General features: G+C 40.8%; 1 protein-coding gene across 1 annotated transcript; it reads left to right on the forward strand.

Annotated features, from left to right (window-relative positions):
• Positions 1-7,906: 7,906 nt before the first annotated feature.
• On the forward strand, positions 7,907-58,752 carry STON2 (stonin 2). Its single transcript, XM_054400079.1, has 6 exons — positions 7,907-7,994; positions 8,406-8,660; positions 11,866-12,063; positions 49,110-50,945; positions 57,383-57,585; positions 58,675-58,752. Exons 1-6 carry the CDS (start codon positions 7,907-7,909, stop codon positions 58,750-58,752), a joined length of 2,658 nt encoding a protein of 885 aa, XP_054256054.1.
• Positions 58,753-72,089: the final 13,337 nt, after the last annotated feature.

The following is a 72,089-nucleotide window of genomic DNA, read 5'->3' on the forward strand; positions in this document are numbered from 1 at the left end:
GTGTCTTTTGGAGCATTTGGTAACTTGAATACATCTGTCTAACTTGTCTGTACTTGTAGACAAGAACGTATAAAAGCATTAATATCAGATGTGCAAAGCAGGGTGCTCAGAAGGGTTCATTCTTTCAGGTATGAAATAAAAAAAAAAAAAAATTCCCTCCTCATACTATGGTTGGGAACATAACTTACGGTAGCATTACATCATGCAATAGCTGTGACCGAAGCAGAGAAAGTCTGATGTGTGATGGTAAGATATGGAAGCCTGGGATTGGGGTGCTCCTATGGAGTTCTGCCTTGTGGAGGCCTGAGAAGCCAAGAAAGAGTTGTAAGGACTATGCACCCACTTTCTCCTAAGAGGATGCTATCAACCTCACTCCCATCGCTGCATTTCTATTTCTTGTTGCCTACTGTTATCACCCACAGAATTTCACTGAATAAAGAGAAAAACTGATCTGTAAAAGTAATTCTGAGGTAGTCTAACCCTTGGGAACTCATATGTTTACATTAGTGGCTGACATTTTTTTTCTCCTATTTGTGCAATACTGACTGGAAAAAAAAATAAATTCCAGATTTTAGAGAGGCAAATGTTCTGCTAAACAAATTGGCATATTGCCTCTTTTCTGTGAGCTTTTTCCAACCTAGTTTTAAAGCACTGTTGCTCAGCATTTGACTGATCTTTGCCTCAGATTCTAGTCTGAGTTGGAAAGGTGGCAGTTTGGGAAATTCTCTTTCAAATGTTAATGCAATTATGTGACTGGAAGCTTCAGCTACACTTTGAATGTATCAAAGTGAGGCACCACAGCAAGCTATATGTAGAGTGATGTAGATCCCTGAAATGTAGATCCTAGTGTGACTGGGGATGTGAACAATTGCTATCAAACATTTTGTCTGTCATGCTCCCTTACTTTCTGCCTGTTGTATCTTACTTCTAACTGTAAAGCAAACAAAAAATAGATTCCTGTTCTTTTTCTGTATTGCTGCTCTTCTACATTGTCTTTGTACATTTCTCAATCTCTTGGGAACATGAGGAATAGAGGAAGAGGTTGTACAACTTTCCTCCAGTATCAGGTTTTAAATCTTATTTGACTGGCTCTTGCTATGAAGCATCCAGAAGCTGTAAAGTACTTCGCAGGCACAGCCTTGGCAGAAGGCTGTATTTTGAACTGCCTAAATAACCTGCAGGAGAGCATCTTAGTTTTTTTCCTTCTCTGTCTGGAAAATAGACTTCTGCGGCAGTGAAAAATTTTTTCACTGTGAGGGTAACAGAACACTGGAACAGGCTGTGCAGGGGGGTTGTAGAGTCTCCTTCTCTGGAGATATTCAACACCTGCCTGAATGTGTTCCTGCGTGATGTACTCCAGGTGATCCTGTTCTGTCAGAGGGGTTGGACTAGGTGATCTTTCAAGGTCCCTTCCAACCCCTAACATTCTGTGATTCTGTGACTTAAAAGTGGATATGATCAGGCTTTGAGGGCAGACACTATTAAGGCTCTTGTTACCATTCACTTAGGTGTAATCCAGAGAGGTTCCAGAAGTTTCATAAGGGACATCTGTTTGATTCCCTTTGAGTCTTAGTTCTTCCTTACATATTGAGAGCTTCCATATGAGTGAGTAGTATATGCACCAGGTAGTGACTGAGCTGCTTATGCTGTGTCTGAAGTCGTGGGACTATGTAATAAGCACGTATGCATCAGAGTAGGTAGAGCTGGTATCAATTCTAAAACCTAGTGTTACCAGAAATTTTCTTGTGGCAGTTTATAACCGGGGGAAGGTGCATGCATGGAAAAAATAGGACTGCAAATACTAAGAATGCAATAATTGAATAACCAAATATGACCTTATTCCTGTCATCATTCATAAGGTAATCTTATATCAGGCATTTAGGCAGAACCTGTTGAAATGATTTTTTCAGTACTAATAATACTATCCAAATCCAGTTCCTTTATTTCATAGAACCATAGAATCACAGACTGGTTTGGATCGGGTTGGAATGACCTCCAAAGGTCATCTAGTTCAACCACCCTACAGTGAGCAGGGACAGCCTCCACTCGATCAGGTTGCTCAGAGCCTTGTTGAGCCTGACCTTGATTGCCTCCAGGGATGTGCCTTCAACTACCTCCCTGGGCAACCCATACCATATCCTCATGGTAAAGAACTTGTTGCTAATATTCAATCTAAATCTGCTCTTCTCTAATTTAAAACTGTTTTCCCTCTTTCTATCACTACAGGCCTTTGTAAACAGTCCCTCTCCAGCTTTCTTGTAGGCTCCCTTCAGAAGCCTGGAGCCTTCTCCAGACCAAACAGCCCCAGCTCCCTCAGCCTGTTCTAGGAGAGTTTTGGGTGTTTTCCTGTTGTTTGTCAGTAGGGTTTTGGTTTTTTTTTTTTTTTTTTGTTTGCTTTTGCTGTGGCACCCTGAAGTGCTTTGGACTTTCTTTGCATGCTTGAGAACAGATTTCCAATGTGGAGTTTGTTTATTATTCAGGTCATGACGTGCTCATGGCCAGTGCTTGTTACAGGCCAAGTTGAGAGGAAGAGCCATAAGCTCGCTCTCACTTGGAAATCTGCCCAAGGCAGCAATCATTCCTCAGTTCATGCTACTAGAGTTGTTTTGTCTGTGCAGGTTTGCAAACACGTGGTCAAGATAAAATTACATATTTTTCCTTGAGACTTTCCTGGTGTTAGTGAAACTTGATTGTTACAACAAAAGCCATGGTCAGAGTCTTTTGCTGTCCCTTTGGCATAGTTTCTTTCTCTGCCATGTGGAACTTAACAGCTTGTCCAGTTGTTCTCCTTTCTGTGATCTCCTACAATAACCAAATGCAAAGTACAGTAGTCAATTAATGTTTAGGTCCCTGGAATTGTAAGGGAGTGTATGAGCAAGAAAAACAGTATCACTGGGTGGATTACAGGGTTTTTTCTGTAGTGGTAAGGCAATATACTTAAAGAGTCTGTAAATTTAGCACAAACTTGCTATTGAGACTATATTTGCAAAACAAAACCTGAATTTAATCCTCTCAATTTTTATTCTATCCTGTTTTTCCATGTAGCTATAATCTAGTAACTCTAAGTAGTGGTGATAAAGCCTGCTGCAGCATCTATCTTTTGTAAGTCAAAACAATTGGAGAAGGGTCCCTTAGTGCTTGAAATGATTAATTGTGCTAAGCTGTTTCTTTAGAGCAAAGTTGAAATGTACTGAGAAAAGACATTCTACTTTGCTGTCCAAACAAATGAATAATTGAATATTTTGAATGATATGTTTACAAAACCACCATTCTATTACAAATACTTCTAAAGTGTCTCAGACTATGAACTGTTACTACTGTAGGTGTTTGTACCCAAGTAGTGTGTAAAAGTTCCACCTAAAGTTAGGGCTCGTACAGGGTGCTGGGCTTGAACCTTCTGGCACAAAGTAGTTGTGCCACTTGCTCAGATATCACAGTATCACAGTATATCAGAGGTTGGGAAGGAACTCAGGAGATCATCAGGTCCAACCCCCTGCCAAAGCAGGATCACTTAGGGTAGTCCTCCCCGGAACACATCCAGGTAGGTTTTGAAAGTCTCCAGAGAAGGAGACTCCACAACCCCCCTGGGCAGCCTGTTCCAGTGCTCTGTCACCCTCACTGTAAAGAAGTTTCTCTTCATATTGAGGTGAAATCTTCTAGTTTGAACCCATTGTTCCTTGTCTTATCACTGTGAACCACCGAAAAGAGCCTGGCCCCCTCCACTTGACACCCACCCCTCAGATATTTATATGCATTTATGAGATCCAATCTCAGTCTTCTCTTCTCCAGACTAAATAGCCCCAGGGATCTCAGTCTTTCTTCACAGGGGAGATGCTCAAGTCCCCTAATCATCCTCATGGCTCTCTGTTGGATTCTCTCCAGCAGGTCTCTGTCTCTCTTGAACTGGGGAGCACAGTATTCTAGGTGTGGTCTCACCAGGGCAGAGTAGAGAGGTAGAAGAACTTCCCTAGAGCTGCTGGACACACCTTTCTTGATGCATCCCAGGATCCCATTGGCTCTCTTGGCCTCAAGAGCACATTGTTGTTCCATGGAGAACTTGCAGTCCACCAGCACTCCAAGGTCTTTCTCTGTGGAACTGCTTTCCAGCAGGACAGCCCCTAACCTGTACTGGTGCATGTTGTTATTCCTCCCCAGATGTAGGACCCTGCACTTGTCCTTATTAAACTTTATGAGGTTTGCCTGCACCCAGCTCTCAGCCTGTCCAGGTCATGTTGGATGGCTGCACAGCCTGACAGGTGTCAGCCAACCCCCCCAGTTTTGTATCATCAGTGAACTTGCTGAGGGTCCTCTCAATCCCCTCATCCAGGTCGTTGATAAAGATAACCTTCTTGTCTTCCATGTGGTTAGAGATGACCTCCAGGATGAGCTGCTCCATCATCTTTCCAGGGATGGAGGTGAGGCTGACTGGTCTGTAGTTGTCTGGGTCCTCCTTCTTGCCTTTTTTGAAGACTGGAGTGACATTTGCTTTCTTCCAGTCATTAGGCACCTCTCCTGTTCTCCATGACTTTTCAAAGATGATGGAGAGAGATTCAGCAACAGTATCAGCCAGCTCTCTCAGCGCTTCTGGATGCATCCCATCAGGACCCATGGATTTGGCTTAGCACAATAAAAGATTCTAAGTGAGAGAGAATTTCTATTCATGAAAGCAGTGTTGTCATCTTAGAGTGAATCTTCATCAGTTTTAAAAAGAGATTATGTAATGTGGTTGGTCAAAACATTAGGAGGACTAAATAGGTAAGGAATGCGTTTTGTTCCAGCTCTGATCTCTGCCCCCTAGAGAACTGGAAATAACTGTTACTCCCTTGTCACTCAGATTTATATGTCCCACTGTGAAACTGAAATGTGAAAAAGGGACACCTGAAGCAGAAATTTCAGCTTCTTAGAATTTTATTGCCTTGTGGTCAAATCACTGCACTGGAACTGATGGCGAGGATCATCTGGGTTAGGATGCTTAACATCTGCTTTATCTTATGTTTACTGTGTAATAGTAACAAAAAAGGTTTTGATTCACAATATTTTTTGTACAAAAAATCCGATAAATGAAGTTTGTTTTGGTTTGGGTTTTTTTACCTATTCATCACCAAACGCTTAATGCACTAAATAATACAAATCCCATTCATTTAGAGAGATGTAATGCTGGTCTGGGCTAGGAATATCTTGTTCCAAGAAATGTGTTTTCATCTCTTTTTTTTTTTTTTTTTTTCCTTGGGCTGTACATCATAAAGTTTTGCTTAACCTGTAGCTTGTGGAGTATAGAGGATTCATTTTTTCCCATAGGCCTTGTATGCTCTGAAATCCATTTCTCTAGGAACAGCCAAAAAAAATTTGCTTGCAGATCTAACACTGCAGTGTTTAAATAATGGATGCTGATTGATTTGCCACAGAGAGGATTCAAGTTTATCCCCAGTATCAAATGGCTCCTCTGGAGACATGTAGCTCTGTAGTATTTCTGCAGATTGCAGCATCGTTGTGTTAACTGAATGTACAATGGCACATTGGTCTTGTGCTCAATAAGGCTTCTTGGGTCAAGTGGGGTGGCTTAGATGTTTGTGGGGGTTCTTTTCTAAGGAAGATTCCAGAAAGTGAAAAGATGTGAAAAATATTTTGGGAATGAAGTTGTGTCTTTGCCATATGGTCTGCACAGGAGTTAGTTAGCTAGTTGTGTGTGGTTGATGGTTCTTTACAAGAGTTTAGGTCAGGAGTGGAATTCTTAAAAAGGTTGTTACGGTGCAGCAAAGAGAAAATACATCCTAAAATCATGGTATAAATCTGCACAGCTGGAACAGTCCTATTTTCATACCTTCTTTCATGTTTTTTTTTCCTTTGAATTAAAAAAAAATAGCTCTACTGGAGTGTCAGTGCATTAAGGGCAAGATAAACAGTTTTATTTTTTTTCATTTCCTGCCATTTCATGCTTCTGTTAAGACTTTTCCAGGAAAAAGGAGAGGTCAGTATTCTCTTGTTTGGGAAAAGAAAACTTGGTAACAGATACTTAAACAAGCCCAAAACAAACAGCTTAATTGGTCACAGGAGGAAAGCAAGATACGAAGGTCATCCTCTCATTCCCTCATATGACATCTAAACTTCTGATTATTCTTTTTCTCTTTATCTTGCCTCTATGTTTAGCTTTGTAGTTTAACTTAATAGCTCCCAAAATGAATGCTCCATGGCAGGCAAAGGTATCTGCCCACACTGTGGGAAGGCAGATGTCCTGCTGTGCAAGTGGAGGAAAAGAGGTTAGAGCTCAAGTGCAGCTGTTTCTCCAGCATTAGGAAATGGGTTGTGGAATAAAGGAAAGATATACAGAGTGACTGGCAATGGGGTGACCACAGGCTCTGGAAATTCTATAGAGAAGGGATCAGTCTTCTGGAAAGTTGCACTTAACCATCAGAATTGTCTTCAGGACTCCTTTTTGTGTTGGTAGGAAACTATGTTTCGTGTTCAGTTTTGCTTGAAATAATTAATCTTCATGGACCCCTAAACTCTCCCTAGTGTCAGGCTAGTTTGCAACTTCCAAACTTTTGAAGTTTTCAGCTCTTCATGCATCTCTTACTTGGTGACCTGCCTTCAGCAGACTAATAACTGTGAAGAGAAGAATCATATTGGAAGCCATTTAATGATCTACTATCTGCATTTGAATATGAGATTGCTCTATGGACCTGAATATTTTTAATTCACGTTTAAGAGAAGTCTCAGTGAAATATCTGTTCTTGTATACCAACACAGAGTTTCACCCCCAAACCCAAATTAATTAGGTGGGAGAGAGCAGGGCAAGAGGTACAGCTTAAAGCTCTTTAAAGTAGCCATGTCTGTGTTTCAGCATTTTTCTAGCACTTGAATGCCACGGCAACAAGAGCTTCAATGCTTGTGATAATTGGGGGCATAATTCACACACTTCTCTAGGACGAAACAGTAGTCCTCTGAGAGTTTTGAAGTAGTCTGCAAATCTGAGGTGGTCATGGGTGCGTGTCAAAGAGAATTGCCCTCCCCTTCTCAGTTATTAGCCAACAACCAGGGCACTTTGCAGGTTCCATTCCTTTCCGTTTCTTCCACAGATATGCAGAGTACATCCAGTTGGAGTGCATCCTAATTAAAATTACTATGCCTGTGAAAACATTTGCTGAGCTATGCCAAAGTCATGCTTAACTTCAGACAAGTTCTAAGATGTTGGTTTTCAAAATTAAAATGTGCAATTCCAGTCAAGCAGCAGAGTTGAAAGTGCTAGCTGAGAGGGCACCTCTTCATACCCACAGGCATCGTGTCCTGATCCCAGAACTAGTGACGCAAATATTATTGAGAATGAGACATGCAGCTTATTTCTTGCTCTTGGGAGGGATCAGACATTTTAGGTAGCAAGCTGGTGACATCTTGGAATTGGAAATAAATTATATCATAATCAAAATTTGCTAAACTTGGGAGAATTTCCTCATCACCACCCTAGCTGGGGTTATGAGAGGCATGGCTCCCTGAGTAAGGAACAAAACATTAGTTTTGGTAATAATGTGTTTTAGCATGAGGATATTTGAAGACCTTCAGATGCTTTAATCAAGGAGCTGCTCAAGAGTGGCTAGCCCTCCTCTAGTCACGGGTGACATTCCTATCTCAAAGGTGGCAGTACTTTGACAGTACTGTGCCTGTGGTACATTTAACATTCTGTATTATCAAAGTGGTGCCACTCCTTTCTCCCATTTAATTTTCTAAGCAACCTAATTTAGGCATTTCTAAATGACATAATCCTTTCTTATCTTAACAGCCCTGGAAAAGGAAAGAAAGTACAAAGAAGGTGTTTCCCCCTACTGACTCATCTTCACCATACTGTTTCCTATTCTCCTATTCTGCTTCCTCCTCATAATCCCCAAGTGAAGATGAGTAGCCTGCTGCGAATATGACATCTCTGACTAGTGTCATTGCTTCCCACCAGTCTGAGTGGGTGTCCTTCACTGATGATCTCCTTCTCCCTGTTAACCCTCAAGGTATGCTACTTGATTTTCTTTGAACCTTGTGAGACTTTGTTTGAATTAGACCAACTTTCATATATTTAACATCGCAGAGCTTGCCTTTGCAGTGAAAGCAGTATGTGCAGAGGTTGAATTAATTCTGCTATGTAATAGGAGAATTTGGGCCAAAACTGTAAAATACTCTCCTAATGTGAGATTTCCTTAGCATAGCTCTATTATGGGGTTTGGATCTGTCCTTTGAGATTCAAGGCAAGTGGACCATGGAGGAAGTCTCACCTGTTATAATTGAGTGCGAAACTGTGTCCAGTGTTAGTCTAAAAATTACATCATAGAAAGGACCTACATTTAATAGCAAATTTTAGCTATGTCAGTGAAAACCAGTGAAGTAATGGTGAATCCTACCAGTCTAATTTGTCTCTATTTCAGGTAGCACTAAAGACCCTCTGGAGAAATGCTTTTCTTTCTCAGATACTTCCTCAGAAGAAAACCACAATGCCGATGGAGAATTTCCAGACCTCTCCCACACAGAGCTGAAAGATGCAGCTGACCAGTCCAAGGTGGATTCTGCTGTGTTTGGGAACCATGTATGTCCCAGCACTGATCTGTCATCATCCATCAGTGCTTGGGTTCAGTTTGAAGATGCACCATGGAGCAGTGCTCCATCGACCCAGTCACAAGCAGGTGAGGCAAATGCGTGAAAAGATACAGAATACAATAAAATACAGGATTCTTTCCTTGCTCTTTGGGCAGGGGTGCCTCTTAACTAGATTTGGTTGCTCAGGCCCTCATCCAGCCTGGCCTTGAACACCCCCAGGGAGGAGGCTTCCACAACCTCCCTGGGCAACCTATTCCAGAGTCTCACCACCCTTGTACTGAAGAGCTTCTTCTTAAGATCTAATGTAAACTTACTCTCCCTCAGCTTAAAACTATTTCCCGTTATCTTACTGCTAGACACTCTCTACAGCTTTGCTGTAGGTTCCCTGCTGGTATTGGAAGGCAGCTGTAAGGTCCCCCCCAAAATTTTCTCCAGGCTGAACAACTCCAGCTCCCTCAGCCTGTCCTCATAGCAGAGGTGCTCCAGCCCTCGGATAGTCCTTGTGGCTTTCCTCTGGACTTGCTCTGATGTTGTGTTGTCCTTGTTGACTGGAAAACTCTTAAGTGCACCTAGAAAATAATTCTTTGTTCGGACTAAGTAAAGCTAGCCATAACAAAGAGACTTTCAAAAACTAATTTTTTTGAGCATCCCTTGATTTTCCATCCTTAAAGGGATGTGGCCCAGTCTTAACGTATGTTCTTAGCAAAAGCACTGCTTCCTGGTTTGTGTTTTCAGTCACAAGAGACACTAGGTTGTCAGCAGAGGTCTAAGACATCCAAAAGGGGTAATCAGAGAAGACTTTTCAAAAGCATTGCTGTTTTGAAGAAGGTAACCACTTGTGCCCCTGTCAAAGCTTGTCCTAAATGATCCATGCCACTGGAGGGGCATTTACACACTAATATTTAGCATTTGACTGTGATTCAGTGGAGGGAGGTTGGTTCCTCTGTCAGGCAGATCAGGCTGCACTCCATGTAATACTTGCACAGGAGGCTGTTATTCTTCAGCTGTATAGGAACCTTAAGGAAGTGATGTGGGTATTTTAAAATCCTTATTTATGAGCTCATCCCACTTCTATTCTGGACCCTGTACTATAAATGGCCAAACCAGTGCAGCTGACAGCTTCTAAAGGAAAGGTCATGGGGCTGAAGGGATGACAGCTCTTTGTCTCTAGCCTTCTACTGTTTGACAGCAAGATGTAGGAAAACTTCAGCCTTGTTGTTCTCAATTAATCTGCAGGTCATATCTTTATTCTATGGGTGGCAGCAAAGCTAGAGAATGTGCTATAACTGTGATACTCTGACATGCCCAGTGGAAAGCCAGTGATGACAGCAATTATTCATTTCCAGTAGCAAAGAGCCTGCATAAGAACAATAGGAAATAGCTAGCTGGGACAGAAGAGTATAAAGGCCAAGTATGGACAGATGGATTGGTGTGAGAAGGATGGAGATGTTTGAAATCCATTTCCTGTGCAGGCAGCTGTGAAGAGCAACGTCCTGAAGGCTCAGCATCCCTGGCTGCATTTGTGTCAGGGCTCCAGCACTGTCAGGAAATCATGTGTCTGTCTGTCCATGCTGAAGCAGCTGCACAGCTGACTAGATAATTACCCAGGCTGACAGTCAGGCTGCCTGGAAACACATTTTGAAAAGGGCTTGCAAAGTGGCATTTCCAGTGCTGTGAGAGCAGAGAGGATGTGCCTGAGGAGAGAAAGATCCTTGGGACTGTTCCCCTGAAAACAAATCTTTGTCCCAAAGTGCTCACAGTCTGAAAAAATAGGAATGTAAAGACAGCTGCCATGCAATGATTATTCTATAGGAAATATATTTATATATATATATTTATATATTTTTTAAATATATATATGTTTAAAAGAAAACCAAGGCTAATGCTGAACTCTTTTTGTTCTGGGAATAGTGAAGACATTATTGAGGGACCAGAATTTAGGGGGACTGATGGCAAGAAACATGGCTGGAAACACAGGCAAATAATCTGGAAGGTGAGAGGAAAGGTATATTCTGTACCTGAGGCATAGAAATGAAAAGCATCCACTGTGAGCCTCATAGTGGAAAATATATTTAGGACATTCTTGTAAACCCTCATTCTACCAGCTTCAGGCAGAGTAAATGCTAGGCAAAATCTTCCTCTCAAAATATTTCTTCTTTTCAAGAAGTATGCATAGATAACTGCCAGCTCCCTCTAGTATGTGATTTCTCCCTGGGAAGCAGTAACTCTTGAGAGAAGCCACAAAAACATTTAGTCACAGAAACAGTGCATTGTGGTGCTCTCTTCCTTATTCTCTTCTTACTGGGAAAAGAAGAAATGCTATTTGTCTCATAGTTATTATCAGGCTAGTCAAACTGATACTGCAAAAATGAAAAATGAGATGCACCCAGAGGTTCCTATCACAAATGTTACATAATCAGTAAATGATCACAGCCAGCAAGCGACATAACATTTGCATTTGTTTAACAATGTGCTTCCAGCTCACAATCTTGTATTCTGTCGGTGTTAGCTACACTCTTGAATTCAATGAGATATTCAACAAAGCACCAAAATTAGAGCAAGGCAAGATCCGTTACATCATCTGGTCCACACACCCCCTGCCCTCACCCCCTGCCTCTTCCCGAGAGCTTTGTCTGGTTTTAAATGGCTCAAGTAACTTGGACTCCTACCATCTCTGTTGAAAGGCTATCCCACAATAAGGCAAATTTCAATTTAACTATTTTGTGCTATTCTATTTGAAAAAAGGGAGTGCATGCAACAGAAGACCAGCTGTGATGCTGTCCTAAAATCAGAAAAATCTGATGTTCTGTGTGGTAGGAGAAGAAATGATGCTAACAAGGTTGATTCTAATACAGTGTAGGGATGAAGGAATGAACCCTCACAACATCAAAGACGAATTAATGCCTAAAGGTAAACCTGAGTATTAAATGCTAATCCATTGTATTAGTAACAAACAGGTCAAGAAAAAGTAAAATGCACAAGGAATGAAATATTTTGCAGTTTGGGAAAATAATAAGTTGATTTTCAGTATCCTCCACATGCTACAGGACTTGCATGTCAGGGACAATTCTGCACTGGTCTTTCAAAAAGAATCAATTTCTGATAAATTCCTGCAGCTGAAAGGCTGTGGCTCTGCATCTCTTGATAATAGAGACCAAATTGCATAATTCTAGGAATTATATTTACAGAGTTTCAGTACACTGATGCAGTGTGTCTTGGGAATAGTTTTTGTCTTCTGGAAGATTGGCCTGTAAGTCTCCAACTGATACCTGTTTTACTTTCTGCATCCAGTGTCTCCACCAAAAGCACCCAGCTGGGCTTCGCCCTCCTCCAATTCTTCTGAGAGGCAAGCCTATACCTCAGAGAGCAGCTGGACGACTAATTCAGAGGACACCAGCAGCCCAAGCATTGCTCCCTCCTACACAGATCTGCAGTCAATTAATACTGAGGACTTGACCAGTGGTGGAACATCTGCAGCAGATTCAGCTGGTAAGAGGGAAGCCTTCAAGCTTCCATCTCAATGTTTTTGTTGCAATACAAACTTACTGCTCAGATGAAAGTTACAAGAAACAGCTCCAAAGTAGAACAAACTCAAGCATTAGGCAGACTAACATTTTATGCTAGTCCAATTCCCAAAAAAATCACACCTAGTTTTGACAGCACCCCTGATAATGTGCAAGCTCCCAGCGTAAGTAGCCCAAATGCAGCTATGTACTTTCTGGTGGACTTGTCTGAGTGAAATTTTGGAGCATTTCTGGTTTTCACATATCACATCAGCTTAAGCTGATTTAGGAGCTTGTTTTCAGTATATCGTGGGAGAAGCTCAATGTCCTTTGTGCAGAAATTTTTGTAACTTGCTAGTGTACTCAGCTGAGACATGTCCAGCTCTCATGGACCTCTTTGTTTTGATGAGTGCCAAGACACAGATCCGGGCTTCTGTGTGTGTGCTTTACTGTAGAGTAATGCAGAGAGAACATAGGAGATGGCAGAGGGTGGTTCAGTAGCAGATTTTGAAAATTTAAGAATCTTTCATCTGACTTTCAGAGGATCTATTCAGATGACATCCTGGCTGTGGAAAAATGTGCTGCATGGCATTGTAGCTCATTGCTCCTCAGTCGTATTGTACTGTAGATAATCTTTAAAACAGGAGAAGTAAAGCAGTGGTGCCACCTTTGTTGGGATGACAAGCTCCTGAGTAACAAAGCAGACTGTCACAAAACATAAAAAGCACTGCTATGTCAGGAGGCAAAAGGAAAAAAATTACACAGGTCCAGGAGGAAGCACCTGCAATAAGTTGGAAGCTGTTCACCCCAAGCTGAGGAAGGTCAGTAGCTACCCACTTTGGTGATTAAAATTGATTCACTGGTGTCATGACAACTCAGACATCCTTGTTTCTCTCTCAGGTGGTGACTGCAGCAATATGTGTGAAATAAGGTCTGTTTTGAGAGAATGGACATCCTAATGCCCACTGAAGTCATATGTCTCCTCTATATGAAACATGCATACATCACCTAAAAAGGGAATTTTTTGATGGTTCAGTGAAAGTCGGTTGAACATCAAGGCAGGTTCATAAACAGCAACATGTAGGTACTGGCAGAGTACTTAAAGCATTTGTGGAGAACTAATATTTACTTTGAATAAGCAGAGAACTTTTCTTTCTTCAAATAATGCAGTTACCATAAGTCTGTCATCCCATTTATTTTAGAATACTCTGCTTGTCTGTACCTCTGACTTTGAAAACCAGTGGTAAAAAGGTAGAATAGGCAAGTTGACATTGTGTGCCAGCTCTTTGGATGCCAGGGTGGGCATTAGTTGGGCATTAGTTCTGCTCTGATGAGCTCATGTCTATTAGGGTGAAGTGTAAGAGTTTTCATCTGGAGTTATGTGCTGCATGTTGCTGTTTGGTTGATTTAGTATAGGCTTCCAAAGGGTGGATGTTGTTACTGACACTGTCTCTACATGAGCAAGGGAAATGAGAGATGCCCAGATAATATATAACATTGCATCATATAGAGAAATGAAAGGCAGAAGTGCTGTTGTATATCACTGGCATACATATGGAGAGTTATATCTGTTACATACAGCCAAAAGAACAATCAATACTTCAGTAAACGCTTGGTGTGCAATCTTCTTATTCTTAATTCTTTCCCAGTCAGTCACAAACTGACATATTTATTGGCAAAACAGGTACAAAAAAATCATTCCAATAAGCAGTAGCATAGCTTATCTTTTAGCTTTTCATAGGCAAGGCTATGTCATTACCTACAAGATAAGATGTGCAACTTTGCTGGTTCTGGAACTCAAAGTAAGAAATACACAGAGTCTTTCTACTACTTGGTTTGGAGTTTGCAAAGGGTGGTATGAGTGAAGTGCACCTCTTTGTTCCTGGTCACAAAATATCTCACAGTCCAACCTCCAATGTGCCTGCTGGCATCAGGCAGGGTTTGTGGAGGTGAGGGAGCTGAGGACCCTGGTGGCCACGGAACTGTTGTACGGTTCTGACTGCTTTTGTATTGTCTACTCTGCCTTCATTGTACCCTCACAGTGTGTAAGCAGACAAAAACATCCTTTCTTCTCTCCTTCTTCTCTGCCCCTCTCCAGAAATGCAGTTATCCAAACCTTACTTGATTCAAATTGATTTGCAGTTCTCTTTCCAAATGACTGTCTGCTTCAATCTATATTGGAGTTTGAAGGCTCCATCAAGGCAATGAAATAACATTTATTTTTTCCATGAAGAAAAGAGAGGAATCTTTATGCTCTAAGTGATGGTGAAGTTACCCTTACTGTTAGCCAATATGTTGACTCCACAGTCAAGCTTGATGGAGACAAAAAAAATTGATCAATTTCACCGTTTAAAACCCCATCAAAATAAGAAGTAATTTATTGATCTACATAATGATAGTAAAGAATGGGGTCTATAAAAGTAGCTCATGTTTAATATTGTTTCAAGCAAGAAAGACTTATTAGTGGGAAAAGCATGAAAAATTTCACGCAGTTGCCAGACACTGAGCAAAGTAACTGGTTTAGCCATGGTGAATTTTTATTGCCTGAACATCACAGAAGAGAATTCAGGATACTTTGCCACTGTCATTTCAACACTTGTTTTGAATTTATCCTGCGTGAAAAGTGTTTAAGCATCAACTGCCTGTTCAAGTTTGGGGCACAGAGTTTTGCACGGGAGCAGATGAATGCGCTGGGTAGATCTGACTACAGGCATAAACAGAGCTGAGTCCCAGCAGTGAGAATGCACAGCTTGGTGTCCAGGGCTGGTAGGCTCCAAACAAGTGAAGCTGGCTGGGAATCAACTTTCTCACAACTAGCCCAAGATTTGAATGTAAAACAACTCCATGGTCTTGAGCTTTATTTAGCATGTGTTTATGCAAGATACGACATAGGAAATTATCAGATAAAGATGGTAGAGACCTGAATGATCCCACCCTGAAGGTTTACCCTCACTGTGGGGGGTCACTGCAGAAAGCCCCCTGACTGACGGAGTTGGAATGAGCTCAGTGACAAGCTGTAAAAGCAGTAGAGTTCACAGTGGTGAAGGTAAATACTGCATGAGCAGAGCTGAAAGGAACTTGCTTTTCAATCGAAGTGCAGCTATAAGATGCTGCACTTTGTTGCTTGTGCTAGTTTAATCTCTGGCATCAAGAAGTCTTTTATATTATCTTTATCTGTGTCAGCGTGGGGGGATATTTTAGACTGCAACAGATAGCCAGTAACTGTGGGGCAAGTAATAGCAGACTGCCTATTTAATGTGGGCATGTTTACATGGTTATAACAACAAGCACTTCACAACAGCTGGGGTTTGGCAGTGTGTGTGAAGTTGTATTTGGGTGCTGGTGAAGTGGCCCATTGCCTCAGAGCTTCCTACCATGCATTGCTGAGTTGCTCAGCTTGGATCAATGAGCATGGAAAAAATCTGGAACTTCTGGCATTTCTGCTGTACTCTGCAAGATGAGTAACACAGGACATCTCTGTTACTGATACAATACAAGTATTTATTCATTCTGAAGCAAATGCCTGTCTCAGCTTTCAAAAAAGGCCACATATCTACATGTCAGAGGAGCAAGGGAGAGGCCTCCTTCTAGCTATGGTTATAGATATGGAAGCACTGAGATCTGTTCTGAGGTTGTGCACAAATACCTCACAGCTTGATTTCAATTTCTGTATTTCACCATTCATCTCTAAAATAATTTTATTTACATACATTTAAATTAAATACTTACTTGTATACAAAATAAAAATATTTATGATTCATATATATAATGAGGTATATTTGAATACATCATAAACTATATATTCTAGTACAATTTTAATATAATATTTAATAAAAAATCTTTCTATACTATATAATAATGCTATATATGTGCATGTGTGTGTGTGTATATATATATATATATATATATATATAAAAATAAAAAGGTGATTAGCCTTGTAGATATAAGTTCCCTGACAGATGTTTTAGGTGCATTGTTGCTAGTTCTGTTATTTCTATCATGTTTTGTGTCTTAGGAGAGTTGCAGCTATGTCATGTTTGGTGTTGATGGCTCAGATTGCTGGCCACTGCTGTTTGGTATTCTCTTTATAGTCTGGGACTACTGAGGAAATCACTGTGGTGTTATTTTCTGAGAACATTTCAATGTTTGGAGATAGAAGCTTGCATGTGTGACCCCTAACTACACAAAATCCAGAAAGTTAATAAATAGCACAAGGAATTCTGAGAATGTTGTTATTTAAAAAAAAAACCAAACAAACAACAATCAGCCAAACAAAAAACCCAAAACAAAACCAAAATCTTGCATGATTTAATGGGGGTTTGCCGTTTCTGTTTTAAAACTTGGAGATAACAATTCTGACAAGCTCAGCTCCAGCTATTTCTTGAAAGTAATGAAGAACAAGTACTAACTTTTCAAATCATTTTCTGATGCTTTTCTGCAGTAGTTGTCTGACACGTATTTTTTCTGTAACTGTAGCCAGCTAGAATCTGACTCCTGATATGATGATTGCGAAAGTGGTGTTCTGTAAGCTTCAAACAAATAACTTTGAACAACTTACACAGCTGTGCAATATGTTTGCACCAAATGCCAGAAACAGGTTACAAGCTCTGAAGATATTCCATATGAATTACCAGAGCAAAGGGGGGAAAATAGCATCTGTTGACAGTTACCAACTTACATCCAGAACTGCACTTCAGATATTAACCAACTTGTTCTAGTGTATCAGTCCCAGACACATGAAAAAATGTGTATGTGAGAGCCTGCCAAAGCCAGCTGGAAAGACTGCAGAAAGGAACATTAAACCCTTGCTTCAAGGAGGAGGAGACTCCAGAATACCATTAGAAAATAGCACTTAAAATGTCTTCTTTCACAACTTGCTACAATTAGCACCAAAGGCAGGGCTTTTTTCCCTCCCGTGTCTAATACCAGCCACCAGCTAGCAGTTTGGAAGTTTTATATTCTAGTTGCTACCCCAGATTTTTCTCAAGGCACTTCTCACTTCTTTAAGAGTAATGCATTGTTAGGAGATAACTGGGATTCTAGGTCTAGGTAATTCATAGCAGTAGAAAAGTTTTGATCCCAGATTGGACCCTTGTATCTCTTCAACACTTCATGTCTGTTTTAGAGACTCCAGAATATCCTAGTGACCTCTGCAGCAATGTGGAATCCTCATCCCTGTTCTGCAGTGGGGGACTCTGCAGGCTGGTCTTTGCTTTGTAGTCTGTCAGCTCTCTGAAGCAGCTGAGGATTGCAAGAATAAGCAGTGGACCAGAGTGGTTCCAGGGAGACCTTATGTCAGTCTTCCAGTACCTGAAGGGGGCCTACAAGAAAGCTGGGAAGGGACTTTTTACAAGAGCTTGTTATGATAGGATGAGAGGAAATGGATGAAGCTTGAGGAGGGTAGATTTAGACTGGATATTAGAAAGAAATTCTTTACAGTGAGGGTGGTGAGACAGTGGAATAGGCTGTCCAAGGAGATCATGAATTCCTCCTCCCCAGAGGTGTTCAGGAGCAGGCTGAATGAGGCCTTGAGCAATCTGGTCTAGTGGAAGGTGTCCCTGCCCATGGCACTGGGGTTGGAACTAGGTGATCTTCCAGGTCTCTTCCAATCCAAACCATTCTATGAATCTATGAATTTAATCAGGCCTCCCTTGCTCCTCCACGTTCTGAGGACACCAGGTCGAAGGAAGAGGCAAAGTGTGAGCAAAAAGTGGTAACATGAAAGCACTGAGTCCGATTTCATTATTGCTTAGAATTTTTTTTATTGAAAACATTTATTATTTAAAATATACTATATTTAATTATTTAAAATATACTATATATGCTCTTTATTGAAGTGTTTCCTTGCCTGTACACCAGCATAGAATCAGTTCTGATCTCATCCACGTCACTGGCCCTGTGCTGCAAACAGCTAAGGAGCATCTCAGTTCAGGTGCTGGTTTTTTTCCTCTCAGCTCTTCTGAAGTGCAGAACTACAGTAACTGTGGATCTGTATCGTGGTCATACATCGTTATAAAAGAATGAAGTGCTGAGCCTCAATGGTGTTCTTGATGAATTTCACTCTTTCCACAGCTATTCACTGGCTTTACATAGTTACACCACTGAAAGAAAAACAGACAGGATTCCATCCCCAGTCATGGGATTGACCTGCTGATCTCCATTTATGTAGGCAATATCCCAAGATAATAGATGTGGGTAGATGCTTTGTAGTTTATCTCATGCCAGCGTGGAAGACTAGGTGCTATGAAACCCGCTATTTGTGTTTGCAAGGCTGTGATTCCTCAGCCACAGTGTTTACATTGTCTCCAGTTGCTTTCTAATGCAGTGTAGAAAGCCACATGCCTATGTGATAAACCAGAGGAGTTCAGTAGGAGATTTTGCAGCTGGATAGGACATTTCAGTTTGAAACTTAACTGGAAATGGAACCCTTAAGTGAAGCAGCTATCTGAGTGTTGTGTTGAAAGAGGCAAGGCTAGGTTTGTTGGGAGCGATTCTGCAGGATGTTAAATAGCTTCTGAACTTCAAGCTGCTGCGAGAGAACACCAAGGCATCTCCCCACATCCATCTCTTTTGAAGTGGAGCACGTCAGTGACAATCTTCAGTGGTGTTATCTTGCCTTTTGCATTCAGCTCCTGGCAGCATGCTGCTAGCACTGACAGGAGGTTAAAATGGCACTAGGGTCATATAGTAGCAGTGGTGCAGCACTGTCCTAGCTTTGTGTTCTATGGTGCCTCACAGAGCTGGCTGCACACCGAGGAACCCCATTCTGCAGCTCTTGGACAGCAGTGGGGTTCACCACTTGGAGATACCATTCACCTGAGAATTCACGTTTTCCACCATCAATTCTGCATGGTAGAGATAGAAGCAGGGTTTCAGCAATAGTACTAATTAACAGGAGCTGTAAATCATTTCATGTGCTCTTAATTAGAGATCCCAGTTCTGTGTGGAATTTCCTGTCTGAATACGAAGGGGCTGAGTAGAATTAGTAGTGTAAAACAGCAGGTGAAAAGTCTGGCAGGAGCAAACAGGCAATAACAATCAGAAATTTCATGATGCCTGCCCAAATGCATGGATTTGATTGTTTCTCCCTTGCTGTATTCTCATCTAAAACTTAAGAAAGGCTCAAGGGATCATTGGATTACACAGCACAGGAATTGGAAAAGTAATAATGGATGCCTTTAGGGAATCAGTTATAGAGTCGTCTTCTCAAAGAACAGCATGGGATAAAATGGGAAGCAAATTTGTTAAAAACAAGGAGAATGTAGCAATCATTTAAGCAAAAAATGTCCAGCAGTTTATTTTTTGTGCCCACTTAGGAATTCCTGTGATTATTTTTAATGTCCAATTTTTGAGAACTTTTGCCTCCTTTATTCACTTGCAATGTCAGGGAACAAATGTGGCACTTTCTACCTTTTCAAGCCACAACTGAATGGAGTTGGATGAGCATACTGTAGGGAGCTTGCTAATGTACATCTTTACTTCAGCAGCCTCATTTGCTGACTGATCTACCTTTCATCTGTTATTAGAAGCAATTTAGTCTTAATTGTCCTTATGTTTGTCAGATGAGACTAAAATCCTCTGCCTGATTTTGAATATAAACTGATATTTGCGTTGTGACCATGCTCGTTGCATGAAAGAAAGAGGAGACGTCGTGCTACTCTTTTCATTCTGTTACTGATTATCAAGAATGAGAATTATGATCCTGAATTTTTTTTACGTGGATGCCCGTCCAATTTACTTGTCATAAACTTTCTAGTGGTACTGCGATAAATCTTGTGGAGACTGATTTGAACTAATCACCTAGGGTTCAATAAAAAACCCCACAACTGTTTAAAGCATTCAGCACATATTGTGAAGGAGTCCAGATCTGGGTTTGGCATCTAGAGTTGCTTCCAAAATACTCAGGTTTCAGCTATTCCTACAGCAAAATTTTCGAATATCCACAGATCATTGTGCTCCTCTCCAAATGTAGCAATTTAGTTTAGTGCTGAAAAGCAGAGTACAGATCCTGTACATCCTGTAGCTCTGTATCCTCCTGCACATTACAAGTTTTATAGAAATTAATGCCATTTAAGTGCAGATTTCAGTCAACAATTTATTAAAGTTGGTGTATTTTCATGTGTTGGCATTTCAGAGAGCTCTAAAGACAATTCATTTACGATCACAGGAATGGAAGCTCTTTCCCAGGACAGTGGTGTAAATACATTCATGACCGTTTCCTATCAACGTGTTCCTGTGTATTTGTCTTTCAAATAGCTTTTAGCCCACTCTAGTGTAAGCCCTTTAGTATATTTATACAATATAATTATATCTCTCTCTGTTTTCATTTGCTAAACTGAATGAGGCAAGTCCTTCAGTATTCTGGTTCTCTCTTCTCATCCTAGCAAACTCTTCTCAGCTCGTATTCCTGTTTGAATTACTCTCTCTTGGATGTGGTGACCAAAACTGTGCACAGGCTGAGGTCTTGCCATAGCCTGATACCAAGGTAGTAGTTTCCCAGTCTTCTGGAATTCTCTCTTTGATTCATCCAAGGATCTAATTTCCTTTTGTACTAGTGTATCAGGCAAGTACCCTTTCAGTATATTCACATGGACTGTCTATATATATATTAGGTCACTTTGTCTCATATATAATTGATGAGTGCCCTCAGTATAACAAATGTATCTGTACTTAAATCTGAGTCCTTTTGTATTGTTTATTACATTTTTATATTGTTATTACGTTTCATCTCATTTCTGTTACTGCAGTCCTCAAGATGAACTACTCCTTTCAGTATGATGTTCAGAGCTTCCTTTATATAACGAGTTCCTCCTAATTGTGTACATTCAGCAAATACAATTAGCATGTTCATTTCTGCACTGTGGTCATCATTTAAAAATATGGGTAAAGATTATTTTATTTCTAGCTGTTCTAACCTAATATTTCTCTTAAAAGTCAGTGACCGTCTTCTTTTCAGCTTGGGTTTTACTTCTGTCTTAAAATGGAGACTGATAACAGTATTAACTCCTTCCCAGGTGGCACCACATTGAACACTTTTTTCTAGGCAGATCAATTTTTGTCTTGAAAATGTTGTCAGTGAAATACATTAAATTTGCCTGGAACAAACTGCCTCTTTTAAAGCTAGCTTCCATCTCCTTTTTTTGTCTTACGCTTTCCACTTTTTCTTTCCAAATCTTGCATACTATTGCAGTCAAACTTTAGCCTTTTATTTTCCAAAGTATTTTTTACCTCTAATAAATACAGTTACTCTTCTCCAGCTGTGTGGTACCATCCCTATCTGAAACAAGTCATTTATAAGCCTTGCAATGCAATCCATAATTGTGTATGTTTAGGGAGCTTGTCAGATCTTTTGATCTGAGAACAGTAACCTCTCCAAAATGTTTTCTTACCTTATTAATGTTAATTTCCATTTTCATTCCCTCATTTTGGTTATCCAGCTTGCCTCTTGTGCCCTTAACCCTACATTCTGAATCATCATTCTTATTAAAGGGTAGTGGCAAAGTATTCATTAGCTTTGGCACAATGTCTGGATGCATTAATGTTAAGTTATCACAGCCCCACTTCCTTGGTCTTTATATGTGCATATATGTGGTTTGCTTTAGCTCCAGTAAAGGAGCTAAAAATTACCACTAAGGATTATTTCTGAGAAAGGTAGGATCCACTGAGATCAATCTTTCCAGGTCCCCTAGTCCTGTCTTGGCTTTATTGAGCTTTTATCTTCAGTAAGAGTTCCAGTTGTAGGGGAGAACGAAGCAGTGAGACTGACCAAGTAATCTCTGTAACAAACACAAATATCCCTCATTTTGGTCACTTAAACATTAGACAGAGATGAAGCTAAACCTGCTTTGAAAATCAAAAGATTAGTGTAGGATCCTTTTCTGTCAGGTTTACATACTGATTAGTGCATGCATAACTAAACATTTGAGAGCAAAGGGAAGAAATTAATCTTCAGCAGATGAAGTATGTGGCACAACTGTTTCACTGCATGCTTGTGCACTCTGGTCAGGTGAGGAACATGAGGAGAGGAGCTGTTGTTGGGCAGGGGCATCTGATGATGGAGAGGGATTCCATGTGAGTAAGAGATCTGATGTGCCAGGGAGCTATGGGATATTGTCAGGAGTCTCTTTTCATTCTTCCTCCACTGCTTTTCATCTCCATACTGCCTCTTGCTTCACCATGCCTGAGCATACAGGGCTTGTGTCCACAGAATTCCATGCTTGGCTTCCCACAGTGGAGAGTGGGAGCAGAAGAAAATTTGGGGCCAGGGTCCATTTCCGTCACAGGCAGGGTAGAAGCAAGGCTGTAACTTCAAAGGGTATCTCATAATAAAAAACTAACATGTTGAAGGAGGTGTTTCAATAAATAGCTTGTTGATTATTATCAGAAATGCAGCCAATGTGCAAGCTTAGACTTGACACTTTCGCAGAATCCAAGTTGTGGTAAAACAGACCTTTAAATTCTCAGTTCTCTGGTGACATGAAAAGGACAGCTCACGTCAGCAACACTGACAGGGCCAGAGGGAGCAGAGTAGCTCTGAGTGTATGTTCAGACTGATCTGGTAGATCTGTGCGTATTTTGAAAAGATGGGGTATATGCCATACTGTCATTAACTGCACATCTCCGATAATAGTTAAAATAATCTACAACTAATAACATACAACTGTCTGCACAATTCTGTTTCTATACAAAGAAAACATATCTATCACAGGCAGCTGTCAAGCTTTAGGCCATTTTCCATTTGCTTTTTAAAAGTATGTTCAAAGTTAAAAATCAATCCCCTTTTTCTGAACATCTGTGTGGTTGTATAATGGTGAGTGTGGTGCTGAGATACATGTCCTTTTACAAGAAATGTATGGTAAGAAGAGTGTCGTTTTTGAATGAAGTGAAATAAATTCATGTTCTTGTATAAGCACCAAGAATATTCTTGATTCTCTTCACCAAAACATAAAGCCTGGTCCTTCTCCTGAGTAGTTCACAGAAATGTTCATTTAGTGCAAAACCCACAAGGTTTTCTATGTGGTTGTGCTTGCTATGTTCTACCTCCACTAAGCATGCATTTTTGTGCTTTATGGTAGGCACAAGTCTTTGGGAGCAATCAGGTCGGAAAGGGAGCACATGCCAGTGTGCAGAGGCACATGACCCGTCTGGCAGAGCAGACACCTGAAGGGTGTTTGTGTTCTTGACACGCCAGCCAGCAGACCAGCTTCACTGCTTTGCCACACTTTAAGGGCAGCACAACACCATCCCCAGCACAGTGAGCTGGCTCTGGAATTGGAACACGAGGTTTGCCCAGGATGCTTCACTGCACCTCCTCTGCAGCAGACCCTTTGCCGGGGAGCCAGAATTAGGATCTGAGTGGGAAAGCTTGCACAAAAGAAGTAAGGGGGCTTTACTGGAGCCTTTTATTTCATGCAGCCATCACTCCTCCTTCCCTGAAATGATTTGTTTGTTCAGGCTTGGTTGCCTCCAGCAACACATTATTACTGTGAACTATGGTGTATCCTGGGAGACCTGCAGGATTCCCTGCAAACCTTTTGAATTCTTCATGTCTGAGGAGGGAGAGACACAAAGGCATTTTCACTCTGACGCAGTTGCACGTACATTGTTCCCCTTCTTTGAGTGTTGCTGTGCCTCTTCAGCAAACTGGACTCCACAGTCTTCATCTTGCTTCTTCATCTCAGTCAGTAGAATATGTTTTTTGTGGTAAAGCTGCCAAACTGCGCTTCTTTAAAGGCTGTGTTTGAAACCATGCTTAGCTGAGATGATTTCAGCAGAGCGGTTCGCTTGTTATCTCTGTACACACAGGTCAGTCCTTGCTGATGGCAGACTTCAGGCTTTCAGGGTAAGTCTGGCCTTAAGGTAAACACAGATTCTGTCATTCATGAGCAGCCTTCTTTTTTGTTGAGCATGGCTACAAAAGCAGTGAAGACACAGTGGCATGGATTTGCAACATGCATGTGTACTCAGAGCTCTGCTAAGACCATACATCTCTGCTAAAATCTGTGCCACTGACGATTGTTTCCATACAAACAAGTGTTAGGAGAGCCTCCTCATGGTGTGGTCAAACTCTGCAGTTAGACTTTTCATCTCTACTCAGTTTGAAATTACAGGACTGAGGATTATTTTCCTCAGAAATTTGCTCTTGCTCCTTTGGTTGTTTTGTGTCCCAGGCTTGCAGGGACCAGCCTGTGTCACGGCATAATTAAAACATCATGAAAAGCATTTGATTTCTTAATTAGTCATGTATGTGTCCAGAGATGGACAATGTCAGGTGAACCCATCTTCCATAAAGGTCAGGGCAGGTTAGCTGAGAAAAGTCAGAGCTCCAGTAGTTAAGGCATCAACACCTGATGGCATCTCAATAACAGAGCAGTCAGAGGCAAAGCAAGTGAATGTTTACATAAAAGTGATGCTTATGATAGTGGGGAGCTATTAGGAGGGCAAGGGAGTTAAGGAAATAGGTGTCTTAAATGTGGTTTGCTTCCACCAGGAGGTTCAGTTAGCAAGACATTTTGATGCCGGGGAGTCATGCAGTCTTTTCCATGTGCTCACATTCAGGCTGTGTGTATTTTGCAGGACTTTCATAGGGAAAGAGGCTGGGTCCAGCTGCTTTCTAGAGGCTAAAATGAAAATCTGTGGGCACGCTCATGGCTGTGCTCCCTGCCCTGCAAGACTGCTCTGTACCTGAGCAGAGGTGGCTGCTGCCTGCAGCTGGGGATTCAACTCTGCCTTCTGTCCCCCTGCCAAGCTTCTCCCAGCCTGGCAGGGAGCTGGAGCACTGCTGGAGGAGAAAGGGTTAGCTGTACTCTCCTTAGATTGACAGTACAGCTGTGTACACAGAACAAAACCTGAAGAACCCAAACTTGAGCTAATGGAGCTAACAGGTGTAAATGGAGAAGGGTTTTGCCTGAGCCATTAGCTCCTTGTCTGCTGGATAAAAGGAAAAGCAGGTCAGTAGGAATCAACACAGGTTGTGTTCAGGCTTCTCCTCCCAGACCTAGAAATCCATCTCAGGTGTCTCTAGATTTCTTTTTCCAGTGAAGAAGTGAGGAGGAATGAAGTATGAGGCTGGATGGCTAGGCTATACTTTTCTGGATTTGAATTCTTTCTTACTATGTTAAGAAGTGAACAGCTTTACTCCATGTACTCCAGCCTGTCCCCTGCTTTACAGAAAAGCTTAACGGTGGTTCCTGAGCCTCCTGGTTGCCAGTAATTTCTGGAAATGAAACCAGCAAAGGTTTCCTGTTGAAAGGCAGCTCTGTTTCAGGTACAATAGTTGTAAATTATACTGCTTCCTTACACGATCTTTCAGTTTTAAGGAGAAAAGACTATTTTTCACTTCCTGATCTTTGTAGGCTTCTGCGAAGACTTTTTAGTCTTTCTCAGAGGTGAATGTTATTTCACAATACAAAGTTTATATTTCAGTTAGTGAAGTCCATGCAGTGCTCTGGGATAATTTTGGTTGAAAAGTGACATATTCTGTGTAGATAAGATTGTATGTGAGGATATTCTTTTCCTGAAGAATTGCCAGCCTTATGCATTTTCTGGGCAGCCCAACAGCCTGTCTATTGTACAAACTATACTGAAACATGACCTAAATAAATCCAAGTAAAACTTCTACCTGTGTGGACATCGTCCAAATTTCTAGTGTTGTTCAGGATTCCTTTTGCTATATTACATGACTTTTATATACCTATGATGCAGAGAGACTGCAGAGAGAAAACTTTGCCTTCAGTTGCTGATATCTTTAAAATCCATCACCTAGCTCTAAAACTGATTTTTCACCAACCAGATCTCTTTTTCTGCCTCAGAATTTTCTCTATCACTATCTGTTTTCCTCTTCTGGGTGTATGTTACTTCTGTTCCTTTCCAATTTAAAATTAATGTTTTAAAAGTGTGATTTAGGTGGCTTCAAATTTTTCTTAGTGAATGAACCTGCTGCATCTTGCCTTCTGACAGTGAGAGTAAAATGGGTAAAGGGACTGTCACTTGCCTTTACTTGGTAGAAGACTCCTTTGCATGCAGAAGAATTTCTTCATATTCTGCCCGACAACTTAAATTGCTGTTTGGTGACTGGGCAATTACAGTAGCATTGTTGCAAAGTAACGAAATAATGGTACTTGCTGAGAAAATGCATACCAAATGCAGTAGCCAATGCTATACTGTAGTGCCCTGCAGTGTCATGTAAGTTTCATCCATGTTGATAATTTTTGCACTTTACAGGAACCTGAATCTGCAAAATTTTTCTAACCATTTTCTCTTTCTGTATTGTGCTCTAGGACTTGACTGTTACATTTTTTAAAAGTATGTCATCTTTTAAAATTCAATTTTCTGGATGAAACTGTTATGGTTTTCATTTTTCAAAATTCATTAACTCATTCTTCCACCCCCTCAAAAAAATCTTTGTTATCTATCCTTTTAACATTGTGACTCTAGTTCTGCTTCAATTTGCATAAATTGGGAAAATGCCATTCAAGACAGTGAAGAAGTTTTGGAGGCATAGATGACTATGCTTAGTAGTGTAATCACCTACAGTGCCCTGTGCAACATGCCAGAGAGCCACAGAATACAGGCAAATTTGCTAGAGTCCCACCAAAACTATAGTACAATAAAAAAGTGAAGGCGTAGAGTAAGTTCTTGAGCCATTTTTTATATAATTGCATAGCAATCATTGTGAGGTAAATATTCCTTAGTAGTTTTCCCCAAATTTAAGAATCTAGCACCATCTATATTCCTGTATTTTTTTGTTTTAAAAGCCTTCCATTTGGAAAATCAAAGCTCTCATTGGAAAATGCTGTATTCTTTATTTTTTTGCAATGTGTTTTACAAAGTTAGTTTCCACATTGGCTATATGCAACCAAAAGGGAAGATGCTTATGAAGAGGAAAATCCCATAGTGAAAATACAGAAATATTTAAGGTCTGCAAGCTGTATGCTGAATCTGCCTGCATAGTTCATTTTAAAGTGTCAAGTTAATACCTGTATACAATGGTGAACAAATGGTGAAAACAAAAAATTCTGTTGAAAAATAGCTGCTAGAATCACTAAGGCGATGAACTATGGCCACAGCATGTTCCTTGCTGTCTCACTGTCCTCTTTGTGAGTGGCAGGACTGCTGGTCATTTCTTTTTTTCCATCTCTATAAGGATAAAGTAATTTTTAATCGATGTGATGAAGTAAGATGATGGGAACAGTGAAGATCCTCCAACATAATTTTCTGCTCTGTGGTTTCTCCTGCAGAAGTTTGAATACAAAGGCTGCCTTTATCAGCAGCATGATTATTTTCCTCAGCTTCTCATATTTTATAATTTGGCTAGAGCATCAAATGGAGCAGAGATTAAAAATTAGCACCCTTTGTATCCTATTGAAAGCAGAACAGCCCCACCTCCTTAAGCACTGCAAAGGTCTTTGCTAATAAGGCTGACTGGAAAAGTCTTCATTAAGCTTCATGTTGTTAGTCTGGAGAATTTATTTGGCCCCATCATCCATTCAGACCATGATCTGGACAAACCAACCGTGATGCCTCAGATGTGAAGAGATTTTGTTTGGCTTCTCACATTCTTAACACAATTAGTAGCTCTGCAGCTTGTCTGCTTGGGCAAGGTAGGGTCACACTGTCCCTTGGTGTAACTACTACTCTCAAGCTAAGTACTTGGAGCATCCCTCAAGTGTTTCCATAGCATGTGATATTTAGCCACATAACTCCCAATCCCGTGGAAATGAGTGGCAGATGAGGATAAAGCTGGTTACACCCAGTTGTCATAGTCATAGTCTGAGCTGGCAACTTGCTAGAAAATGTAATGAGCCAAAATTTCCTCTGAATTTGCCTTAAAAAATAAAAATAAAACAAACAAAACAACCAAACTTGGTTATGCAATATATCAGTCATTGCGATGACCAAGGCATTTCTCCACTTCCAAACACTGTGATCCAGATGTTCGTCACCTCTTTTTTTTTTTTTTTTCTTTCCCAACCAGGAGGCATTTATGATAGATGTGACTTCTGTGTATCAATGCAGGACTGCACATGAGTCTTTGATTAAAAATCACCTTCCACTTGAAGATAAAGTTATTACAAATAATAGCAAATAAAGCAGAGAGCTTTTTGTAATAGTCATTAAAGCCTTAAGAGTTGTTTCACAAATATGTAATTCCTTGAGCATGTTGCAATTTGCCTTGCTCCAGAAGAATGAAAAGCCTGAGTATTAAATTGTTTCTTCATCATAAATCCTGATGATGATGCATTTACTTTGGCACTGGTTTTGCTGCTTCTTCAAATTAGATCTCTGTTCCAGTTGGTGTGACTGCACTGGAGGGAGTGGTATGATTTCTGCTCATTACAGTCAGGAGTTAAGATTTCAGGTTTCTTCCCTCAGGCACTGGTTGAAGCCTTTGCCTTTTCTTTGCCTTAAAGTCACAAGGCAGTGGAAGCATGAAGCAGGTAAGCCAGGGTGCTTTTTTCTGTGTGTCTATGCAAGTAATGATATATTTATATGTGTGTGTGTGTGTATGAATACCTCCTCTTATGTGGGACATCAAACAAAAATCTAAGTCGCATTTTTTGTTGGAAGAAGTGGGCAAGCATCAGACAAACCCAGCTGAGGAGCTGTTGAATCAGATCTTAACTGTGCTACAAATAATATTCTTATCCCAACCCTGGCTTTCCAGACCACCTTGGTTCTTCTTTACACATGCAGATTCAAGTCTCCTGAGCCTGCAGGACAGATTCCTTTGCAGCACCAGGGGCACCATTTCCTGTCAGGTGGCATCCAACCAGTGCAAGGAAAATTACATTCTCAGACTCTTCAGAATAAGCCTCATCTTTGAGTGGGACAAAGATCCTGCCTGCAACTTGGAGTTGAAGGAAGACTTGGTTATGTGTGATTGGAAATGTGTCCAAAGGGATCCGTTTCTAACCACAGCAAGGTTGGCATAGATTTGAGAGGCAGGCATGGTCAGGACATCCTTAGGGCTGAAGGAGGCTTCTCTTGAGAGTTTCCAGCATGAGAACTGGACCAGCTGGATAGCGGTTTGTAGCATGTGAACTTCTCTTACACACTCTTGTTCTCACAGACCTTGAAGGCTTACTGACAAAACACTGCTTCAACCATGTGCAAACATGTAACAAGCAGAAACCCATCTGAACCATGCCTCCTAGAGCTCCCAGATATTAGTGGGTTTGGCTTTTTGTATTTTCAATCATGAGAAGCCATATTTAGCCCTTAGTGCCCAGGTTGAGCCATGTGTTTCATATCTGAGGATTTTATGGCTTTCAGTTAATCTTTCTTTCCCATGTATCTTGATGCCTTTCATTCCTTGTGTGTTTGTTTGGGTTTTTTTCTTTGCATATATATATATTTGCATATATATTTTTTTTTCTTTGCATATATCCTGGCCTAACAATCTTGTCCCGCTTCAGAAACACATCCGGGTCACTAAACTTTAATTTTGCCATCTCCTCCTTCCCAGAAAAGGATTGTGGGATGGTTTCTGTTCAGAAATAACTGGTTGCATGACAAATCATAAACACAACCTAAACATGGCTCATAGGCAATTGTGTTCAGCTGAGTTGGATAGGCGGAGCTTAGTTCCTTTTCTCTCAACTTCTGTAGGATGAACACAGGCCAGCAGGGGCAAGATAGTGCTTAAAAGCAAATTCTTATCTGTTATCTGTGCTTCCAGTGCCTGAGGAAACAGAGTTGAAACAGACTTTCACACAGGTTTCATATTTTGTAAGGATGAATACGAACAAAGTCTGGTGAGGTGTGATGAAAAATAGACCTTGTTGTGGGTAGCTGGGAGAGCTTAGTGACTATTCAGCAGTTTGTTCTGCAGTGGAGATCCCTTAGGCTGTCAAACAGGTCCCAGGAGTAAAAAAGGCTCCACTTGTTAGCTGTCTACAACAATATCTGCCAGAGAAGTGTCAAATATTGAAAGGACAATCATGGAAGGGGTGAACCAGACACCTGATATTGATCAGCTGTTTTTAGCTTTTCTTCAGGGGTTGTTGGAAAAATTCTGTGGCCTTACTGATTTTGTCAGGTTGGACCCAAACTGGCAATATCAGGGCAGGTAGGGTCCTTCTCTAGCATAAAGGGCATGAAGCTCAAGTTGAGCTCTTGTGTAAACAAGAATAGAATTGAGCCTAGGTTTCCTACAGCCAAGCAGAATGTCTGAGTTGACAGCCTAACAGGCATTTTGGAGTGAGTTTATCCTTCTGATTTTTCAACAGAAAAATAGTCCTTGGGGTGTTCACCTTAGAGATAACAGTACTTTAATGCATGTGTGTTTTAGAAAACAGATTTTCTATAAATCCAATTCTACTCCTAATTCGAGTTAATCACTTTGCACATTTTAAAAGTTGGATTTCTTATTAATTGAGGGACTAATACCATGTGAGGGGGAAAAACTGCTTCCTGAGAAATTAGTTTGCTTCAGTATGTCCATGACATCCCAGCACCCCATGCAGTGCTTTGTCATGGTGGCCAGATTAGTTATAGACTTTAATTGGGAACAAGAAACAAAAGAGGGAGTCTAGGGGAAGATGACTTCATCGCCCTGCTCATCTTACATTGCTGTTTTACACAAAAAGATCAAGGCAGCACACAGAACAGCAGACAAAGTTACCTACATAAAGGTTTCCCTTGGCTGAAGAGAGAAAGGATAATATGAGAAAAGGATCATTGTTCATCTGGAAAAGTCACAAGAACAGGTCTTAGTTTTCATCTTTTCCAGCAAGCATGATTAAGCCCCACACCTTTAAAAGTGTTGTTCAAGCAGTTAGCCCTTGGGCTAATTTCTCCATCTCGTTCTGCCTTAGCCTCAACTTGCTACAAGCCTTGGAATTTTTAGCCTTCATGAAACAAAATGCTTTTTCTTACACTGATAGAGAAAGTCCGACCTGCTATATGAAGCTGTTACAAGAAGGTGCAGGAGAGAAGTGAGCAGAGTTGGCATTGTATAAGGGATAGCTTCATGGCTGGCAGACGCAGTGGTATTAGAAAACAAATGTTCCAGGTCTGCAATTAATTATCTAATTTCAGATTAGTAGTTTAGGCTCCAATTTACAAAGACCTAGGTGGAGAGGCTCACACAAAGAGGGGACAGTGTGTGGCCACTCTTAATTTGTTTTTTATTGAGAAGAGGCATCTAACCACTGATTCTAACTCCTTGCCTGCAAACACAAATGTACCCCATTAGTAAGGCAGTCACATTGCTTCTCCTGGCTGGCAGGCAGCAGCTTTCCTGCATGCAGTTCTGCATCTTTCCCACCTGAAAGACTTCTGTACAACACACTTGTCCCTACAGTGTCCAATCTTGTACTCATACACTCCCTCAGTCCTTTCTTCATTGTTTCATTTGCACTCACCGTTAGACTGAACCCCAAAAGTTGTATAGTATGGTTAAAATCATTTCTATACCAATTTATTTTAATGGTTAAATGTCAAATCAATAATGTATTTCTAAGCAAGAGACCTGGCATGATTTCCAGATTATCCAGATAACCTTACCTTCAACAATCTGTTTGTTTTCCTTAGTGTGTCAAAACTCCAAATATATTTTGTTTGTCCATAGTAACCAGTAAGGGGAAATGAGAAGAGCCTGAGTAACCCTAAAACTGTCAACAGAGTGGAAGGATGCTGGCTGTCCCTCAGAGGCACTGACAGATTGTCCCTGTGGTTTTCTGTCCTACATCCGAACTCCTTGGAGCAGGGGTGAAGGCAAGGACAGAGATGATGTTAGCTAAAATGGGACATCTGGGAAGACATAGAGGTGTATTTGGTAGGTGGAGCACTCTAGCACTCTGTTGGTGGACCTGGTTGTTCAATGTGTTATTAGGTTTCCTTCTTTCATTTGGCTTTTTTGGGAATAACTGGCAAGAACTTCCTCGATCATGAAGTCTAATCCCTTGCTATCACAAATCATATCCTGTTATCGCTGTCATAAATTTGTCTTGTTTGGTCTTTAAAAATAGGATTTTTGTGCCCTTCATTTTGCTTCTGTAAGACAGCACTAGAATATAGCATACTTCCAATGATCATAAACTGCTGTATAATTTCTGACCTTTAGTCTGAAGGATACATAGGAAAATATTTCCAAGGAGGTGCAAAAGTAGAATTGAAAATGCCAACCTGACTGACTTTACAAATGTGGTGAGCACTTTGCATTTAAAAGTTGTATCTGTGGTTACCCAATCTGGAGTAAATCCAGTCCAGTTCATTTGAGGGGACAAAAGCAAATCACAGTCCTAAAACCAGCTGGTGTCTGAAGAGTTAACTGGACACGGTGATTCAGCAGCTGACACAGATCAGCCTGCTGCCTTTTTTGCAAGGTGATCAGTTGGAATGTTTTGAGGTATGCTTTGGTTCACTTTTGCCCTTGAAAGGTAACTTTTATACTAAAGAGGATAAAACAAAACTTAAGCTTTTTGTTTGGCAGGGGTTAACAAGAAGTTTCGTACCCATCCCGCCTGCTGCTCCTAGCCTTTCAGTCCCTCTCCCACCTCCTGCTTTTCTGGGTGTGCCAGATCTGAACGTAACCTGGCCATTTTTCATCTCTCCGCCCTGCCCACCCGGCGGCGAGGGGCGGGCTGGCCGCCGGGGAGCGGCGGCTCCTGCCCCGGCAGGCTGGGCAACGAACCTCCCGCGCTGCTCCCCGGGCACTGCCAACTCGACCCACACGCCAGCGGCTGACACCGCAGACCTGAAGTCATCTGAGCCCTGGGTAAGTGCAGCAAGGAGAGAATTCATTCATCGGAGCGGTCTCGACTTAGTTTTTTACATCGGCGGGAGGAGGAGCGTATAAACTTCATTTAGAAGAAAGGTGCTGTAGCAGCAGAGGCCGGTAGGTGGGTGGGCAGATGAAAGGGTGGCTGATGGATGAACTACACAGTGAGAAGACTGAAAAAAACATCTCAACCCACAAAATCCAAGGGAACTTCTAACATCGCTGTCTTGGGAAAGTTTTATTTACAGAAGAGTTCGATGTGAACGCTTGTAGATTGAGGTAGAGGGTCGACTTTTGGTCCTCTGGGAACAAGTGATTAAAAAGCTGTACACATACAACTACAATCAGCACGTGATGCCCTCCTGTGCCTTATCCATAGTGCCTACTGCACTGGTACAAACACACTGTGTTGTAAAGCTGAGGAGGATGTGGAGGAGGAAGGCAGTTTAGTTCATGAACTTTTGTGGGAGGTTATTTCTTTTCTGATCAGACGGAGGAAAAGTAGGCCTGTTTCCTTGTTGATAAAAGCTTCTCTGTGGTATAAAAAAAAAAGATAAACTGAAACATACAAAAAGAGATATATTAATTTTCCTCAGATACTGCTGAAGGGATAATGGAAATCTCTGTCTGTGCCTGCTGAGGTGTTCAAGAAAAGGAAGATTTGGACGCAGGTTTTTCTGTGAGATTAACAGCTCTGAGCTGCTCTGTATAGAATTTCAGTGGGTGAGTGAGCAATTCAGATTGGTCAAGCGCTGCATTGTTAGAGGACTTCAGTGTTTTGGTATTTGTTGAAAACACAAGAAATGGATTGCTCTCGGGTATGCAGGAATAAGCAGCAGGATTTACATGTAAGAGTATATTTGGAACTGAGTTCTAAAGTGCAAAATTCAGCTGTTGTGATCCATAAGAAAGCATAATGTGATGCATCTCTTTTTTCTCTTTCCTTCCTTTGTGTTATTTTTAAGCAGCACTTAGTACTGCAGAATCATTGTGTAGGAGCATGTATGTCTGAGCACTTTGAGATCATGCTGTGTGAGGACATCATCACAGATACTGCTATATTTGGCCTTCTGACTATTGACCTGACTTTCTTTGTGACTTTTAGTTTACATTCCTCACAGCCAATTCTAAAGCGTTCAATACAACATCAACCCTTCATATCCTTCTAGTTACATTCATGGTATTCTGAGATAGATTAATTCCCCTATTTCTAAATTCATCACGTAACAGGGAAGTGAGATGGAGCTGCTATATTTTCTCCCATGCAGATTAAAAGGTCACAAAGCTTTAAAATGGTCATGTAGCTGGAACACCCCTGTATCACAAACCATAGCACATCCCTGACTTAGTTCCTGTGAGAACTAGAATACTCTTACCTGCCTAAAGCACTCTCATGATGTGGGACTTCACAGAGTTTTTGGCCAATCAGTTCAGTAGTTAATTGTTGTTGCTATTAAAACTTCACATGATTTCTAATCTTAATTTCTCCATGTTGCTTTCCAGCTATCACATATCACTTAAGTCACAGCAATTTTTCTTTCATGCTATTCTGTGTAGGTGTTCAGTTCAGACTGATTATGTCTGAATCTCCTACACAGCATCTTAAATAGTTTTTTTTTCTTTTGATATGCAGTAGGGTTTTTAGTCCTTTATAGTTGTTATGCATATTTTCTGAACATTACTTAGTTTTTCTACATCCCTGAATTGTGGACAAAAGATCAGGTCATAGTGGTCCACCAGGATCCAAGCCATGCTACATAGCACAAGTGAAATGATTTCCCTTCTGCTTCATGTCTATTTCTTCCAAAATCCTAGTATTATTTTAGTTCTTTTAGCTTCAGGATTGCACCAGAGGTGACAATCATCCAAATCTTTTCCAGAATCACTGCTCAGAAGCAGTGCTCTCTGTCCCATAACATTGCCCTGTTTCCCCCTGACCATCCTTACCTGAATGAAATCCATGCGCATCCCTAAGTACATACTATTGAACACACATTTACAGATGACAGGAGATGAGATGTAAAAAATTAAAGTGGCTCCTACTGGCTCAGTGTAACAAGAGAAATTCCCTTTCGTCTCTTTAGCAAAGTTGCTTCCTGCAGAATACAGGAGTTCTGCTTTACATCCCTTTTAACTGCTCTGTTGTACAGAGTTCAGGCAGCCTAACCAGCCAAGGAGTATCTTCACTGCATAGTGAAATCTGCTTGGCAGATGGCCATCCATGGGCAGACCTGGCGATCCCCTTTCCAGGTGGTCCCTTCTAGGAAATGAATGAAGTAATGTAGATTAAAAGAATCAACCTGAACTTTAAGCTGAACGCCAGAGCTTTACTGAAGCTGGAAGCTGTTCAGTAGAACTTAGCTTATTGTCTGTTTTGCAGCTGCCTTGGCATGAACAGGTTCCAACCGGGACCAATAGAGAGTCATTGAAATGTTGTCAGGAATGCTGATCTAGGAGACTTTCTGTCATGACCTGAAGTTCAGATACTCTCATGAGAGCTCCTGTTCTCAAGAGATTTTCAATCTTCTTTGCAGGCCAAAAAGGTGATGAAGAAACACTTAGGCTTTGGTGTACTTACATGAACGTGGTTTAGAAACTGTTGAAGCAGACAGCTGCTGCAGGCAGCATCCTCCAACTGAATCAAAAGTAAGGCTGCTTTTGGCTGAAAAGGGAACTGCTTTGTCTACTGGACATTGTTCGATCCTCTGACCTGAGCATTATAGTGAATAAGAAGGGAAATGAGGACAGCAATTGATTAGTTTTGGTTGTTTTTTTTTGTTTTGTTTTGTTTTTTTTTTCATCAAGGGTCATAAAAAAATATCCTACCTATCATAAAAGTAGTGAAGCAGAAATTTTCAGTTTGGTCAGTGAGTCTTAGATGTGGACTGCATAAATCTGCATATTCTAGAGCCTCATGCACATACAAAGACTCAGTGGTGAAAGCCAAAAGTTAAAGTATACAGAATTCTAGTAACTGCCCTCCTATTAAATTGTACATTGAATTAACAGAGCGTAATGCTACTAGTGCTATCTGTATTTATTCTCTGTGCTCAGAAAGCATTTTCCACCTGGATTTAATGACTTGCTAAAGGTTCACACTATTCAGGAGAAAGATAAAATATGCAGGATTAGTTCTTGCTGTATCTTAAAAGTTGAAAAACCACCACAAAGTATCCCTGAACAGTCAGAGCTTCCTGGAAAATGGCTACAACCAAGGCCATTCCATATTTTCTCCAGTCTTTCTGATAGACACAGAGGGATGTCGTTTCCAGGCATGCTATGTTTTTACCATGCTTAGTGCTTGTAATTTTGATCTATTTCAAATTCTGTAATTAGCAGCCAGGCTTTGTCTGTACAAGCAAATACTCCAGAAGAACAACGCCTTTCATGAAGGCCAACCTGCACACACGTGCACCAATAGCGCACTTCAAATCTGCTGTTCTGGCTGCCTTCCCCAGTTCAAGGAGACACTCTTTATCCCCAGCCTAGCAATCCTGTCTCCTTCCCTTGCTGGCAGAGGGCAGGCAGGGGTTAACATTTCTTCCTATTCATTAATGCCTACACTAGCCCGTGGCCAGGCGGTGGGGCAGCCCCCATGGTGGGGGCAGCTCCCAGCCCCGACGTCCTGCCAGTTCACCCCGCTGCTATAGCAACAGATTGGGAATGCCTCTGTCTCGGCCATCCCTGCCTCCATTCAGAAATGTCTGCTTTGCAGACGGCTTTATTGTCTGCCGGACGGTTGTCTTTCCATCAGCTTCCAGCGAAGCAGCCTCTTCCCGAAGACAAAAGCCCTGGCACAAAGGAGAGACTAAACCAGGCTAAAAGTTTAAATCGGGGAGAGGGGAATCTCTTAATTTACGTTTTCACTTCAGGGAAGAGAGGAGAAAAATCATTCCATCCTCTCCTAAATGACAGTTCATGAAGGAGGAGAGGGGGCATAATTAGGTTTTGCTGGGATTCAGTAATTGCTTCCTGATGCTTCATGAAACTATTTACAAGGAGACTGGGTCACCCACAGGACTGTGTGGCACAGTTTTTAGCCCAGCATAGTCAGGCTACTGCCATCTTACAACTGCTCAGATCCTATAATAAAGAGTTGGGTTTCAATTTGCTTTATGGATAAACCAATTTTCATATCCAAAATCATCAGTATGCTTGACCCCAAGGAACAGTTTTGTTCAGATCCTGCTCAGAGAGCTCAAGCACAGATTTTGCCACGTGTCAAGCAGATACATCTTGTTTTCTGGGGTTGCCCCATTATGTTGTGGTACATAGAGGATGAGCCAGTTTAGGAGGAATGATACTGCTGAGTTAGTAAATAAAAGATTTAATCTTCCAAGCTGTTAACATTTCTAGAACATTAAAATTCTGATTAAAATAAACACACTCCCTTCCAGTACAATCTGTTTCCTTGTCCCAAGAAGAAACACGCTTTCACTAAGCCAGAGGGAGGGCAGAATTCTCATTTATGACTTCAAGTGCTCATATGCACGTTCCCTAACAAATCCTACAAGAAATTCCATTTCACGTGAAGTGTTAGAATTCCAAGCTTTCCATAAGGTGTTATGTCTTTGTCCACATGACTGGCCTTTTTGTTTCCCCCATTTGACCTTGACATGACCTAGATGAGTGGTAGGAACCTGTGAACTGGGGAGATACAGTACAAGATCAGATTACATCATACTCATAAGCCCCTTTAACAATTTCTAGACTTGTTAACATAGTAGATGCCCACCAATGGCACATTTTCATCTGATGTCTGGTTCTGACCAGTGCTTTATCCACTGTACCAAATAAGCCAGTGGGCAAAAAAAAAAAAAAATCTCCCCTTCCCCTCATATTTCATTAGTATATTGAAAAAAAATCCTGCAACATTATCTCATGAAGAAAAACATCTTTTTTCCTAGGAAGTGATCACCTTATTTCTTGAAACATTAAAATACAATATTCATTAGTGAACTGAGGCAGTCATTCTTCTCTTCAGCAGTGGTGGTGTTTTTAGGTATCCTCAGTGCCTCTGTTTAATCAGATACTGCTGCAGGGTGCTTCACTTACCTGCTTGTCCCCTATTCATTTCTTGAATGTCTATTTGTAGGAATATGTATTTATAGGAATACATTAATTTTTTTTTTCATTTTTTGGTACCTTTCTTTTCAGACTCAATAAAGTCATCATATTACCTTCTTATCCCATGTTAGTTGTTCCTCTAATCCCTGTTGTTTCCTTTGGGCAGACCTCAGATTTTTCAGGGCTCCTCTGTAAAATCTCACATGGCCCTTCAGAAAGCTGTGCTTTGTTTACAGGGCACAGCAGCTGTGGGGGCCTCTGTTGTTTTCCTTCACATTGGTCACATTCTGTACACAGCTTTTGTCTCTCAGCTGCCACCAAACCAGCTATGCAGTTTGGTGATATAGACACTAAGGTTTCCTATCACATTGTCCCATCTTTTTTTTCCTTCCCTTTTTTTTTTTTTTTTTAAACCCCACTAATCTTGTCCTGTACCCTGAAGACCTGCTAGATCACATCCACATTTCGAGAATGCAGAAGTTTATTTCCATTTAGCTTTCTGTGCTGTTATTTCATACAGGGATTGCCCTGACGCGTATCAAATTCCTGTCCCATGCAGACCTGCCTGATTCCTCGTAGCTGCTATGTCAGGATAGAAATTTTCAGGATTCTTTGTTAATCACCCTTAAAGCTGACAACTTCTTCTCTCCTGCATGTGTATACACATATGTGGCAGGAGGCTCACTAACTGAGATGGCCAACCTTTGGGGTCTCTCGCAGGATTATTTTGATGTTTTTCACTCTCTATTTTACAAAGAAAGAGATGACTTGGCAAATCCACTAGCTGAATTCCTTCCCCTCTGTGCTCTCATGAAAAGAATGGGGGAGAAAGAGGACACACAGCTAAGACTAGGTGGTGATGGGGGAGATAAAGCTTAACAGTAAGAGAAGAAATCAGCATGGCTGAGAAGTTATGCAGGAGCAGCATAAGGGTATTTGGGCCCTGTATATCCCGTATTTTGCCCTCAGGCAGAATTGTAGCATGGAGGGAAGATGCCTGCTAGAGATGAGAAGATGGGAAGTTACAATTTGTGCAGAGGGGAAGGAAGTATGGGTTTCCTTTTCACTTCTCTCACAGAATGCTGTGATAACATCATGAGTTACCTCTTTCCACTCTTCACGTGTGGGTCTGTTTAGTCAAACTCACATTTAACAGTGAAGCCCCTGCCTTTTGGTTTGCTGTACTCACACCAGCATCAGCCAAGGGAGAGAGGAAGAAATGGCTTGTTGGATCATTTCTCTTTGGCCGCTTCTGGGGAGTGACCCTGAATAATCCCATGTACTGTGCACACACATGCAAAATAAAAGAACAAAACTCCAAATGACATAAGATAGGTAACAGACCAGTACTTGGTTCTGTTGATTTCCTGCAATTGTGAGTAGCTGCACAACAGCTGGGCTTTTATGGCGGGAGCCTGGGCTGAAGCAAAAGCTGTGCTGAGTTCCAGACCTGGAACAGATGAGTGTGCAAAGGGGAGAACAGCCTCGTCAATCAGAGCAAGATGTCATAAAACAAGCCATTCCCTCCTAACAGCCTCCCAGGCTGGTCAACAGCTGCCTTGAGGTTGGAGATGAGGTGCTGATAGCACCATGGGATGATAACAAGACTCTCAAACTGGGTCAGAGGCCTGTATAGCAGGAGTAGTTAACTAAAATGTGTTTACATGGGCATGCTGATGAGTTTTCTGTCTTACACAATCCTTGGGAGTCCTTTTGTTACATGAATTTGAAGTTGGCTGAAGTTGTTGGTAGTATGGTCATGCTAGTCAGACTGGCAGGGCAGGCACAAAGGCTTGTTGATACAGCTGTTCTTTTAGAAACACTCTCCAAGACAACTCCTCTCACATCACTATAGCTTTCCTAGAGGAGCAAAAAACTGAGTACAGTGTCACCATAAAGGAAACTGAGGTTAGGTTACCACCAGTGGGAATATTTCTTCTTACTGTGTCCTGTCTTCTTAAACTTACTCAGCGTATATCCAAAACACATCTTTAAATGCCTCAAGCAATGCACACCCTGACTCAACCCTGCAACCACTTTAGCAACAGCCTAATGAGGAGTTTGAAGACAAAGTTTATGTCCAGAATAAAATGGTGCCTTTATCTGACTGTAATGAGCATGTGTCAGTATCTGTTGCTGCAAGAGTTTGCTTTCCAAGGTCTCGGTAAATGGAAATTACAGATTTTCTCTCAGTATTTTTACTCTATGCAAAGCTTTTCTTGTGTGAGATCTCTGAGCAACCTACTTTTGTCATCCAATTTCTATCTGAGAAAATATGTAGGTTTTTCAGGTGCACAGTTAAAATAGCAGGTATGAATAGTCTTCACAGCCTTACAATCCCAAGGTGAGGAACAACTCAGTGCTCACCTTACAATTCTGGAAGAACTCCTGAATATTTTTCCATTTTATAAATGTTCTCCAATACACCTTACTACCTGATCTTGGTGTCTCAGGCCTTTCCTTGTCTCAGTCCTTGCTGTTTATCTGAAGCAAAATCAGGCATGAAATACTTCATCTATTTTAAAGATTTTAAATCACTTTTTCATATGATAGTTTCCATTGAGAGTTGGAGAGATACATTCTTTCTATCATTAGTTTTGCCCTCAATTAATATCAAGTCAGTCTTGACAGAGGGAACCATGCTATACTCTGTCTCTCTTTAGAAAAAAATATTTGTCATACTTAGATCTCAGGCAACAGTATTGCTGGCTAGCACTAGAGGCCTTTCTGGCTTGCTTTTTTCTGAAATTCTTCTTACTTGTAAATCGTGTGGACACTGCTCTATTTCTCATTGTATGGGAGGAACAAACAGTAAGAAGCAAATACCCATCATTTCTCCTTGCAGTTCACAGCCAGTCCTGGACTTAGGCATCCAGTCTTACCTATGCAGCAACATTTCTATTGGTTCTCATCCAGATGCACCTACTTGCAAGCAGCAAGTGCACCAGGAAATTCCTTGGCACACAGGAGTTAAGTTTTGCTCAGCCAAGGGCCACAGCTTCTATTGTCTTCGATTATTTTGTAACCTACAGGAGCTCCCTTGCTTTGTCCGTTTGTCCTGTATGGTCCCTGGAAAGCCCACAAACTGTCACATTGCTTGGCCTATTCATCAAATGCACTTGATGAAAACCATTAACACTTCCCATTACATGAGTATTTTTGCTTTTCTACATAGAGAGCAGAAATTGCTAGTTGAAGGCCACTTAGAAAATCCCATAGTTCAGATTATTACTTAAGCCTTTTGCAGCCCACTCCTGTGTCATATCCTCTGCATCATGCTCCTTCTCAAGTGCCTGTAATTATCATTATTTGTCGAGGGTGGGGGTGCTGCACCAGCAGGTGTATCCTCAGTAATATCTACATGGGCAAGGCATTACACATAGACCAGGCTATCTGTTCTGTTTTCTCATGCTGTTTCCATCCAGCCTCTTTCAGTCTTTATGTTATGTGACAAAAATTCCTCCAGGAATGAAAAAAAAAAAAGTAATAATTCACCTACACATGGCTTTGTTATAGCTCCTCTCACCTTTGCATTGAGCACTGTTAATTCATAAAACTTCACTGTAGTGTGGAGCTCCCATATGCTTTGAGTCAAGAAGAACTGGCCAGGCTGGCTACCCTCATGTAGTTACATGATATTTTCTGTACTTTAAACAGAAAATGTTTGCATAACAAGCTACAGAGGGGAAAAATACTAGCATAAGCTTCAGATAAAAGTGGAGCACTGTTAACTTCTGTTGTAAATATGTATCAGCTGTGTTGTCTGTCTTTACAGTTCATCAGGTAACTAAATTAATAAAATATGTAGCTGAAGTTGAAAGTTCCATGTACCCTTACATTAGAAATTGTGAAATGAGTCCTTAGATTTTTTTAAATAAGAGCAGGGGCATAATTTGTAAATCATTTTGGTATTGCTCAGGGTAAAGGTAGTGTATAAATATGAAATTACCTCTTGCCTGGATAACCTGAGATGTGCAAGCAAATCTGGCAGACAGGATGTGAGCTGCTGACTTGATATGATATAAAACTTGATCCTGGGAAATGCCTTGGGTGCAAGAATGAGGAAGTTAGTGCTACTATTTTTAAAAGTTGTGGGGAGCCAGAAGTGTTGGCAGTAGCACATTTTGAAGATGTAAAATAACAAATGTCTGTTCTTTCTCCTCCTCCCATCACTTTTTCTCTGTAATGTAGATGTTTGTGTCTTTGCCTATCAACATAAATTTTAATTTTGTACCTTTTTATGTCAGTCATCATGCAAAGCACATTCCTTCTTTTCCTGATATATTTTGTTCTACCTCTTTCTAAACAATGTGCAGAGATGGACATCAGTGTTTATTTCTGTACACAACAAATTCAGCACTGGGACAGGCTTAACCAATGTCCCTGCATACTGACATGTCTCTTTTTGCCACAGAAGCAGCACAAGACTGAGCAGATAGTTGGAGTGATACTGGCTTCAGTCATGCAGGAACTGCCCACCTAGGTATTAGAGATAAGCCAATTATTTTGCACTGACTACCGTAAGCTGTCATCAGCTGGTGTTACCATTTGTGGGCACTGCCAGTACAGTTTCTGAACTGATGGACTAGCAATAGCAAACTCAAAGCATTTCAGACATCTGATGACCACAATGGTCTCCTCCCTTCAATTTTCACACAACTATAGGAACATTTCTTACATGTAATCAGCACAGCCAAATCCCCATGCTTATGCAAGTACCACAGCTGCCTTTTGAATCCTTATCTTGATGCGTGAGACCATAGTGTGTTGCTTTGCAGTCAAAAGTTATGCTGCTTAACGGGACCCTAAATTCTGAGAGGGTCCAGTAGCTGACAGATTCTCACCTGCAGTCTGGCACTGCAAATGTCAGGCATGTTCCACATGGTACTATTTCAAGAATTGAAGACAAAATTTAAGAGGGCTGCAAACTTCTGTATTTTACTACCAGTTTATCATGTATTGCTTGTAAAATTGTGGCATAATGAAGCAGTGTATTGCCTGTGTATGAGAGATTTATGTAATTGCTCTTTGCAGAAGAGAGTTTATTCAGTGGATGCTAGTATCAGCTCCTCCAGGATAGAGTGAGATTGGTTTTGCATTTGTAGGATAGGCTATGGATTTTTTTTTCTGCTTGCTAAATATCATTAACTTTTTGGGACACCCTGGGCTAGCAGGAAAATTTTGCGGTTTTTTTTACTTTCTCTCAGAATATTTCTTCATGAGCTCCATGGTCTCGTCTCCGTGGTAGTTCCAATATTGAAGGATATGCTATATGCACTGCTGATCAAAATCAGAGAGGGAAACAGTCCTTTGTGGATAAAAGCTAAGTCCAAAGTACATTGAGAGGCAAACTGCCATCCTTTGTCTTCCCCGATGTACTTTAAAAGGAACTGCCTTTGAAAAATGCTGTGTGTGTGTCGTCTTGTTCTCCTTTTGGATGAAAGATGAAGCAGACCAACTCACTCTTCTCCAGAGAGCCTCTTATTCTTTTATTAATCCTTCTGCTAGAACAGGTTCAGCTTTGTGTTTCCCATCTCTGCTCTCGCCCTGCGCATACAAGCTTTGTCTAGTCTAGCCAAATGTAAATACTCCAATGGCAGTAATAATGACTAAGGTTTGGGTGTAGTAGTTTTTGTAACCTCTGGACTGAACACACCTTGCTGAGAACCAAGTTTGATGACATAGTAGCAAAACTATGCCAGTCGTGTCTATGCTGCATCTCCTGGGATGAAAACAAAGTTGCTTTGTAATGTAGGTATGCTTAGTTGCTAAGATGTTTACTTTACATTTGTTTAGTAAAAGTATGTTCTAAGGAAAACAGTTTTTACATGAGATCTGTTCACAACTTGGCTTAGATGATTCTTAATTATAAAACAATACTATTATATCACATAAATGGTGTGAATTCTTTAAGCAGGCATAGTCTTGTCTAAACCTGTTAAAAATCTTGAGACTTCTTCTAATTGTATCAGTCTTAATGTACCACCTTCTGGCCAGCTAATGGAAGCACAAGAACTGATCTTCAGGAAAAACATGTGCTTCCTGGATCTGTGACCCTCACATGGGTTTAAATCAAAAACCGTCTTCTTTTGTAATAGTTTTGGTACCTATTAAGTACCACTCTTTTACATCTAGTAGAAGAACTCCACTTTTTAAAAGTATGGTACAAGAACAAAATGTATTTCAATTTCTTTTTAAAGTAGTCTGCTGAATAAGAACCTGAAGAAAGGTGCATTTAAGTGATAAACAGTGCTTTTTTTTAAGTGCCTCCCTTCTAGCTGTCACTAGGAGAGTTTTATTCCCTTTTAAAGTTCCTTATTGCCTTTAGTTTATTACCACTTAATTCCTACATGATGTGAAGATCTAACAGTTTTTTCAAGACACAACCAACCTTGTTGTGAACTATGGCTAATTTGGAATTTACTGTTCAAATGATAAATTGGTATTAATTGGAGACCTGGGCATACTTGCAGTTACATTCCAAAGCTATAGATCTACCTTTGTTGCAATGGTTGGGTGATTTCTGGATAAGCTGTGTGTTTGTTCCTGACTGTAATTCTTTCTAAGAGTATTAGTACACTAAGTATTTACAGACTAAAACCTAAGCAATATATTTGGAAATCACTTTTTCTGTATATGGTTATCTGCAGCAGGAATCTAATTTACCGGTTTGTGCAGGGTGTGTGTTACAGATGCTTGGTTTAAAGACTAGACAGATACATTCTGGCTGCCCAGCCTACTGCATAGTACAGACTGCAGAACATATAAGAAACTTTTGCAAAACTGTGGTTACAGCCATAACCGAGATCTGAGTTAACTGTACAGGGCTTATGAGTTGCTGAAATACTGTTTCAGTTATTCCATACTACATCTGAAATGTTGATTTTTCATAAGCCAGTATTTCAACTAGTCAATAGACATTACAAAATAAAAATATTGAACATTTTTAAATTCAATCATACAGGAAATCTTCAAGCTGCAAACTAATTAAGTTATCTTGAATATGTTCTTTACTTGAGGAATAATGACAGGGCTCTGATTCTATTTCAGTCTTTGATTAATTAGTTTCTCTGTGAATAAAGATAAACAGGCACTCAAATAGCATAAATGGTTGCAATGAGAATTCCAGCTGCAACTACCATTGTTCTTGTGGGTAGTCAGATATCAGTTCCTTAATTATTAGTTAGGTCAGGCTCTGTTGTTGGGAAGATGTTCTATTCCCTCTACAAGCAGCAAGAGGAAGCATGAGTGAAGGAGACACAAAGCAAGTAATTCAGGGCAATGAAACAAGGTAAGCATGAATGCCAGAAATGAAGTAGTCCTGCCTTCCCATAAATGTGTATGTTTGTGTAGATACAGAATAAGAAGAAAATTACAACAAAAAAACTTCTAGGATCCTTTAAGACCGTGCATGGAGGACAGCCGTTTTCAACAGTTTTATTGCAGTATGAGAGCAACTGCAACCTAGCTGTGGGTGGCTGAGTCATAATTTGCTTGTATTTCGTCTTCAATTTAGTGTCTGCATGATGGCTTATATTTAAAATGAAATTTAGCAGTTCTCATAATGATTAGAGACTCATGGGGATAAAGTACTTGAATGTAGATTAAATTCATTGTGTTTCAAATGGAGCTGGAAGCTCTTGATATAACTTCTTTGTACCTTCAGTTTATTTAACTTCTTTTGGCTACTAAACTTATTTGGGCACTTCTGGTGCATTTTCAAGCGTTAACCAAGCAATAGACATCGTATTTAAGTTGTCATTAACCCACTGCTGGGAACAGACTATGTCGTACAACAGATTTGGGATAAAACTACATCAGGTTTAATCAGGCCACTGATTTACATGGCCTAAATTTAGATACATAAGTTCAAAAGGATGTAATGTTAGAATATGACAGTGGAATGAACTGGAAAGTTATCTAAGGATGATTCCATTCAACATGATCTGAGAAGCCTATCAAATGGGAGGAGAAGGAATAAAAAAGGGAAACGTAGAGATCAGGTCTGTGACTTCAGTCTTTCATCTTGCACATCTTTCTGCTGGTTACTTAATCAGTGATGATTTTGAAATGTCTCTTAGCTGTGCCCTAAAGTACAAAGCTAAAAACTTAACTTTTCTGTTAACACACTGGAGAACTAAGTTGCTGTTAACTTTTTGTATGTGATGTGTTCAACAGCAGGAGAAGAGGGTAAGGACTGTGTGAGCAGTCATCTCTTCCGCATGTCAGATCTTGCAGAGACACTCAAAATCTGCAGGAATGCTTACAAGTCCATGTTCCAGCCTGCCAGGTGTTGGTGGTCTAAAGTTTAAAGTAGAGCTATCTGAATTAAAGGTAAATTAAGATACTCAAGTAGCAGAATGTCACACAGTGAGGCTCTGAACTCCTGTCTCTCTCAAGAAAACAGACAAGTACTCAAATTTGAAAATCTAAGCTTTTGCTCAGACATATTTCTTACAGTCATTATCTGGATTTCTTTTTGAAAGGTGTATAACACACTCAAATTTTCTTCCTACTTCTGTGGCACAGTTTTGGTCATGAACAGTTTGCAGTATCAGTGTCCTTTAGCAGCTGGATGACTGCCTTTCCCCCAGGCACTTAATGTAGAAAAATGAGTGCAGAGATACATAGTTGTGTGGGCTGCTTGCTCCAGAGCTCACCTTGTGGTGTGAGTGGGAAAGGAAACAGAGCTACTGTCACCTTCACCTTGCTAAATCTGCTCTGTGTTTTGTAGCTGGCTGAAACAACCTGTTAGGTTGGAATCTGGCAAGGTCAGACAATTCAAAGATATTTTAATTTTTCAAAGTAAACACTTATCAAAGTCATTGGCTTAGGAAAGAAAGTCAGTGGGTCAAGAAGGAAAAAAACAAAGTGCTTTGTTTTGATCACTTCTTCCTTTTCTTAATGCAAAATTAGTCTTTCTCAGTCAGAAGTCACTCTGGGTTGAAGACTGTCCATACCCCATCAGCAAGCTATCACCTTGATTTATTTTGTAGGAAGGAAATTTCAAAACAGTTTAAAAAGCAAGAAGTTCATCTAGGGAATCGCTTTCTTAAAGTGTCCTCTCCCAGATCTACCAAGGTGCTGCCAAACTGAAGGACATTCACGTTTTAAACTTTTATCACCCGTGTTCAGGAGCTCATCAAAAGTCAAGAAGGGGAAAATATAAATTGTCTATGTCATATTCTAGCAATATCAATATTTTTCAGCATACTGTATTGGCTTTTGCAGCAGAGGTTCCAGCATTTCTCTTGGGATATGCACACTATTTCATCTAGTTCTCAGAACTTTCTTGGATGTTTAGCTGCTTTAGCATATTGCTATTTTTATCCTCCCTGCTATTAGTCATTCTCTTAGAGACAAAACTAAAACCCTGTTTTTTCTAGAACCACCTCTGTATTCTTCAAGTATTTCTAATCCCAACCCTACGGCTCTTTGCCAGCAGAAGAATGTATTTTTTTGTTTTAGTTTCAAAAAGAAGTATTATTTCACTTCCTAGCTTTTGCACTCCACAGATCAAATAAGAGGTTATTGAATTTTTTCCCTAGAAAATAAAATTAAACTAATTATTACAGATATGAAACTGTCTTCTCTTAATGCTTCTGTTGTATTTCTGAGCATCTGGAATGAAAAAGCAATTAATTTTAAAAAACTTGTTCCATTTAGAAAGAAATTTTTTAGGTCACTGTATGTTTTTCACACGGACTCTCAAGGAGGTCTTCTCATCTGCCTCCTAAACTTACCATAATTGTAAATACTTGATTTGTGGAATCGCATTTGGTTTCTGCAATTCAAAAGCAGAAAGAGGAAAATTATCATTGCAGGCAGGGAAGAGGTGGTCTGCTCTTAAGAAACCCTGAACTTATAAACACAGGACTTTTAGAAGTCCTAAAAGAAATGGGAGATGTTTTCCCAGAACTATCATAAGAGCAGAGACTCTTACCACATCTTTTCACTGCCTTTGGTTTGCTTCAAAGGACTTAGGACTTGCTGACCAGACTGGGAAGTGGTGGCAATTAAAATAATTACTTAAATCATTTGTTGTTGTTAACACTGTAAAATATGCTCAAATCACAGGCGTACAGCCATACTGAAGCACTACATTTTACACTCACTTTTCTGCTTGTACTGAAGAGCAATGACTTTTGTAAAACATGGGGGGTGTATATCTATCAGAAATAAAAGTCCCAAATGCTAGCACTGCTGTATCATATGTAGAGCAAACCTGTGGTGCAGCTAGAGAGCACAATTTCATGCTGGCTGCTCATTTTGAGGAGCACTCAGATTAATAAGCTCAGTGGGAAGAAAATGGGAAGGAAAGTCTTTAATTTCTGAACTCTGAGAATTTATGCTGCTTTTGGAAAACACCACATTACCACTGCAGCTATCTATTCCAGAAGGAGCTGGGGTTGAAATAGAAGATTATATGATGCTGGCTTCCAGCAAGTGCCTTGGCAGAGCCCGAGTCTAAGAAAACGGTAGCCAAAAGTGCTATGTCCTGACAGAGGACGAGGACAGCTTCCACCATACAAGTCAAAAATACGTCTTTCCTTATTCTAACATAAATCCTTAGATCACAACTTCTCTGACAGATTTTTCAGACATCTGGCACCTGGCAGACTCTTTTCCACTGGGTAAGCCAAAGACTCTCTTTGCTGAACACATCTTGGGCAAAAATGTCACCTAGGCACCCTTTATGGTGCTTTCACTATATCTCCATATGCTTTTGTGGTAACAGCAAATGTGTATACAAGTCTGTGGTGATAGAGTGAAGAAGTGCTCTTCCTCAATATTCATTCTCCCTTCTTACTGAATTCTCTAGAACACAAGGTGTGAGGACAGAGAGGGGGAAATGAGAATAAGAGCAAGAGGGAGCAAAAGAGGCAAATGACAAAAGGTAAGTGGAGAGAAGAAATGCAGCCTGAAAGTTTACAGGGGAATTTTTAAAAAATCACTACAACATGTGGGCTAAGGTTCCTTTTTTTTTAGGTCATTATGTTGGAATGAGAGAAATGCAGTCATTGTTGCCACTCCTTTTGTATTTCTTCCTGCATACCTTTTCTGTGTTCAGCTGTTTCTTCAGTAATCCTTGTTAGACTGTTCAGCCTTTTAGATGAGTCTTTCCACTGTCATTCTTGCCCAGCCTTTCCTGAGCATGCAAACTATTATGGTTTTCTTTTTGTGGAGAGAACTTCAGAATAATTGGCTGAAATTTTCTCCCCTCCCCTCTTCTTTTAAAGACAATTCCTCATCTCTCCAGGAAGATGAAGAGATAGATATGGAGGCTGTCAACTGGCAGCTAAACAACACTTCCACGAATGGGCATTCCTGTACCCAAAACACAGTTCGCTTTCCCAGCTGGGTGACTTTTGATGACAATGAAGTCAGTTTTTCACCACAGAACTTTTCTCCCTTGAAAACAGACGCCCCACCTGCAGAAACACAGACTCCAGATGTTAACTTTAATCTCACTACATCCTTTAAGAAAAGAGAGCGTCCTAAAAGCACATTGGGAGATCTCTCCAAAATTCAAAAACTAGACCTTTCCTCCTTAACCAAGTTGCATTCTGTTGAAACACCACCATGGAGTGCTACTAATCCCTTCCTGGATGAATCTCTGCGAGATGTCCAACCCTCACCCATCAATCCATTCAGTTCATTCTTTGAGGAGCAAGACAGACGTTCCAAAAGTTCCTCTGTCTCCAGTGCTCCAGGCAAAAGCCAAAGAGACTCTCTCATTGTTCTTCATCAAGAGCCTGATACCATCAGTTTCCATGAAGCAAACAAAAGCGTAACCCACACAGATGCTGTAGAGCAGCTCAAGCAACTTCAGATTGGTGACCCAGATCATGTGAGCAGCCTCACCTTGCCTGATGATGATCCCGCAATGCCGTATGATCTGGATGCAACCCTATTTAACCTGGCACCAGCTAAGCCAAAGGATGGATGGCCAATGATGCTCAGGATCCCAGAGAAGAAGAATATTATGTCATCCAGGCACTGGGGACCGATATATGTGAAGCTGACTGACAGTGGGTGTATACAGCTTTTTTATGAGAAAGGACTGGAGAAGCCTTTTCGGGAGTTCAAACTTGAAATCAATCATGAGATTTCAGAGCGCAAACTCCAGAACTACGATGAGAACGGAAGGATACACAGTGTGCGGTTGGACCGCACAACCTACAAGGAGAAAAAGAAGTATCAGCCGAAACCAGCCATTGCTCACACAGCAGAGAGAGAGCAAATTATCAAGCTGGGGACTACAGATTATGAAGACTTCCTTAGCTTCATCAGTGCTGTGCAAGACACACTGATGAACCTGCCGGCCTCATCGACAGATCTGAGCACAGTAGGATTAAACTATCAAGAGGAAGAAATCACAGTTGATGTCAGGGATGAGTTTCATGGCATCTTGGCCAAAGGAGACAACACGATTCTTCAGCACAGTGTGCTGACCCATGTCTATGTTCTCAGCTTCCTTTCTGGCCTGGCAGAATGCAGACTGGGCCTTAATGATATCCTGATGAAAGGGAATGAAATAGTTGCAAGGCAAGATATTATACCCACTACTACCACTAAATGGATTAAATTATACAGCTGTCAGTTCCATTCATGTGTGGATGAGGATATGTTTAATAACTCCCATATTATCCTGTTCAACCCCTTGGATGCCTGTCGGTTTGAACTGATGCGATTCAGAACTGTCTTTGCTGAGAAAAGTTTACCTTTTACTCTGAGGACAGCTGCTAGTATCAATGGTGCTGAAGTGGAGGTGCAGAGCTGGCTGATGATGTCCACCGGGTTCTCTTCCAACCGTGACCCTTTAACTCAGGTCCCTTGTGAAAACGTGATGATCCGCTACCCAGTGCCAAGCGAGTGGGTGAAGAACTTCCGCAGGGAGAGCGTCCTGGGGGAGAAATCTTTGAAAGCCAAGGTGAACAAGGGGGCCACTTTTGGATCAACCAGTCTGTCTGGTTCTGAGCCAGTAATGAGAGTAACCCTGGGAACTGCCAAATATGAGCATGCCTTTAATTCCATTGTATGGAGGATAAACCGACTGCCTGACAAAAACTCAGGTGAGTGATGCATACCATCTCTGCAGGAGTAACCTAAAAACCATCTATTTTGAAAGATGGGGAATACTGAGTTTACATGGTGAGGGATAAACCATCCTCTGTAGTACACCACATGACATCAGTTAGTTGCAGGATCCATTTATCTGACCTTTCTTTGCATCTGGAATGGGCATTGTAAGAGGACCTTCACTGCATCCAAAATGGGGACCTAAGATATTGTGCAACCATTAAAAAAAGAAATTTCCAAACACCAGTTCATGGCTATTTTTCTGTAATCAGTGAAGACAAGTAAATACAGTTTAAACCTGAATAGAGAATAGACTCATAGGCTCATACCAACATAAAACTCACAAGTCTTTGTATTCCTAGTAACATGTTCATAATTAAGCATTCAAACAACACAGGCAAGCTACTGTTCCCTTTGGCCACTGTTCCCTTTGGCCAATGCTTCCAGTCATTCTACTTCCTGCCTGTCATTCATGCTATGCAATAAAGCCAGACAGCTTGGTGTTTTGTTTTTTTTTTTTATTCATAGTGAATTCTAATTCTTAATTTCTGTAATCTAAAGTAGCTTTTTACAAACGAGATTGACTTTTTATTATTAATGCTGTAGTAATGCAGATGGATGACTGGGAGGGTTTCTGTGTTCAGTGTTCTCTGAAGGAAAGTTCAGTGTTGTACCATATTTGGCACTTTCTAAGAACATATATTTTTTCCTGAGTTTGAGTTACAATGTCAGCAAAACACCAGTCCAAGACTTCTGGTCTTTCGGATCACTTACCAGCCCAAGGATGCCAGCTTACACCATGGGTTACAAATGTGGAGGGATGTCACTGACAAAAGTGAATGCTCTGTTTTTTCTGTAGTGAGAGGCATAAGAGAGAGCCTGAGAAGAACTCAAAGAGAAATACAACAATGAACAGTTAACCTCAAGCTGTTTATGAGCAGTCACATTCTTGTGAGGAAGATCTCACTATGCCATCTGCATGAGCTCTGGGAATGAGATGCTGTGAATTTGGGCTTTCTTTGGCATCTTCTCTTCAAAGATCTCAGTATACCATACTGACATTACAGCTGGGGAAGCGAGAGCCCCCACACTTTTACACAATCACTGAACATGCCAGTATCAAACCAGGAGAAGAGGCAGAACTCCTGTCTCTAGTGCCTCCTGCAAGATGATGCTCCCTTACCCATTACTGCTTTGAGGGAGATGTTGATCTATGTCTTGTTTCCTTGATCTCATCTCTCCTAGTGTGAGGCTTTATTATATATACACCATGTGTCAAAGGGAAATGCATCATAGTCTTGGTGCTGCTGTTGGAGCCCTGCCACAGAGCATCTATCCATCAGTGTCAGAATGCAGGCCAGTTAGTATTTGTTTACATCCTGAGAGGAAGAGAGTGTCCTCACCCCTCCAGTCAGGTCAGATGTACTTTTGGGGAAAGGAAAGGCCTTGCAAACACTGTCTTGGCCAAGACACGTAAGTTATGTGAGAGGGAGGGAATTCCAAAGTGATGACAGGGCAGGCCAAGTATAGTCTAAATCTGACCTTGTTTCTCAAGAGTCTCATTGCATTTCTTGATGGTATTTGTCTCATGGTCTTCCTTAAACTAGATGGCAAACAAAGAGGGGATATAAATGGTTCTCAAAGGCATTGATTCCCTCTTCTTCTTAGATTTGTCTGATGGACCAGATGCACTTCTATGTGCTACTCGTGTGTGGCCTACTCCCAACCTTGTGCATGCTTGGCTGTATCCAGCCCTACCCAACAAGTCATGTAATAACTCATGTCCACCTGTTTGCAGAAGTCCCTATAAATTATTTAGTTCTCAAGCACTTAAGTATGAAAATATTCCTTTGTACTCTAACACCTGCAACTCACACCTAAGAGTGCTCTGGGTCCTCTGTAAATCTCTCATCTGCTAACAAAGTGCTGTGGTGCCTGGGACTGAAAGCAGGAGAGCGATAGAGCCATCACACTGCAGCTGGGGGGAAATACTGCAGGTGGCCGTGGTCTCCACCTCCATCTTGACTCCAGAGACCCACAACCTGGGGTATATGCATTGCATGACTCCCTCTAGCACATGATGCCTCTCTGCCATTACATACCAAAAGAGCATACACATAGGCACACACTGTGGGTCCCTCCATATATCCAGATTGCAGGCTCTGACAGATGAGTTGCCTTCCCATCTATTTCAATGATGCAATACTTTATTATTTTTTACTCCCATCCTTTTTTCACATGATTTGAAGGTATAACATCTCTTACCACTTTCAGGGTCTCACAGACATGAAGGCCATCTAAACATTTCGTTATCATTTCTTTTTTGGGTTCCCACAGGTTGTAGTATCCTAACACTTTGCTCTCCATCCAAATGTTTTCTCTTCATGCTTTCTAGTGGAATGGGGCCCTTTGCATTCTCACTATAAGAACTTGTTATCAGCACTGTCTGATTGTTTTGTAGTCAAAACATCTGCTTATGACTGGACATTGAAAAGTATATGACAAATGAAGGACTGTGGGTGCTCTGACAATGATTTGACCTAAGAAAAAAGTACAGACTGGATTCCACTGAATACATTCCCAAAATCCTTTCAAAAATAGCTTGTTAAACTTTCTTCTTCTTCTTATAATCAAAATTAACATGATCAAAACAGTTCATAAAGAAAGCTTAATTACAGGCTTTGCAGAGCTTCAGTTGCAGCTGGCTGGGCTCCATATGTTTGGATTTTTTTTTTTAATTCCACTAGCAGAAAATCAGGAAAACATCCACATGGTTTTCAGTCATAAGAAAACACTTGCAGTGAAGCAGGGATGTAGTCTCTATGCAGAGCCTTGGATCTGTATGTCTCAGCTTTAGTTTGAATCCCAGGCACATTGCCTAGTATACTTCCTGAAGTCAAGTTTACCCTTTAATCAAAACATGCTGGGACATCAGAGTAATTTGGAACAGATTCCCTCCAATCATGGTAGCCCATCATATATATGAATTATACTGTCAGATCCTTGATTGTCAGGATGGAATGTCAGTAGCTCAAGGAAACAAGAGTTGCACAACAATAGCAGTCTGTTGATTTCCTCCTATTTTTTCTAAGTGCTCTTGCCCATTAGAGGTAGATCTCTGAGCCTGTTGAACAAACAGAAAGTCTATATAAATTGTGCCTTGTGTGCCTCACACTCAGGACAGAAAGAAAACTGATGTCCTATTTTTGCTATAGCTTTGGTGGAGGACTTGCTTTCTTTTACCTGGTTCCCTACCATGCTGAGCAGGTTTAAAAGAATAACTTCCATATTTTTTCAGTGTTGCACATAATAGATGAAATTATTGAAAAATTGTTGTGTTAATTACATTGCATTACCGTATTTTTTTACTCTATCTCTTTATTCCCCCCTCTTTTTTTCCGTTTTTTATTTTTGAACCTGAATATCCACCAAAATTCATGTGTTAGAAGTGTGTTTGCTGATTCCATGAGTCCAGTTGAAACTATGAGAATTTTAAGAGCTCAGATCTCCAAAGCACCCACCACATAGTGTGCTCAAGCCCAGTTAAACACTTTCCAGTGTTACCTTCACAGATGTCCATTCCAAAAGCAGCTGAGCACATGCTAGATCAGGGTCAGAGTGGCCAAACAATGTTTTGTAGCTGTGGATGTGGCTTGTGCCAGATCCCAGAGCCCCCTCTCCTGGGCTGCTGTGGGATTTGGCTGCAACCCTGGCAGTCTGAAGGAGGGAGCAACCCACAGCAAATTAGAGAGGAAAAGCATAGCCAAGCAGATGAGCAAGAAGGATTATAATGAGGAATCTGCTGAGACTGATACAGTGTGAGAAAGGAGATGGGGAGCCTGAGACTGGGAGTTGGTTGCCATTACTGAAAGCTGAAAACAGAATTTTTGACACAGAAATGATTCATTATTAGGCATCTTCAAAATCCATTACCAGAGAGCAGTGATTCCCAGGTATGTGCAGTGGTACCCATGTGTCCCATGGCAGAGGCTGAAGTGCTTGGCCACCATAGGTGTGCCCACCTGTGAAAGGTTAGGGCTGGGCCAACCACTAGATGAGTGACAAACACTCCACTAACCTCTCTCCCTTTCCAGAGAAGAAGAGAAAGGGGATAAGGGAGAGAGACTTATGAACTGGTAAAGAAAACTAAAACAGCTTTAGTGAAACAATAACAATAAAATCAAATATATACAAAGCCAATATCAAACCCAACCCCCTGGATGGCAGTTAGTCACCTTCACTGCTGATGCTGTGGGCAGACATTGGGAAATCCTAAACTGGACTCAGATAGGAACAAGATTTGGGAGCTGGATTCTGGAACTGGATTCAGGAACTCATGGATCAGGATCAATGGCAGAATGGACAGAGTCCTCCTGAGGTGCTGGTCATTGAAGAAGAAAGCTTGACCCTTGTGATCCTTCAACATTGTACTGAATATGACACATACAGAAAGGGATACTCAGTTGGTCCCTTTAGAGTCGCCTGTTGTGTCTGCTTCTTTCCACAGAGGAATGACCTTTTACTTTCTGCACCATCAACACGATACACAAGATTTAGCAGTGACCTTAGTCTGCACAGCAGTCCTTGGTACTAACTATGAACATCAAGCATTATCACTACTAAAAGCAGACACTGCCTGCAGAAACATGCTGTTCATTTCAGAAAGTGCAGTTACTTAGACTGAGCTCAAAAGTAAAATCACTGAACAGAATTAGTTCTTTTCTAAGTCAAACCAGGACACCACCCCAGCCAAGCTCAAGAACTGACCAGAAGCAAAAACCCTGCAGGGGACAGGTGCTGCAGGGGACAGTGATTGCTCTGGGAGTACATGGGGCTGCTGCAAGTGCGTGGTGCATGCAGTCATCTTGAAGGTCTGCTGTGTGCCACTGCTTTTTATCCAGGTATGCAAAGTTGTCAGATCCCAGCTCACTCTAGAGCCAGGGTGACTCAGTCAGCACTGTGCTTGGAATAATTAATCCTGATGAAAAGCAGTTGATATATTTTAGTACTTACAGAACTTGAGCTTTTATAGCTGCTTGATGCTGTACCCACTCATTCATAACTTCAGCTACAGTGCTGCATATCCCTGTGGTCTTTGCATAGCCTCTTACTGGATTTGCTGCAGAGACATAAGTTTATAAACCTTGCAGTTGTGAGGGAAATGGCTAAGCTGTTTGGAAATAAAGGGCTGACTCTAGTTGAAATTTTTACTCAGAATTACACCAAGTAGAAATTTCTGTCCAACTCTATTTCAGAGTTTAACTGAGATATTGCAGGATGAAAAGCAACTTTTACTTTTCAAGCTTCTGCCAGGGTTGACTTCTGGGCTAAACTCTGCATGCTGAGCTTATTTCCTTTTAAAGCCCCCAGGCTTGCAAGTCCTTCACAGTCAGTATTTTCCTCCTTTTCCCAGGAGAGCTGCTGGGCTTTCTCCACCCAGTTCTTTTTACTTTGCTTGCCTTCCTCCTTCCTTGTCTTTATCCTGTACATCTTGCTGAGCTGTAATGGAGAAAAACTTAGCCAATGACCATGGAGTCAGAAATCCTAAACCCTATAATAGTGGCAGATAAGGATTCTGTTCATTCATTTTTACATCATTTATTTATAGATTAATTTACACATACTTAGATAATAGGAGCTCTTCAGTCAAAAATCCCAAAGTGGCTTTAAAGGCTCTAATCCTCATTTTGCAGACAAACTGAGGCACAGACCTTAAATAACTTGTTCAAGAGCTTGGGGAGTTGGCAGCAGTCAGAAATAAAACCAACCTAGTTTGACTAGCTGTCACTACTTTAATTGTTAAACATCACTGCCATCCATCAAAGTAAAGGGGGAAAATAACAAAAGCTTATTTACAGATGACAGAGCTAAACCTGGTTACTTCCATACCTTGCCATCTCTGATGACTAGGCACCTTGTCATGGGTTAGAGTAATGAATAAACAGTTCTTAATAAGCTGTGCACAGATTTGCTTTTTGAACTAGGAAGGTTATTTAACCTTATCAGGTATATTTTTCTTATGCTAAAAATGGGGATAACAATTTCAAACAAACATGAAATATCTGCCAAACCTCACCTTTCCTTACTATCAATGCATTGCAGAAAGATGTGCCACACTGCACTTACCTTCTTACATACACTGTAAGAATCAGAAGAGGGGAAATAGCTTTACTCTACTGTGCTTGATTTACATCTTGTATTTTAACCCATTAAAAGCAAACCTGAGTGACTGGCAGTCCTTCTTGCAGTATGCTTAACTCCTCTGGAAATTCCCAACAACACTGAAACAGGTAAGATATGTCACTGGCTACAAACCAGCTCACCCAGGCAGACTCAGTTTCTTGTGGTTTTGTGATCTTGCTTCTGCCTAGATGTTGTGTTTTCCGATCCATTCAACACAACTTTCACGCCTGTTGCTTTCTTTTTCCAGCTTCTGGCCATCCTCACTGCTTCTTCTGTCACCTAGAGCTTGGCTCTGACCGGGAAGTGCCTTCCAGTTTTGTCCACTATGTAGATGTTGAATTTGACACGCCCACCACGTCTGCGTCCAAAGCCACCGTTCGGTCCATCTCTGTTGAGGACAAGACCGATGTGAGGAAGTGGGTCAACTATTCAGCACACTACAGTTACAAGGTACCGCTGAGCATGTGGCAGTCACCATGGTTACTTTGCATACTTCATTGTCTTGAAAACTCTGGGCAAATAAAATACCATGGGTACATAGGTTGGGAATTAGGCACATGCCAGGCTCTGCGCAGCACCTGCCTGTGTCCAGCCTATTGATCATGGCAAACAAGCAGGGGGTTATCCTTCAGCGAAGATGGAATAAACTTCTTTGCAGTTGCTTTGTGGAAGAGCACACACACACAGCCAAATACTGGCAATTAGTTGACATGCTAAGAGAGTGAACGAGTTTTGCTGCACTTCATAACAGCTACAGTGGGAGTGCTACAGCAGAAAAAAGGATGGCATTATTTCTCAGCTTAAATATTTCCTCTGCCTGCCTGCTCTAAGGCAAGAAGCAGATACGAAAATGTGCTACAAATATACCTGCCAAAAACCTCAGTATGCCAAAATTTGTATGTTAGCTGATCACCCAGCAGAGGAATTGGCATCCTACCTGCTTTTTTCAAGAGCAACAATGAGAGGTATTGAAAAGATTCTCATAGAAAATATTTTTCATGGTAATTGTAATTACATTTTTACCAGTCTCTTAAATTCCCTGGAGGTGGTATTTGATCTTCCTAAATATCCCTTTTAAGACTTAAACATTGGATTATCCCTGAGTTTTCATAGTTGTCAAAATTTCAAACACAAGTATACATGTGCATTTTGAAAATTAATCTCTTTGCTTTACACATCAGTCTCTGAGGAGTTTAAAATTGAGGATGTTCTTCTGTCGTCACTTAGGAAGCCACCTTTCCTCTGCTGGCTTGGTTCTGGAATTGGATTTGAAGTAAAAGAAATGGTTATAAATATAAAATCATGTGAGACCAGTTCTTACATGGCATTATCCTTTCTGAAAGTGATGTCATGACAATGTTGAATCATGAAACTGTTTGAATTAGACTGAAAACATTAAGAGTAAATAAAATCCATCTTTCCCTTCTTATTCTGTTCTCTTCATAACCAAGAGTTTCTTCACCTGGTCAGGACACCAAGACTTGTGAATCTTTTTTTTCTATCTCATTACCGTTGTTCTCCTTCTTTTTCCTCTGCCAGGTTGAAATAGAGCAGAAAAAAAGCTTGAATGAGGAACTGAAGGGAGAAGATAATGTGAATGAATGTGCCACGCAATGAAAGAAGATCAGCCTGCAAGTTCCAAGGGGGGGTGGCCAAATTACAGACCTGGAAGAAAGGACTTGCATGGGTTTGGTATTTTTCTTTTTAAAAGTATGACTTTTAAAATAATGCTCTGAAGAGTATTATTTTTTCCTTGTGATGATCTGTACTTCGAGAAGAAGCTCATCAGTGGTTTCTTTGGAGTGGATCCATGGCCTTTTACTGGAACAATCTCAGCAGAGTTGGGGTATAGACAGAATAAATTGTATTACAGTCAGGCCTGCCTTTTCTGCCTCTTCACCATTTAGGTTTTGCACTGAAGTATGGTCTGGCCACTGTCACAGCCAAACCAGAAAGCAGCCTTTATCTTACTTACAATCTTACTTGCGTCAGGGGAAGTTTAGGCTCAAGGTGAGGAGAAAGTTCTTCACAGAGAGAGTTGTTAGACGTTGGAATGTGCTGCCAGGGAGGTGGTGGAGTCACCATCCTTGGAGGTGTTCAAGAGGGGATTGGACATGGCACTTGGTGCCATGGTTTAGTAGTCATGAGGTCTTGGGTGACAGGTTGGACTTGGATGATCCTTGAGGTCTTTTGCAACCTTACTGATTCTGTGACTCTGTGATTCTATGTGAAGCTTTTTTTTTTTTTTTCTGTATGCCTGTTTGTTTGGTCATTGGCAGATTCACTTCCTTTTGAACTGCCAAATAAGCCCAGGGAGCACTGAGCGAAAAACTATATAAAATCTCATTTGTGAAATGGTCCACCAAAGTGAAAACCCTTAGCATCATTCTGGAGAATCAAAAAACTCTGCATCTTAAACATAGCAAATGGTCAAGCAGATGAATTTAGGACTACAGACAGGACAGCTTATCATATAATTGTTTTTCTGTTCACCCCTTCCAGTCTCATCCCTTGAAAACCAACACGTCATTGTGCACATTTTCATGGGGTCATCACAAGTTACAAGAATGCCTTTGCAATTTCTTAAAATTTTTGTTAGTCTGGGTTGCTCTGTATCTTGACTGAATGTGATTATGGCTGCTAGTCACAGGGAATGTGTGTTATAATAGAGGTGATACAGGAGGGACTTTGCTAAGATTAGATCATTCCTGCCTAGAAGGATATTTAAGGGAAAAACATTGGGGTTTAGGCTGGGGGAGTTTTATACATTTGCTTGGACAGGTAAAGTGGGGGGCTAATGAAAATGTCAGAACACAATTACTTCAACAGACAATGTTGTTTGCCTTCCTGAAAATTCTTGGAAGTCTGTCCAGCACAGTATTATTTTTCATGTCCTGCCTGGAAACTACAATATAAGTAACCTGTATCTTTATCAAACTCCCACTAAATGGGACCCAAAATCTCTTCTCAATAACAACAAGCTTCCATCATGGAGATTTTATTATTTCCACTTAGCTGAAAGTAACAGCAAGTCTTAAAGCTTCTTTCTAAACAAAAATGCAGAAAGCAAAAAACACTCATTCATATATATTTTCAGAGAAAACAGTGTTCAAAGTACTCAGTTTTTATAGTTGTTTCCATGGCTTGTGTAATATTTTGTCTTGAATTTAAATGTTTTGAAAAAAGTTACTAAATCATTTATCTTTTGAAAGGTTACTGCTGACTTTAAAAACACACATTTGGAAAGCCTTGGGAATGTAATTCAACATAATACTGAATTAAAATGACAGCATTTTTATAAATTTATTTTATTTCTTATAACGTAAAATTAAGACATTCAATTTGCTACTTTCACTCTGACTAAAGATCACTACAATGTTAAAATCCCAAATAAACATGAGATTAATGACATTGGGTCTAAAACTTGTAATGGTAAATTTACAACAGTTTCTAGGGAACTCCTAAATGCCTGTTTATATGCACCTCGATTTTATGCCTACATCAACCTAGTGATAAATCTTTATACAGGTGCACTGCTGTAAATGCATAAATCTCAGTCCTTCTAGGACTTCTTAATAAGCATGTAATATTCTATTGAAGGTAGTCCTACTGAAGCCCAGGGGCCTCCTTGCAGCACACCAGTTAGTACTAAGCATTTACAATATCTCTCTGTAAATGGAAGAATGTTATTAACTGTTACAAAGCATTTTGAGATCAGTGGATTAAAATTACTGATAAAGTGCAAAGTATTATTATTTATTAAATGATAACTTGCATAAGTTGTGAAATACCTGAGAGCATTAGGGCTGAATTCACAACTGATTCTCAGCTCAGTTATCAGCTGGTTGCGGTGAGTTGCATGGCAGCCTCTCTATAAATCCCACTCTTCTTTTCAGAGGCACTCAAAGGACTTCTGAGTGTTTCGCCTATTATTCCAGCTTCTAGTGTACAGTTTCTGAAAAGGACCAGGAATAAATCCAACAAAGCCAAGCTGAAGAGGTGCTGAGATGTTGCTGAGGAAGTGCGAGAATGTTTTGTGAAAGAAACAGTTGGGAGATACCCTGCTCTGATCTGCAGGTTCAGTGTCTGAATTTTTGCCTGTTGCCTCCCAGCCCTTGAAAACACAAATAAGTAATAAGAAAGAATCAAACTTATGTTATATTCTCCTCAAAGAGAAAATCAAAGAAATAAAATTTTCCATCTCTGTTGAATTTTTATAATACTCAGTCTCTATGACGCTCTAACCACAGAATATTTCATGCCCCCAGAACTGAAAGATGAACATATTGGAGGCTCCTGGATGTATTTAATTTCTCTACCTCTTCATCGCTTACTCTTTTTTTTTAATTTCAAGTTGATGAATGAAAGAAACATGGACCTGACTCTAATCTTTGTTACATAGTTAGTTGTACAACAGTTTTATCTTTTCCAATCCTCATGCAGGCAAAACTGGAAAAGTGCTTTGGTTTATAAAAAAACTATTTTAATCCATCATTCTGATCTCTGGAGAATGTACTCTGATGTACCTGCCACTGGATTTTCAAGAGGCTAGGATGAAAGCTTTGGCCAGAATTTCAAAATATCTTATTTCCTATTGAAACACTAAAGTAAGTAGTTTGATGTGTCAAAAGAGCACTATCAACCAGAATACTTACAAAAGCTATTGCTGGTATCACCAAGGGCCACCATGGAATTCTTCTTTTCAGTCCAGCACTGTTACAAGTACTGGGATCCTTAGTGTGCTTTTGAGGCTTCCACTGTGCCAATTTTTCTGTATTTGATGCTGTCATCTATTGACTTGATGTACCTGAACCATATACTCTTCATCCATACAGGTACAGTTCAGACACTGTTGATGGGAGAGAGGAGGGAAGAGCTGAGAGGTTTGTCAGTTTTAGAGTAACAGAAATTACTCAGATCTAAGCTATGCCTGTAGTGGAAATTTTTTTTTTTTTTTTAATCTAGAGGGAAAATCTCTTTGAATAGTTTCAGTTTAATGCTCCTTTTGAGGAAAATACAACTGCTGTCCTTCAGTTTATTGGAAAGCTTTGTAGTACTGAAAACAATTTGTGCAGAGAATGTGCCTTCAAGGTAAGCATACATTTACTGCCTTTCCCACTTTCACCCTTCTTTCTCATTATGGTTTTGTTTCATTTTTGTACTGTGGTAAGCCTTGAGGTATCACAGGGAATTTTGCCTAGAAAAATAAACATTCTTTGATCACAAGGGGTAAAGACGAACAGATGAGCTTGTTTTATTGAATGTCTTGTACATTTATTAACTATGGACACACTGTTAGCAAAGAAAAATGGCCCAGGTCAGCTGAGAAACATTGTAACTGACTGATGTTATTTTTGACTTGTATTTTATTTAGACTCCAGTAATCCTATGGAAGAGACAAATTTTAGGTTGTTTGTTGTAGCAATATCATAAGAAACACAGCAGAAAGAATTTAGCTTTTCTGTTGGTTTGCTGGCTCACATTTATACTTGACACGACATCCAAGACGTGTTGGTCTACCTGTCCCCATGACTTAGTAGCTGCTAAAACTCCCTCTTGATCATTCACCTCCCAGGATAGAGAGCATTTGCTTGCAAAATAGCATGAATACAAGAGGAAAAGGTGTACAAAGTTCTTTCTGGAGGTACTTTGTCGCTTGCATGGTATTCTCAGTAATTTCATAACATCATAGGATGGTCTGTGTTGGAAAGGACTTCCAAAGGGCATCCAGTCCAACCCTTTCTGCAGTAAGCAGAGGCATCCTCAGCTAGATCAGGTTGCCCAGAGCTCTGTCAAGCCTCACCCTCATGACCCCTGAATGCATACAAACTAATCAAGCCCTTGATAGGTCATCTCTGTTCCAGAGGGTGAAAAATTCCTTTCAGTGATTCTTAGCAGCTCATGTACAGCTGTGTTCATTCCCAGAACTGGCCAGCACAAGAATTTGCAACACAAAGATTACTTACAGGATGTAGTACTTAGCTTCTTCTGCCACTAAAGTTAAATCAATATCATGAGTTGTCAGAGAGAGGAAATTTTGTGAGATAACAGGCATAGCTGTTCCTAGCCTTCCTGTATGGTTCATCCATCCACCTGTTCATCCTCCCATCTGTCCTACCCTCCTTCCCTCTCTCTCCTATACTTGCAATTCATTCTTTGCACTATTGACATTGACTAGTTTGATGGTTATTTTGTAACATGCTCCTACCTTTTTATTTTGTAAAATAAGAAAGTCTATACACTGGCTAACTTTGTAGAATTTGTTTATTGTTCGGGGTATTTTTTTTCTTCTTTTATCAGTTGAAATGGGATGTCCTGTTTTGTTTGAACTATGGGAAAACTTAAATAAATGTTATGAAACAGCATATCCACATTTTCACTGTGAAATTGAACTTGTATGTACTGTATATTCTGGTAAGTCAGAAGCCTTGAGTTCAGAAGGGGAGAAGGGAGTGTTTTGAATGGCATAAAGAAAGACGTAAATTAGAAGCAATGGGAAGCACTTACAGAAAAGTGATTATTTCATTTGATCATCTAGACTGAACAATAGACTGCAAAAGAAATGGAGCAGGCCTAGAGCTTGAGCCATATAACATGTGTGGAGCAGTGCTAACACAATAGAAGTGGACCCAACATTTGAATGAAGCCAAAGTAATTGAGAACCAAAGCTTCTGCTCAATGGATCTCTTTTACTTCTGTTCTCTGACCACTTAAAGCCAGGAGTGCATGTGAAGGGAGTGTCTGGTATGATTAGAGCACCTGTTTGCAAAGGAATTTTAAGAATAAGGTCTAGCTATTTATGGAGTCCTCCACTGTGTTTCTCTGTGTTCTTTCAAATTTGAGTAAGCCATGTATCATTTCATACATCTTTCCACTTCTCCCACAGTCACTGAGACCAGTTGCAGTCTGCTAAACCACTCCCTGAATCAAACTGAAGAGCTGAGAAGTCTCGTTGACCAAAGAAAATCAGATATGCATCATAAGGGCTGCTCAGATTATTGCTGTGAGCTCAGCACATTCTCCATAGTAAGCCTCAGTACAACAGTGACAATATATCAACCATTTTACAGTATAAGAAAATGGAGGTACACAGAGAATAATGCCTCATGTTCATTATTCAAATCAGGTCAGCCAGAAGAAAGAAGGAAAGTTAAATAGATTCAGGGGCTCTTAGTAATAGCAGCTTAGTTACTATAGACAGATATTCAGTCACATTTGGAAATTATATAAGCAATATGAGGAGAGGAAGATTATACCAACCATGATATCTTGGTAATATGCAAAATTGTTTTAAAAAGAGAAAATTACAGAAAAAGCTGAAAGTTTGAAACCAGTGAACTCAAAAGTTTCTTGGCAATAGTGCAAGTCCTTCAAGACAAGCCAAAATAACACCCTACAAGAGACAGAGAAGTAAGAGTGCCTGTGCAATGTGTACCCAAACAAAAGATATCAATAGACGGAGAGAGCACAATTTGGAGAGAAAAAGCCACCAGTTTTCTTTCAGTGATTCTAGTTGCCATGATTGCCCTTGTCATCTAATCCAGCTATGTTGTAAATTTATGAGTAGGGCAAAAGGCCAGCTGAGGTAAAAGAAAAGATAGAGAAGGAGCCCATTGTTTCAGCTTAGGTGCGGGCCTGTGTCACAGCAGATGTGTCTGAAATGTTAGGCTCACCAGTTGCAGAAAAATTCCTTTCCTTTTGGTCACTATTATAAGCCCAACAGTAACTGCCCTATATAAAAAAGTAGTTGGAGTAGTATTTTAAACAGCTATGAAAGGTGTCTCAACCCTGAATCATGGAACAGCAGAGCCTGATGGAGAGGGGTGACTGTAGCACGGCCTGCAGCTGCACTGAGGTGCTGCAAGTGGCAGACACATGCTGGGGTTCAGGGGATGTGGGCATTCTGGTCCTCTCCTCATCAGGGGCCTTCTGTATTCTCCCAGTTGCCACTGTCCCAGAGGCTGTAGATAAACTGGGAGCAATCAGCTTGACCTGAAGAGCTTCTGAAAGAAAAAGATGATTTCACAGTGAATACAGCTGAAAGTAACTTCTTAAGGTGAGAGCCTCTTTTGTAAAGGTTTCCCTTACACAGAACAGAAAAGGAGAGTTCTACTACTTTCTATGGAAGCAAAGAAATTTGTCAGGGCATGGTCAGTTCAGCAATTGTATTAATATAGACAGTACTCAGATTAAAAGGGAATGAAAACCCCCTGTCAGTGCATAGATGCAAGCACAACTGTAGCAGAGTTCTGGCTTCTGGTCAAGAGAAACAACAGCAAAGTTGCAGACAGTCTTCAGCTAAGAGATTATTTAACAGAGTTCATCCACTAAGGTGTCCTCTGTCCCTACCTCCCTTTGATCAAATGGCTTAATAGCACTGCATCAGTAGACTGTTGTTCTGTTATTTTTTTTCCCAAGCTGTTACATATATCCTTTGTCCAGGAGGAAGAAAAGTCCCTGGCAGTCAGGAAGTGACAGTGGGTGTGAAAGAAACAACCAGGGGAATGCAGGTGGCAAAGTAGGATATGCTGACGGTACAATTTCAACAGGAAAAATGTGTGCTGATACCTCATGATGTCCTGAGACAGGTCAGAAACTATGCAAAAAATGTGACTTGGGGATTTCCAGTCTACAAACACTGGCCTTGGGGAAAAAGGAAAAAATAGTAAAAAAAAATCATATTAATATTATGAAAGATTGGAAGGTTTGTGAACAAACAGAATTGGATTTGAGACTGAACATCGTCAAAATAAGCTTTCAAATTGTACAGAACCAGAGGACCTAAAAGAGACAGAATGTGGAAAAGTGTGAGTTGACTCTCACATTTCTGCTGGGTCCTACCTAGAGTAGTGAACTACTGATTAGAATAAGGCATTCAGATGTGTATTCAGGCTCCCTAGGTTCTCAGGAGCAAAGGGACTTACTCTCTAGTGGTCACTGCAAACCGATAGCTTTTGCCTGGACTATTGACCTGCTGCATCAAGCTGACTCAATGAAACGAAAGTCTCACAGATTTTCAGGACTATGAACCCCATGCAAAATTTGGCCCATTGTTGACAAACTGAAAACCAGTTTGATCTCAAAGATAGGTGTAAGATCTGACTACCTCCATTGATTCCATGTTTAGCTCAAAAAGGCCAAGAGACAGTGATGTTGACTGCTCATTTCACCCAAGTAGTCCTTACCTGGATGCACAGTCATGCACAGAGTACTTTAAATATCTCCAACAGAAAATGATGTAAGAGGATAACTTTTGACTACTGTCTAGAAAAAAAAAAAGCATGTATGTGTTGCACAGGCATGCACAGGCCTATACAATTAAGCATTGTATGATGGAAAGAACAGTGGCTTGACCCTTCTTTAGAAGACAGATACCCACCCCCAACTCCCAGGCACACCAGTGGGGCTAAGTCTGAGTGTGGGCAGCCAGCCTGCTACTCCCATCTGGTAAATTCCCATGCAGCTGCTGCTTTATTCTGAAAGTACCAAAATTCCCTGGAGCTCTGATAAATTTGCATGAAAGATGTCTATATACACCTACTGTTCCTGTATGTTCCTCAGAATAACACAGTTCTAGACGTCTGAAATGCTGTGGAGTAAATTTTGGAAATAGTCCTTGGAGCAGGAACTAGATACCAGACCTGCCCTCTCCCTCCAGACAATTACCTTCTTCTGCTGAGCTCACTGAACCTAGAAGTCCTAATGCCCATTAAATGTATTTTATAGACTAATAGCATCATTTGAAGATAATGACTTATCTGTTTGCTAGCTGCTATGAAAATGGAAGTTTTTAAATACATCCTTGTGCAGTATTTTCTAAGAAGTTATAAAACTCTTATTTCTGAAACAAAATCATCTTTCTATATTAGAGCCTGGCAAGAACAAAACTATATGCCCTTGAAATAAATCCCTTGCAGCATGGGGACAGTTTTTTCTTCCCATCTACCACAAGAAAATCAGTTTCAATCTGCCCTGCAGTAATTTCTTACCTAATTTTTAGGTTTAAGAAAAAAGATCTACTAGTTACTAATTTTTAGCTCACATTAATCATTTAACATTTGCTATGTATTAGGAGTCTGCTTTGAGAGAAGCTAGAACCGAGAGTCACTGCTCTCAATGAGAGTGCTACTGAACGATATTAGAAGAGAGAAGTTTTTAAAATATATTTCTCTGATTTATTTTGTTTTCTGCTGGGATTACTATACGGGCATAGGAGTTCTGCCTCCCTCTTGTGGCTACACCTTTTACTTCCGACTTGGAAAAGAAGCATTCACAGTGCGGCCACAGACACGGTGCAGCCTCCTCAAGTTTTACTAGAAAAGTCCCATTATGCTGGGAGTGTCCCCCACAAAAAAATCTCCCTGAGGGAGAGATTCTTTTTCACGTTCATGTGGGAACGTCACTGATAAAATTAGTGGTAATTCATGCTGGTTACATTTTGTAACAAATTTTGAATGCTAAAGTCAGCCAAATCTGCAAGTTTCATGTAGGAGTTTTTAAGGTATAGTCCAGGTGATATGATATTTTCAAGCAGTGTTGAAAAGTCTAGGGAATTAATTTTGGAGTCAACTGCTCTGACAGCATGAACCTACAAATAATCATGGCTATATATTTTAGGATATCACTTTGTCCTTTATTATCATTGTCCATTTAAAAATCACGTAGTCTTTTTCAAACATTAAGAAATTAAGCTCTCTGAAGAGCTAACTGAAATAAAGGACTGTACCTCTCAGATGATAAGAAGGCTAAGATAGCATTCAGTCGCTGCTTGGAATGACAGAGCCCCAGCAGGAAGCACATTTAATGTCCCTCCATTGTTTCCCAAACACAGAAGAACATCTTCTTCCTTCAAGGTCCTTAGAAGACTTACATCATTTGCAGCATGATTTACCTTGAGTGTCTCTGCCCTGTGCCCTTGCACTCTTAATTCGTTAGCAATGTACATTGATATCAATATAACCCATTGCCTGCAGCAATATTTTAAAAGAGATGTGAATTGTGTCCTGAAAGCCATAGCTGCAAACTGGGCAGAAGGGGCCTAGAAATTTATACCAGAGGTCTACAGTAATGGAAATGGAATAAACTGCACAGCCTAAACACTCCTGCTGGTCTTCTTGCTTTGTTAGGTCTAAAATAAAGTGACTCTAGTTCTGCACCACTGTTACTTGGTTGTACTCTCCAGCTTCACCTCCAGATCCTCCTTTGACAGCAGGGCAAGGGATTTGCTTTGACTACTCATATGTTTATGTAACTGTCTGGATGATGTGGATAAAGATATTATCAGTTTGGCTTTGAAGGTAGTCTCATCCGCTTCACCTTAAACAATACCCATCAGTACCTCATTGGCAGCTGGCCAGTGAAGACATTCATGGAAGCTGAGCACAGCCTCCTGAAGAGCCTGCCAGGGGCTGGCTGCAGCAACAGCCAGAGCTTCTTGGGAAAAATCATCTCTGGTGCCTACAGACCACATCCAATAAAGGTGGTGTTGAGCCCTCACCCTATAACCATTAATACTGGATCTGCATCTGTCCAGATGGGTCAGAGTGTGGATCAGTTCCTCCAGCGCAAACACAGCTGTGTGAAAACTCTATAAACTGAAAGTGCTGTTTTCTGCTCACCATATGCTCTCTCCAGACCATAAAACAGGGTGCAAGACCAATTGCAGGTACAGCAGGTGTGATGGGATGCCTCCGTAGAAATGTTTTCTTCCAAGAGAGACACAGATGTGCTGACTACTAATCTGCCTGGAGTCAGTTTGTGGGAAAAATGAGATGGCTGATGACTGTCTGGAAGATTTGTAGTGGAAGATGATGCTTAAGACAGAAAAATAATATTTCCACTAAAGCAGCAAGGCAGAGAATAGGAATAAGCATCTGAGGGAATATGTGAGCTCTGGTCTGCAAGTGCTGCTTCACATTTTTTTAAGTTCGCAGCTGTCAAAATCTTGGGATGCCCAAGACTCCCAGGTTACGCATATTTAGCATAAAGACTCGACCAGGGAGAGCTCTGGAAACAGGTCACAGCTTAGAAATGGCAATAAATGCCTAGGATTCTATAATTCCATTACAGGATGAGTTGAGTTGGCTCATTCCTGCTGTTTTCTTTTCTCTCCGAGTCAAGGGACTCCAACTGCCCAGCAGTCCTCACAGCAGTACAGCCTTGCCAGTTAGATAACTAGCTTCAGCATAGTAACTGCACAGTAACTGCTCATAAGCCTGGCCACAACTGAGTTCGTGTTCAGTGTTCCTCACTGGGAAGGCTGAACACAGCCAAAACTGAACTCAAGCTGTTTCCTGCAAATTCTACCCAATCCTGAGAAAAAACAACCCTACCACTCATCTAGGGAAACAAACAAACCCAAAATTCATCCTGTCTGCCTCATGCATTTCATGTCGGGTCCCAGAGGGGGTGGATCACCAACTTTCAATAGGTTATAAACTGTAGGGCACTTTCATGTTTTTCCCATGAAAGATGAAGCCTCTTTGACCTTAGAGCAGCGCTAAAGCAGTGATCATCGGCAAGTCAGAAGTCTGCAAGGTTTGCAAGGCCACTCGCTTGGATGCAGAACAAACATTCTAAGTGGGAGGCAGTGAGCAACTGAAATGAAGCAAACATGCCTTGCACAAAAGCATTTCAGTTTATGGATACATGAATGTGTGTCCACAGGACAAACTGGTGGGTAAAATACACCACAGCACATACCTTCTTGATGGTGACTGCCTGTGTGCAGCCTCCCACCCTGGTAGCTGTGTGAAGGAAGCCAAGACTGCACAAACAGGCACACACTCCCAAAGGCATTGCAGGGTTAGCAGGCACACAGACCAGCACCATGCCGGAGCTACAGGCTGCCTATTTGTGTTCTGGTGCTCTTTATCCAAAGTCAACACATGGAGCCTGAGGTATGAAAGGCTAGCAAAACTACCCTACAGATCACTGCCCAGCTTTCTCCATGAATATTTCACTCTCCAGTGCCTGTATAAATCAGGAATAACTCTGTCAAAGTGAATTCAGTTTTACTGTGAACGTCTGCACATTATAGCCACTGGCTAGAATATATGGCAGTAATGAGTGAAAACATTTATCAGCACTCTAGGAAAAGCTCCAGATTCATAATGTGGGACATTGCACATAGAGGGAATCAAACTAGTATTTTAAGCACAGATTTTTTGTTGCCTGACTTCTTTGTTGCTTCAGAGGCAGCATATTTTGGCTGCTGTCAGAAACTGATCACAGATGAGCACAGCTGATTCATAACGGTTGCAGTCCAGGTGATCCATGTTCCTGCTTAAAAAGCACTTAAGCAAGGGAATACTGACAAAATGTATAACTTAAAGGTATTCCTGTAGCTCACATCCTTGAGGTTCTAGCCTTCAGAATTTTAGCTTCAGATTTTTTTTTTAGCTATTTAAGAATCGGTATTCTGTATTCAAATTATGATTGACTCAGTCTGTAAAGACCTAAGCATTAGGCCAAAGGTATACACATATGCAAAAAAATAAAGGGTGGTCTTTACACTATGACCAGTAATCTTCCTACTACAGGCATTATAGCTTGCCCACAGCAAGCAGGGTGTGCATTTTAGTAATTGCCAATTCTTCTTCAATAAAAGGAAGCCTGGAGACTTTTCTACACCACAAAGCATTTGGCAACAATGTTGTTTCGAAGCATTTCCTCCTCTGGTCACTTATTTCTACTCCTGTCAGCTCTTTCAATGGCATTAACATGTCTTTTGTAGGGCTGCCCTATGAACCAGATCAGGCAACTGATCCAGGTTAAAAATTATCCAGCACAGGGGAAAAAAAAAAGGGGCGGCACAGCAAGGAACTGGCACAACTGCAAAAGCAGAGCATGGTGCTACAAGGACACAGCGAACACACAGTAATATGGGAAGGAAGTATGAACACCTGAAATCCTCATTAGCACTGAGTGCTTGGGGATCGTGGGAACATGGGAGGCAGTGTCTCAATTAAATCTTATGTTTTTATGAATTAAGTGTGGTTTTGTCAACAAGGGATGAGGAAAACTCTGATCCACCTATCTATGACAGCAGAAACCTCTGTGAAGGTGTAAATAGGGCTGCAGCAGTGGGCAACAGCCTGTTGCCTCCTCCAGCTGTAACTGATTGTTTACTAGAAACACCTGTTATAGACCATGGTGCAGCTGTGTGAAGTGATTTATTTGAGGGATGGGCTAAGACAGACTAAGGGCAGTAAATTCCCTAAGCAGAGAAAGCACAAGTGTTCCTAGAAAAGGTATAGTTTTGGGAAATCTGGCATGGAGTTTGTGTATTAAACAGGGATGGAGCCATGGGTCTGCTAGAGAAGAAATAGTGTTGAGAGGAGAGGATTTATCAGTTAGTGGAAGCCTTAGAAGAAAGTCTTTTGATGGGTGTACATGCCTCTGAGTTTTGTGATGGGGTTCCTTCATCTTTGAAGGCCTGAGAGGTATATGGGGGCAGAAGGGGCTACAGTAACAAAAGTATAGTAGCTGACCATCTGCTTATGTGGTCTTCATAGAAGATGTAACTTACGTATTTTATTTGGAGGAGAGAAGATGGTTTTAATTTTGGTAGCTATGTGGCTTAAACTGTGTAACTATGCACTTAGTTTTATTGCCCTTACAAGACGTGCCCTGATGAGAAAGGTGTATATATAAGTTGTTTGAAACAACTCTATGTATTCTAACAGTAAATAGTTTATATTAAAGGAAACTTCTTTGCACTTCCTAGCTTGCATATGCACTTGGTAAGAGTAAAGCAAGCATGAGACTCTAGAAGTCTAATTATGAAATAAAAGTTTAATGCGCAGCAAGCTTCTCTGAAGGCCTTGCCTAATCTGGCACTTCAGGCTGAGAATTTGCTGGAATATTAATGTCTGCCCTCTAGAGACAAACTTTATTGCTCTAGGATGTCAAGGTTTGTTTCTCTGTGGGCTGTGAGGAGGGCAGTTGAATTG

This window comes from Indicator indicator, chromosome 4, assembly GCF_027791375.1.
Source record: "Indicator indicator isolate 239-I01 chromosome 4, UM_Iind_1.1, whole genome shotgun sequence".
Taxonomy (NCBI): domain Eukaryota; kingdom Metazoa; phylum Chordata; class Aves; order Piciformes; family Indicatoridae; genus Indicator; species Indicator indicator.

Bases quoted from the DNA above. Each gene is read 5' to 3' on its own strand.
- STON2 (XM_054400079.1), top strand. From the start codon at position 7,907: ATGACATCTCTGACTAGTGTCATTGCTTCCCACCAGTCTGAGTGGGTG. The intron at 8,661-11,865 runs GTGAGGCAAATG...TTCTGCATCCAG, and splicing joins ATCGACCCAGTCACAAGCAG to TGTCTCCACCAAAAGCACCC. The intron at 12,064-49,109 runs GTAAGAGGGAAG...CTTCTTTTAAAG, and splicing joins ATCTGCAGCAGATTCAGCTG to ACAATTCCTCATCTCTCCAG.